Source organism: Helianthus annuus, chromosome 17 (assembly GCF_002127325.2).
Source record: "Helianthus annuus cultivar XRQ/B chromosome 17, HanXRQr2.0-SUNRISE, whole genome shotgun sequence".
NCBI lineage: Eukaryota > Viridiplantae > Streptophyta > Magnoliopsida > Asterales > Asteraceae > Helianthus > Helianthus annuus.
In genome coordinates, this window is record NC_035449.2 from 8,889,595 (window position 1) to 8,961,683 (window position 72,089).

Sequence of the window (72,089 nt, forward strand, 5' to 3'; positions counted from 1 at the left end):
GGATATGAATTACATCGATTAATCTTTCGTCAAAACAATCACGTATGAAGTGATATTTAATTTCGATGTGTTTGGTCTTGGAATGCTACACAGGATTTCTAGTGATCTGTAAGGCAGCATTGTTATCAACAAAAATAGGAGTAGTTAGGAATTCAAAACCGTAGTCGCGCATTTGTTGTTGTATCCACAAGACTTGGGAGCAACAACTAGAGGCAGCAATATATTCTGCTTCACAGGTTGATGTAGCAACGCATGTCTGCTTCTTGCACTGCCACGTCACCAGGCGACTTCCTAAGAACTGACATCCTGCTGTTGTTGATTTGCCGTCAATTTTGCAACCGCCGAAATCAGAATCACTGTATGCGGTCAAATCAAAGCTATCATCCCTAGGGTACCAAGGACCGGTGTCTGGACATCCCTTCAAATAGCGAAAAATCCTTTTTGCAGCTGACAAATGGGAGGCCTTCGGATTAGCTTGATATCTTGCGAGCAGGCACGTTGGATACATTATATCAGGCCTCGAAGCAGTAAGATACATGAGAGATCCGATCATAGCACGATAATAGGATGAGTTGACGCTTTCACCCTTCAAATCCGGAGTAATCCCGTGATTCTGCGGAAGTGGGGTACCAATGGGCGTTGCATCTGACATCTGGAACCGGCTCAAGATGTCACCAACATATTTAGTATGATGGATGAATATCCCAGACTCAGTTTGCTGAACTTGTAGGCCCAAAAAGAAGTTCATCTCCCCCATCGCACTCATCTCGAACTTTTCCTGCATAATTTGCTCGAATTCCCTGCACAAAGATTCATTAGTAGAACCAAATATGATATCATCAACGTATACCTGCACCAGCAGAAGATCTCCATTTTGTTCCTTGACGAAGAGGGTGCAATCAATAAGGCCTCGCCGAAATCCATTCTCCAGAAGATAGTTGGATAGGGTTGCGTACCAAGCTCTAGGTGCTTGATGTAAACCATAAAGAGCTTTGTTGAGCAACCAAACCCGATCGGGATGGACTGGATCTTCGAAACCTGGAGGCTGTTCGACATACACCTCTTCTTGAACTATCCCATGAAGAAAAGCACTTTTCACATCCATCTGGTAGACTTTGAATCCCTTAAATGATGCATAAGCAAGAAAGATCCGAATAGCCTCCAGACGAGCAACTGGTGCATAGACTTCATTGTAGTCAATCCCCTCAATTTGACGAAAACCCTGAACTACCAATCTTGCCTTGTTACGAATAACCACTCCACGATCGTCCTTCTTGCATTTGAAAACCCATCGAGTGCCAATTTTCTTGTAGTTCTCTGGTCTTTCAACAAGCTTCCAAACACCAAGCTTTTGAAATTGTTGCAGTTCCTCCTGCATGGCTTCAACCCAAGCATTATCTTTCAAAGCTTCTTTCCACGATTTTGGCTCTTCTTGTGACACATAACACGCGAAGGACTAGTCATTCTGCAGACCAGATTCTCTTATGGTTGAATACAAACCAGCATTCTGGTTGTTTCTCAGCTGATTACGCGTCTGCACACCGCGATGGACATCTCCTATTATGGTCTGCTGGGGATGGGTATCATGAATCCTCATTTCAGGATTTTCTGGCACACGAGCATTGATACCCAAATTATTAAAATTAAGATCAACAACCAACTCCACACCAGGGATGTGTGTAGAGGTGGATGCATTCCCTTCAGCAGTATCCACATTCTGCACATGAGATGTATCAACAGAAGCACCTTGAACAGGAGCAACTGGAGCGAAAGATCCTTCTGCTGCATCATGATATTCATCATCTTCTGAAGACTCGTTATAATCAGCAGCATCTTCATAAACCTCATTTTGAACTGTATTGTTAACCGATGAAGAGCCTTGAGGGTCAACAATAACAGGTCTGACCAATGGCGAGACAGTAGCATTGTCACTTTCAAATAACATTCTTGCAGCTGCTGATTCTTCGTCAAAGGTAGGCAGATTGAAGGAGTCAAACAGTCCATCATAATCGAACATCCACAGATCACCCGGAGCCCTAATAGGACTCGTGTACCTTTGAACCTTCACCTCACTCCATAGCTCTATCTTTTTGGTAGCTAGATTCCAAACACGAAAGTTCGGAGTTGCATATCCAAGGAAGAAACCCTCGATAGCCTTTGCTCCAAATTTTCCATCTGGCTCAATCATAGTACATGGAGCACCAAACGGTTCTAGGTAAGAAAGATCCGGTTTCCTTTTCTGAAGGAGTTCGAAGCAAGTTTTGCCATGTCTCTTTACTGTAATAACTCTGTTTAATGTGTAGCACGCAGTCGACACAGCCTCCCCCCAGAATTGAACAGGGAGTTCCGACTCTACTAACATTGTTCTTGCAGTTTCGATTATCGTCCGATTCTTCCTCTCCGCGACACCATTTTGTTGTGGAGTATAACGAGAACTGTATTCATGAAGAATGCCTTTAGAAGTACAGAACTCATCCATAACTTGATTCTTGAATTCGGTTCCATTGTCGCTTCGGATCCTCTTCACTTTCAACGAATAGAGATTCTCCAACATTGTGAGAAGATCCTTGAGGATGCCAGGAGTTTCACTCTTGTGTGCCATGAAGGATACCCAAGAAAATCTAGAGTAGTCATCAGTAACCACTAAACAATACGTATCTCCGAATGTTGTCTTGTGCTTCATAGGTCCGAAAAGGTCCATATGAAGACGTTCGAGAGGCATGCTGACAGTGTTGATTTTCTTCAAAGGGTGGGACTTCTTCGTTTGCTTCCCCTTTTGGCATGAGAGATATCTTGTAAATGAAAACTTCTCACAGGGACACCACTCACAAGATTGTTTTTCACCAAATGGTTCATCTTTCTCAAGTGAATGTGGCCCATTCTTCTGTGCCAAGATATAGACTCCTTTTCAGTGGCTTTTGAGACAAAGCAAGTGACTTGTGCAGACGTTGTAATGGCTTGGCTCATATCGAGAATATAAAGATCATTAACTCTCGGAGCCGATAAGAGAATCCATTCTTATGGAATTTTGAATCCGGGCTTCAGCACATAACAGCCGGCATCATCAAAATGCACGGTGAACTTCTTATCGCAGATTTGCGACACACTGAGAAGATTATGATCAATTTGACGAACATAATTGATCTTATCGAAACACACAATACCATTGGAGATACTTCCATCTCCAGTGATGTATCCGCCTTTGTCTCCCGCAAATGCGACATAGCCTCCTCTAATATTTCTCACGTCGTACAGGAGCCGTAAGTCGCCAGTCATGTGCCTGGATGCCCCACTATCAACAATCCAATGACTATTAATAGTTCCTCCTGGAACACCCTGCACATGTCGTTCAAAGATCAGTTGAGGATGGGGACCCAAGCCTTAGTGGTCTTGGGTCGTCCCTGAGCATCACGAAACGTGATCTCGATCTGTTGATGATTCTCAAACACATTAACTCCCCCTGAACTATCACCCGTTTTAGGTCTCCAAGTTTCTTTTTGCCTACCAGATTGAGTGTTGTAAATTGTTTTTGAAGATTCTGGTTTTAACGGCTGTGACATACTTGGTTCCCTTTTAACTGTTTTAACTTCAGGTTTTAAAGCTTTCTCAACAGTTTTTATATTCTTACGTCGCAGTTTCGATTCTTGTTCTTTAATTATTCGTTTATCACGTTTCGGTGAAACTGACTGACGTTGAGGGTGAACCTTTTCAGGTGGAGCTTTCTCAACAAATTTTTCTTTTGGAGCGTTTGGGCAATTTTTAATGATATGCCCAAATTCCCCACATTTAAAGCATGTTCTCCTTTCAACAAATTTATGAGAACTTGATTGACCATGGGATGTCGAGCTCGTGGAACCAGAGGTGCTAGCCTTTTCATCACTCCCATTTGTATGTTGAGTGTAATTGTTATCACTGTTACGCTTTAAGATCGTGACTTGTTGTACAAAATCTGTGTTAGATTTGTTCTCAAAAGTTTCAATTTTATCAGTACCCTTGGATGACACGAACTTGACATCTTTTGCTTTCTTTTGAAATCGAGCTCCTTTTGTTTCAGATTTCAATTGAGAGACATTAGGCTTTTGAGCTCGCTTGACTGGTTGTCTACTCTTAGAAGCACTGGGTTGTTGAGTGGTTGGTGATTTTTGATTACCAAACTGTTTTCTGATCTCAGCCTTAGGAATTGGATCACATTGTGTCACTACAATTCCCGGAAGAGTTTTTCCCAAAAATTTGTTTGTATTATCTTCAAAGACTTTATCAATCAAGGATTGATTAACATTTTCAATTGGGAAATCATGATCTGAGTAAATTTTATCACCACCAACCAATGTATACAACACATTGTTGCTTTTAACCGCAGACATAGATTTCTTGTCAACCTTGACAGGATCTATCACTTGTTTCTCAACTGATGAAACAGTAGGAGTATCAGGATCACAAAGGATGTGATTCTCAAGTGGAATGACTACTCCTTTCATCTTGCCAAGTAATTTATCCTGATCACTTACATCCATTTCTGATTCATCATCCGATGACTCATAGTCCTCGATAATTGGAGGACCTTGCTTCATGGATGCTGAAACTTCTTGCTGCTTTGTGGATGTGCTTGAAGAATTGTCCGGTTTGAACCCTAGGCCAGTAGAAAATTCCTCAAAGTTCAGAGGCACACTGGGTTCATACTGTGGCATATCTTCCTCATCAGGCATCTTGGTATAGTTATGCCTCAAAGGGGGCGGGCATTTCTTATATCCTATGCCCTTTTGATTTCCCTTCAGTTGTTGAACATCGATGATGTGATCAAGCATAAATCGGGAGTTAGAATAACTTTCCAATTTTTGTTTGATCGCGTCATGCTCACATTGGGCAATGGCTAACTGCTTTTTGGTTTCCTCAACAAGATTTATGTATTCATTTATACTTATTTGTTTATGGTAAACCACCTTGTTAACTTCGGACACACTTTTCTTTAATGTTTCTATTACAGATTTAAATTCTTTTTCGTTCCGAGTTAAAGCCATGTTTGCCTCTTTGCATTTCGAAAGTTCAATAACCAAATTCTGATTATGACTATGAAGCTTTTCTGATTCAAGCTTCATATCTGCACATGATTTACAAACACTAGGAGCAGGAGGTTCAGAAATTACCTGACTCGAAGAGGCTGAGACATTTGCCATAAAGGCAGTTTGAAAAGAAAAAGCTCCATCTTCAGAAAAGAACTTCTCCATTTCCTTTGATGCAGTAGCAGCCCTCCTGATCAGAATTGATTTCTGACATTTAAGCTCATCAGCTTCATTCAATAGATCTTGAACATCAGCACCTCCTTCCTCCTTCACATCAGGCTCAGATTGATTATCCCCAGAAATAGAGCCTTCTTCATCAGAACTACCAGAATAACCAGAGCTGTCATCACTCTCAGAAAATTCTTCCTTATGAACATGCTTGATGTGATTGATAATCTTTGCATAACAAGTTGTTCCACCACCCTGATCACCTTCTCCAAACTGCACAGACCAGTCACATCCTTCATCAGCTTGAACTGTCAAAGCCTGATTGGGATTTGATGGTCCAGACTGGTTCTGATTGTTGTTGACTGCCACAATCCTCCTGTCACGATTTTCTTGCTGGGCATTTACATTTGAAGTGCTCGTCTGGTTTCTGAAGGGGTTATGATTTCCTTGTTTTGTTGGCCGAGTGCACTCACGTTTGAAGTGCCCTTTCTCGCCACAATTAAAGCATGTGACAGCGTTTATATCAAACCCATACTTCGTGTCTTTCTTTCCTTCCAACGAAGTTCTTCCAGTATGATCCATGAAATCTTTTGCCCTTCTGACTGCACTAGCAAAAGCCCACTTAATATCCATCAACTCCATTTCATCCTTGTCGATCTGTTGATAATCTTCATGGGTCATGTTGATGTTTCCAATATGACCCGCAACCAACCCGCAGTAAGCACTAACCATAGTATTGATAAGTTCTACATGCTCCTTTGCTACTTCAATACTGACTTGGGAAAGGTTTGAAGTGTCAACGCGAACAGTGTTAGGGTTTGGAGGTTGAGGATTGTTTGTAAAATGAGCTTGTTGTGGTGGTTGGACTTGTGGCTGTGATGGAACCGGAATGTAAGATCTTGGATCAAATTGTGGTTGTGCCGGATTGACTTGCGGTGGAGGTTGAGGTGTTGGAATATAAGTTCTTGGATCGAAAGCCGGAGCAGCAGATGATTGAGGAAACGGAAATGAACTTGTGTTGGACACAAATGCAGTTTGCAGTTTTGGTTGCTGAGCTGCATTAGATCTGGCTAAGGCATCAAATCCAGGAAGATACATTTCTGTATTCTGAGGAGCAGGAACTCGCTTGGCTTTCCTGATTTCTTCATCATTTTTATGTTCCAACTTCTGGATGAACTCATAGATGTTAACTGTATCCAGAGTACCAGTATGCTTCAACAACTCTATAAAAGAACTCCACTTTGGAGGTAAGGCATCAGCAAACCTGTTCACCATATCCTGTTGAGTAGCCAAAACCCCATAAGCACACATTTCACTAATCAAATGATAAAAACGCGTAGTCATATCATTAAGGGTTTCATTTTCCAAAAACTGAAAAGACTCAAATTCTTTCTTCAACAGATCATGGCGAGACTTTCGAGTAGCTGCATTGCCTTCTCCTCTCGCAACCAAGGCATCCCACAATGTTTTCGTGTCTCTACAATAGGAGAACTGATGATAGATATCTTTGTTAAGTGCTTGTGTGAGAGTAGCAAAAGCCTTTTTCTCCAGATCATAGGCTTTCTTGTCATCTTCCAACATGTTAGCATAACCCGCTGAAGTGGATGCGGCAACTTCCAGATTGGCGTTGAATGGATTGATGAAACACGTCCAAAGCTCGGTGCTTTGCCCTTGCACATAAGTATGAAAACGACTTTTCCATGATGGAAAATCGTTTATATGGTTTAACTTTGGTGGACGATTGTTGCTACCCGTCTCACTTTCACTGATTAGCAGATTTTGAATACTTTGACTTTGATTGGATACCAAAGCCCATTGACTGGCACTGATTGCCGGTTGTGGAAACATACTTCTCGCCCACGCTGCTGCGGAAGTTTGATCTTGACCGGGTTGTGGGTCCGTACTCCAGTCCCAAGGATTTGTACAACTCATTTTTGATGTCTACTACCTGAAAACTTGAACAAACACTTGAAAACACACTGTTATGGTTAACTTGCAAACCTTCTGTTGAAAACTTAGACACTGTCTTGACGAAACAGAATTGACTTTTGACGAAACAGTAGTCGACGAGACAGATTCTGTTTCTTCAAACAAGTTTGAGGAAACAGATATGTGATTCGTCAAAAGGACCTTTGGCGAAATAGACTTAGATTCTTCAAAGGGACTTTTGGCGAATTAGGCGTGATTCGTCGAAGGGGCCTTTGGCGAAACAGAATTTGATTCGTCGAAGGAACCTTTGGCGAATTAGATGTTTTCTGTTTCGTCGATTTTGTGATTCGTTGATATTCTGATTCGTCAAAAAGAGATTGTCAGTGGTTGGTAAAAGTTGGTGAAAAGTTTATACCCAGCCTGTCAACCTCACACGACTTCCCACACCTGCTATCCACCAACTTAGAAGTATGGTGGATAATAGTATAAGTCAAACACTTTTTCAAATAACAAGACCTTTTCTTTTAGATCAAAACCCAACCTTTTACAAGAACACTTTGAAGATAGTATGAGAAAATGAAGAACACTAGAACTGTAGGATGAACTGACAATTTTCAAACACAAATTTTAACTAAAAATTTCAATCAAAACCAACTTGTGAGTATGAAGAGCACACAAACAAGTGAGGTTTTCACTAAAATTTTAGCAAAATCCCAAGAAAGTCAACAGTTTTATAGTAACCTTATCCAGAAAAATATGAAGTTTCAAGAACCAAAAACCAATGAAAAACACTACAACTTGTTCAACAACCTGGACTATGTTTGATTTTAAACAAGGATAAGAGCCAAGGCTCTGATACCACTTGTAGGTCCCTAAATCGGAGGATCGATTTTCACTACGCAATCCTTGTTTATAACAAACAAAGTTAAGTGTGCGGAATCCACTTAACTTAGCCAACCAAACATAGAACAAGATAAACACGCGGTTAACCAAAGAAACACAATCGTCTGATTAACTTGATGAGAAATGCCAACTGATACAAACACAGTTCTTACAAGCACAAAGGGTAAACTAGCATCTCTGAGCTTTCTGTGAAACATTCTGTGCCTTTATATAGCAGATGGGCTAAAGTCCTTGACGAATCAGGAATTGGGCTGACGAAACAGAACTAAGCCCATTAACAAGCCCACTAGTCAACGAATCACATCTGATTCGTTGACTGCCTTGACGAATCATAAATGAAACACATAAGCCTGATTCGTCGACATCAAATTGACGAAACATGCCTGTTTCGTCAAGGCCTGCAATTTTGTAAACTGTTTCTGCAAACAGTTATGCAAAAACAGATGGCACAGAAGCATTACATTATGACATAAATACCCTTACATGCGACATGCATTGTTTTACCATAAGTACATACAAAGAGAGACAAAACACGTCGGACACAAGTGGATAGGAGGATATCCGACTTGGTCGACTACGGATACAGACTCGATAAAAGATTAAAGACCGTACAAAATACGACAATACATATAAGACTAGTAACAGACACAAAAAGTGCATCAACAACTTCACATTTTAGTATTTGAAATTTTGATTCTATTACTCAAATGGACATTTGGATTTCAATTCTAATTACTTAAGTGAACTCAATTTTGATCTTGAACCAAACATTGTTAACGTTGGTCTCTAGTCATTTCATTAAAAATGACACACACACACACACATATATATATATATATATATTAAAACATAAATTGCGCCAACCGATCCGAACCAAACTGAGCGGACCTTTGCTCGTGCTCGGTTCATTTACAAACCGAACCGAGCATTTTTTTAATCGAGCTAAATCGAACGAGCAAATTCCAAGCATTTTCCGAGCGAGCATCGAACGAGCGTCGAGCGTCGAGCAATTTAAACAATCCTAGTTCTAAATACGCACTCTAAGTCGTCCAAATAAAAAAAAATCTATTTTTTTAAACTTAAGAAAGATTAAATTAAATAATTGAATTAAAAAATGTTATGTCTTAAAAGAAAGATTAAATTAAAACAACTTTTTTTTTTCTTTTCTTTCTAGAGATTGTTTTATTACTAAACGAAAAAGAAAACTGGCGCCATACGCATTGTGACCTAGCCTCAATCGTCTCCTCCACTCCTGCCAATCGCCTCCGCTGCCGCCGTCGCACCGTCGTATCGCTGCTCCATCTGACCACCGATCATTATAGCAAACGAAATCGTACACCCAATCGCTCGTTTTCAGCCTGGAACACTTGCTACGGAGGAGAGGGAGTAAGTCAAAACCTATTGCTTCTAGTCTTTTTTTCATAGTAACAATTTCTTTATTTGTTTCACGGTTGTAAATGTTTTTTTTTTTAATCAAGAATCGTTTTCTTAGGCGTAAATATCAGTTTAATGTTTTCATCCATCAGCTTGAGATTTTCTACTGGTGGCGGAAAGTCACCGGACCTAAAATTTTCTATAAAACAGCGGTCGAGGGGGTCGAAAACGTATATACCCAAAAATTTCCATACGAAAACTACGAAAAGTTCGGAAGATCGGCCACCCCACCCGCCCCTTAAAAGCTTCGCCCATGCATCCATCAAACTTAGTACCCTTTTATAAAAATCTTTTCCTTTGTGTGGGACCATTAAGGTACGCAGAAGTAACCTTATTGTGTGTCTTTCATACATGTTGACTTAATGTGAAGATAGTGAAGCATACAGGTCAATAAAGAGTTAAACTATGAGATTAGACACAATATTTATAATTTTTTTTAAACAAAAAGATTTCACCAAAATAAATACCAATGAGGTAGTGGTTGAGTGGTTGGGGAAAAACTTGGTGTTCCTTGTGACCCAGGTTCGACTCCCACTCTCCCCATTATTTTCTGCGGCATCCAGGTGAATGGCGAATACGGGTGGCGTCGTTTCGTCTTGGATGGGAGGCGAGTTTTTACCGATTATTCCACTGTCGTGCCTTTAGGCGGGTGGAGGTCGGGTTTCCGCGCATCTGGGAGAGCCAAGGGGCTGGCGGCGGTTGAGTAGTCGACCTTGGCCACAACGCCCGGTGTCACGGTGGTTGGCACGCCGTTCTTTGCCGTTGAAAAAAAGATGGATCAACAAATAGTCTTTAAACACATGGCTCTTTACTATTGGATCTCAGTGTGGGTCCACCATGATTTAGGAGTCTATTGTTTAGACGCTTGTCCCAAGTGTTAGGTTTTGAAGTGAATGAATTTTTGCGTGTTCTCTAAATTTAGACGCTTCATATGTTTATTTTGGTGAAATTTGTTTGGTCAATGTTTATTCTCGTGTTGTATTGATGGTTTTTTTTTTCATGCTTTGGCTGTTACATATTATCAAATTGCAGCTTTTGGAGTCAATGGAGAATGTAACAAGATGACAAACACAGACAAAGAAGAATGCTAAAAGTGTGGATGAATCTATAGAAAAGGATCTAGCATATATATGAATGCGTGTTTGAATCAAGGTAGAGTGGGGAAAGAATGGATTCTAGCCATGGTAAAAAGAGAATGAATGTAGAGGACGACGATAGACTAAGCAGCTTGCAAGATGAGCTTATCCATAAAATTCTTTCTTTTATTGGTATCAAACATGCTATTCAAACGAGTGTTTTGTCATCGAGATGGAGGTTTATTTGGACTTCAATGCCTTATCTCAATTTCTCATGGGACGATTTCTATAGGTTACCCAAGTTCTCCGAATTTGTTACACATGTTCTCTCTGGCCGCGATACTCAAACAGAAGTGTCTTCAGTCAAGCTTAGTAATTTTCATGGAAAGGATAGCGATGTGATTGTCGAACAAATCATGAAGTATGCATTCTCTCACAATATCCAACAACTGGATGTTGCATGCTTGCCTCAGAATAATGTTGAATTCCCTCCTTTTCTCTTTAGTTCTCGGTCTCTTAAACATCTTAGTTTGACAAAGGAAAGTTTCGTATCGTACCAAAGGAGACGTTCTTGCTCATATGTGTTTAATGTAACATCTACTTGGGAGCTCCCTGTGTTAACAACATTGTATCTCGATGGTGTCACTTTGTGTTGTGATGAAAATACTGATAAGTGCATTGATTTTTTCTCCAAGTGTGCAAACTTGAAGGATCTTACCTTAAAAAGTTGCTATACGAAGGGATTTAAGGGTTTAAGTATTTGTCTTCCTCTACTATCTAATCTTACACTTGAAGATGTTTGTGGTGGTAGTGTGAATGTTTTCAATATTGTTGCACCTCAACTCAAGAACCTCAATATAAGAGGTGTGTTTACGCAAGACCATCAGTATCTGATTTCTGCACCCGACCTTGCATTCTTGCTCTATGAAGGATTAGAAAATTTATCACTTTCGACACACGGTTTCCTTTCTTTGGAGAAGGCGGATATTTGTGTATCTTATCCACACGATGCTCGTCAAGTTCTACGTCTGCTTCAACTACTTCACAATGTCAAGTCTCTTACACTTAACTTGGAAATTGTTGAGGTAATTGGTAGTGTTTATCTTATGCATCTTACAATGATTTTCGGTCTAAGAAATATACATAAGTTCTTTGATTTTTTATTTATTTATTTATTTTTTTTTTTTTTTTGTGCAGCTTCTTTCTTCATCCGTGGAACTGATGTCTTATCAACCTTCTCCATTTTTTAACTTAAAGAGTTTAAAGATTCATGCTGTAACAGAATTTTCACACTATAGTGGAAAGATGTCTGCGGAAGTCAAAAGCTATTTGCTAGATAGTTCTACAGGTGCCAACTTAATAATGGTTCCGCGTGAGGTATCATATTTCATTATGAATTATATTATTAATTTCCATACGGTCCATACATCATACTTATTTCTCGATGTTATGAAGAATATTATGGTAAGCAATTGACATAATGTTTAGATCCTTGTGTTCTGATTACAGAACATTTCTAATTTAGGGCTGTAAATGAACCGAACGAACACAAACAAGGCTATGTTCGTGTTCGTTCGTTAAGGAAATTTGGATGTTCGTGAACTGTTCGCGAACACATGACAAACAGAAGTTTGTGTTCGTGTTCGTTCGTTAAGGAATTTTGGTTGTTCGCGAACAGTTCATGAACACTAACCATGAACGCAAACGAACACAAATGAACTTTAATTTTGAAAATTAAAAAAGGCACCGTTAATCTTAAACATTGTACACAGCGAAAGTAGTTAAATATAACCATTTAAAGATTGAAGGGATGGATAATATTGGGTTCAATCGATTGGAGATAAGCTGAATGAAGGAGCGTGATATCAAAAGAGGGAGAGGGCAAGAGAGAGGGAAATAATACATATGGGGAAAGTAAAAAATTAATAAAACATTATAAATTTAAAAAAAAATAAACATAAAAAACCTAAACGAACGGACATAAACGAACGAACACGAACGAACATATTATCGAACGTTCACGAACGTAGTCGAACGAACGAGACCTTTGTTCGTGTTTGTTCGTTAAGCTTATCGAACGAAATTTTTTGTCCGTGTTCGTTCGTTAAGCTTATCGAACGAACACGAACGAACATATTATCGAACGTTCACGAACGAACGAGACCTTTGTTCGTGTTCGTTCGTTAAGCTTATCGAACGAAATTTTTTGTCCGTGTTCGTTCGTTAAGCTTATCGAACGAACATAAACGAACTTCCCGCCGAACGGTTCACGAACTGTTCGCTGAACGTTCGGTTCGTTTACAGCCCTAATTTCTATATGATATAAATTTAGCTACGCATTAAATTTTGTAAAATTGCGAATATTATGATGGTTTCATTAAATCTTATAATGTCATGGAAACACCGCAGGTGATTATAGCTATTAAAAACACCAAGTTTGCACAAGAATATGTTTCAGAGTTATGGGAGCTGTTAGAGCAGGAGAAAGCTAGAATAGAGGCCAAAATGACAAAGATGCGTGAACATATCTATAAGTTTAACGATATGTGTTGGGATTATACGAGTGTGCAGATTAAGAAAGCCAAAGAAAAGACTTCTGACATCATTGTAAAGTTGCAAGATATTAAAAGCTTACTGGCAGAGCTGCCTGCATCAAATCAGGCTACCATTCAACCATCTTTCTCTACTTTGTGTGCCGAAGCCGCCGTTGTCATGAATAAAATAACAGAATGTATAAAGATGGGCTGTGATGAGAATCAAAGGCGTTTAAATATGCGCTTTCATGAACTTGCTACCACGTTGCAGCCGTCTTCTTAGCAAAGTGCAAGTTCTTGAGTTACCTTGTACTCACTAGTGATGACTCTAATCAACAAGTAAACTCTTGTCGTGATATTGTGTTTTTTTGTTCGGATATGTTTGTAAACTCTTGTTGTGTTGGTTTTTCATTCGTTTGGTTATGTTTTTACTTTTTGAGTTCTTGTTTATATTGTTCTTTTTAAGGGGGTTCGGGGCGTCTTCGGGGACTTCAAGCGGGGAGGGATTTTGCCGATTAGGGGGGTACCGCCATTAAGGCGGGGGATGAAATCGGGGAAGCAAATGGGGGTGGAGGCACCGAAGAGAGGGGGAGGAGAGAGAGAGGAGAGAGGGAGAGGGGACCAATCAATGCTTTTCTTTTTTTTCTTTTTTTTTTTTTTAAAAAAAAAAAACCAATTCACCTAAGAGGGGAGTGCCGCCATCAATTTAGGGTGTTAGGGGAGTTTAAGAGGGGAGTTGACGTGGCACACGAGGATTGATTTGGCGTAAGAGAGGGGACTCACCTATTAGGTGAGCACCCCCTTCACCCTAAGTGAGATTCTGTTCAAGCAACTTTATTTTTGAAATCACTAATTAGTGTCATGTTTTTTATTGGTTTTTCTTTAATTTTTGAAACATGATCTAAAACTTATGTTACTTTTACTTCGCATATCAACATAAAACACATCATGTATTTCTGTCGTGACGAAGATGGGTCAAAAATTATTCAGACAAGAAACTCATGAAAATATTGAGTGTGAAATATGACCCGGTTCACCTTAAAAGAGCTTGAAAGAGAAACAGAAAAAGAGCTTGAAATATGGTCTGGTTCATGGTTCTAACCGGTACCTGGCCGTTCAAATGAAGACGGTTCAAATACACACAACCAGATCGGTTATATGTTTGGTTACGAGTCCAAACAATAGGTTTCTGAAAACACAGATTATAAGAGATTTATTTCACAATGAATTTCGATTATTTCATTAAAAAAATTTGGTTCGTGTCTGATCTGAGGCAACTTTGGGCTCTAAAAGTGTTGAAGTATAATCCAAATACAATGAAACTTTTTTCAATTTAAATTTAAACTCGAAACGAATTAAATTTCGAGTTAATCTAGTTAATCGTATAATTTGAAACTGAATTTAAATTGAAAATATTGATAAGTGCATTGGTTTAAATATTGTCTTCCTCTACTCTCTAATCTTACAGTTGAATATGTTCATGGGAGCATAACGGTTTTCAACATTGTTGCACCTCAACTCAAGAATCTTAGCATAAGTTCCTTTTTGCAAGCGCACGAATCTCCAACCAATCATCAATATCTTCTTTCAGCACCTGACCTTGTATTCTTGACCTACAAAGGTCATTATTGTTTGCAGCTTTCTACAGACGGTTTCCTTTCTTTGGAGAAGGCGGATATTTGTGTATCCAGTCCAAAAGATGCTCATCAAGTTTTACGTCTGCTTCAACATCTTCACAGTGTCAAGTCTCTTACACTTAACTTGGAAATTGTTGAGGTAAAACTTGATGATGAACTTATCATTGCCGATTGGTATATCGATAGCTGTTGGAATTATTTGAGCATGCAGATTGAGAAAAGGAAAGAAAAGCCTTCAAGCATCATTTCAAAGCTGTTAGAGATTAAAGAATTACTGGAAGAGCTGCCTGCATCAAACATAGCTACCATTCAACCATCTTTTTCTTCTTTGTGCACAGAAGCTGACATTGTCATGAATAAACTGACAGAATGTATGTATGAAGCTGCTTTTTGACATGAATCGAAGGCGTTTAAGTGTGTGCTGCGATGAACTTGCTACAAGTTTGCAGCAATTGTCTTAGGAAATCGTAAGTTCTTAATTAATCTTGTGAGTACACAAGTGATGACTATATTCTATAAATGATATTGTTCTTTTGTTTGGATATGTTTGTTTGCATAATTAAGATACTGAAGTGATTCTGGTTGTAAACAATATAATAAATGAAGCTTTCAATGACTGAGATTTTAAATAGTTGGAAACAGATGGCAAAAAACACCAATAAATTAGTTAGTTGGGTCACATATGCTAAGTTTTGGGCTCTAAAATATTGAAGACTTATCTATAAGCAATGAAACTTTTTAGCAAGTTATATACATTAATTCATTATTACTTTAGAGCTTTTTACAAGTAATTTTCGTTTTTCATACAAGGACAACTTCCTTATAGTTGGTAGAGTTTTATAACATTTTTTTAGACGTTATTCATTTAAAATTCTAATTATTAAACTATTTTTTTTTGTATTGATTTAGTGTTTAGCTTTTGTCCTAGAGTTTAACCACTTAAATTTGTTCATATTCAAATAAATAGAATTATAGATTTTTAACATATAACTTGGGGGTAAAGTTAGCAAAAGTTTAGGACTAAAGTACTATGAAAAAAGAGTTCCAAGGATTAGCCCATCATTAACCAATTTTAGTATCCTAAAACTTTTACAAGGATTTGGAGCAATTTCATATTTGTGTTAATTTTAACCATTATATTTGTTTTTTTTTTTTTTCATCATCTAAACTAGTACTTTCTACTTACAAAGATAGCTCTGTTTTTATTTTCGTTACTTAATATGTTGGTTAAATGTTCATATACCTACGGGGCACTAGTGGGTAAGCCCCTCCCGGGTAGGCGAGGCGGGTTAGGTCGGCCTTAAGGGAGTGAACCATTTGAGTTGTTTGAGGTCAAAGATGAACTTGGGATTTGTTGGTGGTTTTTATTAGTTGGTGAGTTTGACTTTATTAAATTAAAAAAAATTATGGCATGGGTAGACGTCGCCAATGTTTTATAGCTAATGGGTACTTTAAAAGAAGAGTAAAATGCACGGATAGTCCCTGTGGTTTGGTGAAATTTCACCCTTAGTCCCCAACTTTTGAAAATTACACCCTTGCTCCCTGTGGTTTGATAGTTTGTTACACGGATAGTCCTTAGAGTGGATGGGGTTTAGTTTTCTCAGTTAAATTGGTGTGAGATGACTATAATACCCTTAATATAAAATTAAATAAACTAATCAAGTATTAAATATATAAAACATATTTGTATATACACACACTTACTGAACCACCAGAACATTCTTCTTCATCTTCTTGCAACCATCTTCTCTTTCACAACGCTCCACCACCTGAATCTTCTCCCAACCACCACCTCTACTGAACCACCACTCCGGCGTCACTCACTTTGATGTATCACCACCAATTTAAAACATGGGCGGACCCAAGCCCAACCCAAGGTGGGCGGGCGCACCCCCGAGGAAAAAAAATTTAGTGCTAAGTTCCGTCGAAAATCCCGTCCGCACCCCTTGGAATTTTTCGTCCGCACCCCTTGGAATTTTTCGACCACACCCTTGAAATTTTTCATCCGCACCCCTTAGGTAAAAAGTGTTATCAATTTATATTTTAATTTTTTTTAAGTAAACTCTTATTTAAAAAAAAAAATACTACCTAAATTATATAACTTTTAATACCTAACTAACTAAACCCAAATACCCATATCTTTACCCACTTATAATTCCTAACTAGCTAGCCCACTAAGTCTTAGCCCATTAACTAAACCCAACAATATTTCAAACTATAATAAAATAATTAAAGCCCAAAACCTTTAGATATTCTCTTCCCCTCTCTCTCTCTCTCTCTCTCTTGCGTCCCTACACTGCCAACGAACAACATCACCCAGCGACAACAGTCCAGCAGCCGGCGACCACAGTAATCAGCCACCATACCACCGTCGTTTGACACCAAATCTAACCGGAATCCGAACACGGGTAAGTTTCTTTGTTATTTTGATGATTTTGGTTGATATTATAGGAGAAAAAAGGGTAATAAAGTTGTTAAATAAGTTTGAAATTTTGGGTGTTTTGACGTTGTTTATGGTTGCTTAGATGATTTTTAGGGTGATTATGTTGTTTATATATTTTTATGGTGATTACAACTTACGTTATGATTTCTAGGGCTTGAATATTTGAAAATTAAAATTAAAATTGAAACATTATACTATGGAGCGATGAACTTATGTTATATAGAAAAAGAATTGCTTAAGAAATTAGTTTTAGATGATGCTTTGGGTAGATTTCAAAAAATGAAAACACGTAGGACGTCGACGTTTTAATTATGTTTGTAACAAGGTTTGACATGTTTTTAATGATTATATAAATTTAGTTTGATGTTCGTTTGTTTTACATGACCCAACCCGACCCGATTCGAACCATTTTTTTTACTTATATACCTAGGGGCCTAAAATTTTTAAAAAAGTTTCGCACCCCCATGGAAAAATTCCTGGGTCCGCCACTGATTTAAAACTCAAAAACCATTGAAACCCACCAATGACCCACATCCAACGACCACCGGTTAAACATCACCATCCACTGTCATCACCGTAATTCCCGTAAAACATCCAGATCTGTCACCCTGCGCATCACGTTCAACTCCACCCAGCCATCCATCGGTGTGCAAATCATCCTGAACCTGCAAATCAGACTTCCATCGGTGTGCATTCTGCAAATTACAGAGCAACCGCCCTCCCCCCCAAATCGTGCACCTCCATAACCCCCAATCGTAGTTTCATAGAACCTGTATAAAATTGAACAAAATCTGAAATTTGCAGGTGCTGGGAGCTTCATCTTGAAATCTGTTTCAGATTGTTTGTACGATCGGTGGTGGGGTTGGTGAAGGTGATAGGGTGAGGTGGATAGGGGTGGTTGATTTGGGGATGGGTGGTTGAAGGGGGTGGCGGTGGTGGCGGGTATGGGTTTTGGAGGCGGAGGCGTGGTGGTGGAAGGGGATGGCGGTGGATAGGGGTGGTTGATTTGGGGATGGCGGTGGATAGGGGTGGTTGAAGGGGATGGCGGTGGATAGGGGTGGTTGATTTGGGGATGGATGGTGGAGGCGGGTTAGGGTTTTGGAGGTGGCGGTGTGGTGGTGGAAGGGGATGGCGGTGGTGGGGAAGGGTGATGGCGGCAGGGGAGGTGACTGTGGTGGTGGTTTTTAGTGTGACAGAGAGAGAGAGAGAGAGTAGAAAGATATATATGGTTCGATAAGTGTGTGTATATACATATAGGTTCTATATATTTAATACTTAATTAGTTTATTTAATTTTATATTAAGGGTATTATAGTCATTTCACACCAACTTAACTGAGAAAACTAACCCCCTTCCACTCCAGGGACTATCCGCGTAACAAACTGTCAAACCACAGGGAGCAAGAGTGTAATTTTCAAAAGTTGAGGACTAAGGGTGAAATTTTACCAAACCACAGGGACTATCCATGTATTTTACTCTTAAAAGAAAATTGACATAACGAGGGTACTGGTTGCTTGAGCCAAGGGTACTACCCTTGAGTACCGATTCCACTCTTATGAGGAATTTTATGGTTTTATTTGGTATGATGTGACAAACATAGTCAAACAAAATCCACTAACAAATCAACCCAACCATCTCCTGCCTCCAAGGAGTGTTCTAAAGCCCCTGCCTGATATAGTATAGAGATTTTTAAAGAAGGTTAACTTCTCGATTGTCTTAGACCGTGGGGTATGGTGGGGTGGGGGTTGGGGGCATGAGTTGACACGTGAAGTTCGAGCCCCCCGTCGGTGAGTGACGTGTCCGTGGGGTATGGCGGGGCGTGGCTAGCCCGCGTGGCTTGGCAGTTTATTAAAATAGCGATGTTGGGTGGGTGAACCGCTTGGCTTGGCCAACCGGTTAGAATTTGAAATTTAAATGCCCCCCGCTTTGACCTGGCCAACAAGCGAATAGGAGCCGGCCACATAGGATCGCTAGCCCGCCCCACGCCTGGCTTTAAACTCCCGCCCCTTGGGCCACGCCCAAACCCAAGCCCACCTGGGGTGGTGGCTTGGGCGTTTTCAGCCAACCCACGCCCCAACACCCGCCCCTTACCCCACAGTCTTAGGGAGTGTTCTAAAGCCCCCCTATGTCAGTGCAATAAGTATAGAGTTTTTGTTTTTTTGGAGAAGGTGTAGATTGGTAGATAATAAGCCTAGGGGTGTGGCTTAACGTCACCTCGCCACCTTAGCTACTATAGCGCCTCGGGCGTCATCCTCCACACCGCCGCAATTAAAGGGGGGTGCCATGGCCCTTCTGCCAGCACGTTGACAAGCAAAAAAGGGGTGTGCAGGTGGGGCCCACCTCTTTTCAACCAATAATATCTTTTTTTATTTTGTTTAATAGAGGGCTTTAAACCATTGCATACAACTTAAAGGGAGGGACTTTAAAGCTCCCCGTATGACATGGCGTCTAGGTGGATCTGAAATGGCATGGTAAAACCCATAAAGGCTTTATACCATACCCTCCGGCTTAAAGTAGTTGACATAATAATTGTAGTATAGTAGATATGGCATAAGATGCTTAAAAGCCTTTTTATCCTTATATGGCGGGATGGCAACCAACCATATGTGTTGCGCCACATGCACGCAATTATAAGTCAGAATATGCTTATTTCAATCTTAATTCACCCTGAAGTTTACAGCATTTGACCGAATGCAACCCTTGTGAATATGCAGTGGTAGTATCAAATAGACTTGAAGCCAATATCTAACTTATACTTTACGTTATGTAAATATGCAGTGGTAGTATCAAATAGACTTGAAGCCAATATCTAAAACCACTTATAAATTATTTAGTTTGAGATGTTAATCATAGTCGGTTCAACCTTTTCTTTTCTTGTTCCGGGCCAGTTTTAAAGTCGGGTCCCTTTAGTAAAAAAGAAAGATTTTTTGGCATAGAATCCTAACACGTGTGAATATGATGACACATATTTTTTATACAGATATTTAAAAGACATACTATAATATATGTTGGAGTTGGACCAAATTTTAGTGAAAAAGAAAACTTTTCTAAGTATATTGATTCAGTATTCTCTTTGTTAAATCCTGAAAATTGCATGATGTTAATAATAAATCTTTTATTCGTATCCAATTTGTGAAAACAGAAAAAAGAAAAAAAAAAGAAAAAAAGATAAAAGGGAGGAAGTCCTTATCCAAACACTTTCTCATACGTTAACAAGACTAAGAATTGCATAACCATTATACAAACAAAACTAAGAATTACATAAACCATTTTCAAATAATCGAAAAATAAAATACACAAATAGTATAAAGAAAAAAGTGTATTGTATAAATTGGTATAACGTACGCTATGTACGCAATGTGAAATCGCATGTTATAAAATAGCATGAATGAAATCGCATGTGATAATTTTGATGAAATCGCATGTTGGTTTTTTGTAACAATTTCGCATGTGGTAATTTTGATGAAATCGCATGTTAAAAAAACCAACATGCGAAATTGTTACAAAAAACCAACATGCGATTTCAATATGGGATGAAGATCTGACGGCTGAGATGATCGCGTACATAATGTAGGATAAGGGCTCTTGTACGTTAACCTAACTCATAGTATATAATCAAGAAAACTGGGAGGGTGTGCTAAGTTATGGAGCCTCAAGCTTCAGCTTATTTTATTTGTACAATCAAAACCACCCTAACAAAACCAAGTCTAGTTAAACTATTTATCGTGCCAAAGTAGTATGGGTAAGTAAGTGAATTGAGCTATACTCAAGCTTAACTTATTAAAAATGTGTAAGTAAGTGAATTGAGCTACTCAAGCTTAACTTATTAAAAGTTTTAACCAATGGTGGACCCATAAATTATCTGTTAGGGGTGCGGATAAGGGGTTCAATCATTCTAACCCTTGAGTTATGACTGTTAATTAGTTAAAATCAAGGGGTGCGAATTGAGTGTCATATGGTGAGTTCGGTTATTTCAATATCCCAAGGGTTAGAATTGTAAAGTTTATAAAAGTTGAGGGCATTTTTCTTGATCTCTCCGCCGAAACAAACAATCAACATCCTTTTTTCTGGCTATAAATGTTGCAACAAGAACTCATCACCCGTCACGAATACATCGCCACCGTCACTACTCACTCAATACTTTCGTCACGAAATGGGATTGAAGGTATCGTGTTTTCTTCTCTGATCTGTTAAATCAATTGAATTGAATTCTTTTTATCTATCTATTGTGCATATAGTTTTCGTTTGATCAATTGTTAGATATTCATCACAGATCTGATCTTGTTCATCATAGAATTAAATCACCTTATATATGAATTTTGGTATTGTGAAACGATGTCGTTTTGGGGATCAGGTGGTTTTAAACATCAGAGATTCCGTTGTAATTGATGTTTGAAATGTATAGATCAATGAATCTGGTTCTTAAAAGGATCAACATAATTCGCTAAATGGTGATCGGTGATTTACCAAGAATACGGCTAGGGTTTATTATTAAAGAAAAGAAAAGATAGGATGTAATCGAGCTAAGCCGATCCAGGTTGGGCTCGAGCTCGAACTTAAATGAGCCAGCTTGGCTCAGCTCGTTTATTTTAGCTTGTTTATTTTATGAACCTGGAAAATTTAAGCTCGGCTCATAAAATGTTCGAGCCAACTCGAGCATTTTTACCTTTTCTTTTACAAGTATTGATAAAATAAAAACAAAAACATAAATAAAAAATAACATAAACTTATGTATTATTTTTACTTTTTCTAATATATTTTAAAAACATAAAGGCATATTAAAAAAAAATAGAGTAAATTATGATTTTGGCCCCTGTGGTTATATCACTTATACTCTTTTAGCCCAAAAAGAATCTTTTAACATCTGAGTCCCCAACGTCTTTTTTTCCAACCCTTTTGGCCCTAACCCCTCCCATTTACTTTTGAGGGCCAAAGGGTTAGAAAAAAAGACGTTGGAGACTCAGATGTTAAAAGATTCCTTTTTAGGCTAAAAGTGTAAAAGTGATATAACCACATGGGCCAAAATCGTAATTTACTCTTAAAAATATTATGTGCATTATTTTTATTTTTATCTAATATTTTAATATGTTATTTAGTTAATTAATCTTGAAATGTTAACACTTTAACACCCCCTCTCCTAGACATTTTTAATCTTAATACATTTAAAAATAAAATAGTTCGAGCCAGCTCACAAGCTCTTTTCGAACGAGTCACGATCCGCGGGCTTTTTGAACACCCCTGTAAAAGAATAATAAGTTACATCAACAAAGAAAAGCAAGCCAATAAATAGGAAAACTTTATGTAGCTGATCTAATTAAAAGGGCCTGAAACATTAGGAGCCCAATAACTTATTATGCTAACAACATGATCTACTTACTTATCTTGTTTTAATAACTAATAATTTTGGTGCTTTTAACCTGCAGGAGGACTTTGAAGAGCATGCTGAGAAAGTCAAGAGTCTGACTAAAAAGCCCTCTGATGCTGACTTGCTCATACTCTATGGCTTGTTCAAGCAAGCCACAGTTGGACCGGTGAACACCGGTATGCATCATCTACCTGGTTAAGTATGTTTGTTTGTTTGTGATTATATCGCGTTCTAATGTCTTTCATTGTCTTGGATTTGCAGACCGTCCGGGCATGTTCAGCATGAAAGAAAGGGCTAAATGGGATGCGTGGAAGGCCGTTGAAGGTATTGTTTTGCTACTTAACAACAGTCACTGTTCAAAAATGTCAAGTGGTAATATTTGATTTACTAATGTGGTTTCTTTTTACTTTTGGCAGCGAAATCGAAGGAGGAAGCGATGAACGACTACATCACCAAGGCGAAACAATTGCTTGAAGCCGACGCTGCGGCTGCTTGAGTTGATGCAAGACTTGACTTTAAAGCTAATATGCATTAATCATTATGAATGTTTTATGTTTAAGTTGTTGGTGACTTCTATATAATGTGACTCCTAAAGTGTACTAGGTCCAGTTATGGAATGGTATATGAAATTGGAAATGAAACTGTTGGAATTTAGCCATGCTTTGTGTTTGTTATGTGTCCATTGTGTGGTTTTCATATCGGTTCTTTTATTATCGGACATTCTTGTAAATAGGACATGTTTATCAGTGGCAAAGCTTGAGATTTCCGACCGGGGGGTCGAAAACGTATATACCTAATAAATTCTATACGAAAACTACATACCGGACACTACTGAGCGAAAAGTTTGAGGGGTCCCCCGCGCGGGTCCCTACAAAGCTGCGCCCCTGATGTCTATCATATGGAAAATGGCAAATATGTTGCGTTCATGAGGAGGGTGACCTGTATGTAGAGATGCACAAAAAACCTGGTATCGGACCCGACCCAGAACCGGTTCCTACCCTATATGACGTGCGGGTACATACCAGTTCCAGACCTGGGTGTAGAAAAAGGGACTGACCCGGAACCACCGGACCTGGTTCCACCTCTACCCGGTCAAAACCCGGACCCGAACCAAACCAACCAAAACCCAAAAAAACCGGTCAAAACCTGAACGTGCCCGGAACCGGTCCTACCCTACGCAGTTCTTGACTTTGTTGAACAAACACGGACCTGGTTCCAGGTTCTAAAAAAAAAACCCGATTTGTGCATCTCTACTTGTATGAAGTGAGTCGTAGGGTGGCGGGTTGAATTTATGAGCAAAACACCACGTATCTATTCATGTCAAAATCATAAATTTAAATCCAAACACTTAGAATTGTTTTATTCGTGTCAAATTCATTAGTTTAAACCCAAACACTTACAATCGTGTAAGAGAAATGAGTCAAACGTATTCGTGGGTCGTGAGTAATGAGTCGTATCAAGTCATAAACGGGTTAAACGAGTTGACGGGTCAACAATCTGTATTTTTTAACACATCAGCGATTAGGCGAAAAGAGCATGTACAGAATCAATTGGTTTAAATTAGTCAAATAAGAAAAAATAAACTTATAATCTTTCCTGTTGAACAAAAGGATACCTTGGAGATATAAAATACTGGTTTACACACGAAGCACCGTCTCTTGCCAAGATCCCTTCAACGTCTCCAATGATTCTCGCTAACCATATCTCCAGATTCCGTTGAATATCCCTGAAATTGTTTCGTATGGAATTCAACGAGAGTCTAGTGGTTAACCGTGCACGCGCTTCCACCAGATCATTCCCATAATCGCATCCCACCCCTGTTTCCGTTTGTAATGCCGCCAATTTCTGCCCTGTTTCTGATGCTCGTTGCTGAAGCCGCAATGCTTCCAGTAAGAACTCGGTTTGTCTCTGAGTTCTGTACTCCAAACCCACGTTTGGTTCGCATGGATCGTTCTCCTGCTGACATATTAAACCGATAATTGTACCTTAGAAACAGTATAAATTCTCATCACCAATTGTACATTTGTACATGCATGCTTCAAATATTTGTAGCACAGAATGTGTACATCCAAATATTCAGCTTTTGTGTCTTCAAATATGATTACAAAAGTTGTATTATTTTATGGAAAAATTACAAGTTTTGTCCTTTATCTTTATACCACTTTTCAGGCGGTGTCCTTTTTAACGAATGTTGACAGGCGGTGTCCTTTACTAGGTATTTTGTTGCAAGTTTAGTCCTTTACACCCAACCCAGTTAAAAAACCTTGTTAATTGTTGACAGGCGGTGTCCTTTACTAGGTATTTTGTTGCAAGTTTAGTCCTTTACCTAGGTATTTTGTTGCAAGTTTAGTCCTTTACACCCAACAATTAACAGGGTTTTTTAACTGGGTTGGGTGTAAAGGACTAAACTTGCAACAAAATACCTAGTAAAGGACACCGCTTGTCAACATTCGTTAAAAAGGACACCGTCTGAAAAGTGGTGTAAAGATAAAGGACAAAACATGTAATTTTTCCTTATTTTATTTATAACCTTTCTTTTCTAATAAAAAGAAATTAGGAGGTTGTATGCAATGACTCTGGGCGAACTTTTAACCCGTTTGCTTGTTTTATTTTTAGCTATTTTTATTTTAGAGTAGAATGCCATTTTCGTCCCTGAGGTTTGACCAGTTTTGTTACTTGCGTTCAAAGGTTTGTTTTTCCGCATCAGGATCCAAAAGGTTTGAAATCTTGCCATTTTCATCTGGCTCGTTAACTCCGTTCATTTTTCTCCGTTAAGTGAGGGTATTTTCGTCTTTTTGTTAACTTAAAGGGCAATTCGGTCTTTTGAATACTTGTACACTATGCTAAATGCTTGTATATCAAGTGAAAAAAGACCGAATTGCCATTTAAGTTAACAAAAAAGACGGAGATACCCCTGACTTAACGGAGAAATATGGATGGAGTTAATGAGCCGAATGAAAATGGCAAAATTTCAAACCTTTTGGATCCAGATGCGAAAAACAAACCTTTAGACGAAAGTAGCAAAATTGGCCAAACCTCATGGACGAAAATGGCATTTTACTTATTATCATGGCCGAGTACTCCCCGAGTAGTCGCTACAAGGTAGGCTGCCGGGGCGACTTTCTTCAACTCCGACTAATTACTCGGAATCGATCAAATGCGGTCAACATCGGCCAAAATCGGATCTAGTAGGTCAACTCGGCAGATTTATGATAGTCAACGGTTTCGTGAAAAATTACTATGGTGTGCGTGTGAGTAGCATTTAGCAAGAAAGTTAAGTCGGTACCATTCTTCCGCAAAGATCATCAATTTTTCCAGCAAGAGCTTGATATCTTTTTGCCTGCTTTTTCATTAACGTTGGAACTTTTGACAAATCATTTGCACCGATTTTTTCCAAATTCTGAAGCTCTTGTTCAAGGAGTTTTAACTTTGCAGAAACGCCCGATGAATCACCATCCACCTTCCAAGGGGACTCTCTCCTAATAAAAATAAAAAATAAATGAATAAAACCTTTAATATTTTGAAAGATGCATGCTTCAGAAACACATGTATCAAACGAGAGTACCTCGTTACATAATGCTTTAAATCATGAACTGGTTCAACGGGATCGTATTGTACACCCTGCAGAAGATTAAGAGTTCAGAAAGTCAACCCTTTTGGTCAACGATAAGTTCACAAACACATCATCCAACTTTCTAAGTTGTAGAGAATTATTCAAGATTATCTTAATAAGTTCTTTGGCGTATGTGAAATCTTCACAACATACTAGGTTTGACTTCCAAAGTCAAAATTCACCATTTTAAACAATGTAGCCATACAAAAGCACAAAGCCTTTGGCTTTTAGTGTATTAAAATTTATCTTGCCTTTAACACATTTCTGCACAACTTGTCTCCGCACGAAATAACTCCAAATTAAGATACCTTACAACTAACAGAGTATTTAAACAATCTGCCCGCTCAAACCGCCAGAAGGACAGTAAGACCACCCGTAGCGGTAGAAATTTGGGCCTTTTTTTCGGCCAACCACGCCCGAAAACGCCGAAGACCCGCCCCCTGGGCGTTTTTGCTCAATTTTTTCGATTTGGCGTGTTTGAAACCACGCTTGAACAATTTGAAACCAACCAATAACGGTCAAAAGCAACGGATAGTTTTTACTATTTTTTTTTCCTTTCTCACCTTTATATATATACACACTACAAATCACATTTTTTACAAACAAAAACCTATACAATCTCAAATATTAAACCATTTTTATAAAAAGTTGGATTCCCCTAGTTCCTCGTCCATCGCCGATTATTACTGTAGAGAGTTTTTAACGGATGAAGGTGAATCCACCAATGAGGAGGTCCAGCAAGAGGCGGTTACGAGTGCTTGTCAACTAGCGGTGCGATATATGAAGCATTGTAGCTGGCCCGAACGTGAAATTAAAACAAGAGATTATATTGAACGAGACCAACGTGGTCGACTCGGTATATCCCAGCTGAGGAAGACGAAGATGACGAGAATGACGAAAGCGAAGACGAAAATTAATGTATTTTTTTAAGTATGATCGTTTTTATTTTATTTTATTTTTAGTATTGTAATTTTTTTATTTAATGAAATATTATTAGTTTTTAAATTAAAAAAAACAATGATTGTGTAATGATTGGTTGGGGCATTATTGGGCATTATTCCACTACATAATGCCCCCTTGCTGGCTGGACTGACACATGGCAGTAAACGCCCAAGGGTGGGGGCATTATTCACTAAACCACTACACATGGTCTAAAAGAAAAATCAACACAACTGGATCATAAATTAAGTATGGACCATAAAAAAGTCAACAATGGAGGGTTTCAACTTTCATGAACACTGGTTGCCATTGATGAAGTGGTCCAACTTTCATCCATAGGGCACAAACTACAATTGATTGTAACCATCCACCACCACTAAACTAAAAAAGGGCTATTCATCGTCTCGTCGCACAATTATCTAAAACGTCTAGTTCAATACTTATGTAGAGCCAAAATGCCACCCTATGCTTGATAAAGACTTAAGTAAAGGCGATATGATAGATTGATATCTTACTATCTCTCAAGAAGGTATACTTATATCACTAAACATACTAAATCCCTATCAATTAAGGGGCTGTTTGACAACATCTGAATGGTTAAGTGCTGAACTAGTAAGAGGTCTGAATCATTAAGAGCCTGTATAATGCTTAACCGTTTAGAGCCAAATGTCTGATCATTCAGATTAGAGGTCTTAACCATTCAGAAGCAAATGTCTGAACCATTCAGACATCTGCTCGTGAAACAAACAGTCTGAACCATTAAATGCTGAACCAGTAAGAGGTCTGGACCGTTTTGAGCCTCATTAAGAGGTAATTAACACAAACTAGTATAACAATCTTGTACAGGAAACAAACATAATGAAGAACATACATATAAACTTCAATCAAGATTAAACAAACCTGCCAAAGATTGGATCTTTCTGCCAAGAACTTCGAAACCCCCGAACCCGAAAACTCGGAAGGACCAAACTTATAACCCCCATCATAAACTGACCCCAAATCATCCACATTATGAAAACCCCTCTCCATATAATAATCCCCCACAACACCATTACACTTAACCTTATAATTATCACTAATACCATCATCATCATCCACCCTATTAGTTATAAAATTCAGCAACTCGTCTCTCTCACTCACTTCCCTTTTCAACTCATCAACCCTAACTTCAAGATCTTCAACCTTAGCTCTCAAATCAGCAATCTCTTCAAGATTATCATCAATCTGCCGGAGCAGACGCTTCTCCTCCTGCTGCCACGAGTGACGATGGCTGGCAAAAATCTCAACAACCCTTGCATTCGCCTTTGAATCCTCTTTTCTTCTTGAGTAGAGCTGATCAAGCTGTTGTTCAGCTTGTAGTAGCTTTTTTGTGAGTGATTTGTTGTGGGTTTGTAGAGATGGGATCAAGGAAAGGGAGTGTTTGGGTAAGAGGTGTAAGAAGATTGTGAAACTTATGCCGAGATAAGAGGAGAATAGGTCTTTGTGGGTTTGTTGTGTAGCCATGGGTTGATATAGAAGGGTTTTGGGGTGGAGTTAAGTGTGGGTTTTGATCATGGGTGAAGTGGAAGTGGAAGAATCCATGGAGTTTGTTTTGTGTTGTGTTGGATGGTGTGCAGTGCAGGCTTTTTTGTAATGGCTTTGTGGCTAAAATGTTGAGAAAGTAGGTGTAGAATGTTCTAGTGATATGGGTATTTGGATGTTTGAGTGTTTGACCTTGTAAAAGTTTCATTTTTTTTTGAACGGCAAATTTGGATCACTGACAGACTACTGGAGTATCATCGTGTCACCAGTAGAACCACCCGATCATATTCATCTCCACTAGGCAATAATGCCTACACACCAATTCAGGAGGAAACCCAATAAATCTGGAAAAAACCCCCTTTGTGGGAATCGAACCCATGACCTAGTGGTCATAAGCCTTATCCCACCACCAAGATACCACTAGGCTATGATGCCATAGGTTTGTAAAAGTTGCATTATGGTGTATGTTGAAATCAAGAAATGATTAGAACTAAAAATCATACATGTTACAAGTTTGTAAGATATTAAAAGCAAATACATGTTTCTTAAAAAAAATAAAATGAAAAAAAATCATAATGAGGAGCATCATGTAGCTTAGTATTAGCCGACATGGTATAGCTCAGTTGGTCAGGGGAGTTTTTCGTAAGGCTTCTTCTCTGGGGAAGTCTCAGGTTCGATTCCTGTTGTGTATATATTGGGATTTCAGTATGGAGTTGGGCTTGGACAGCGTTTAAGAGCTTGTCTCGCCCTGTGAGGTAGTGAGTCCTTTGGCCCGTACAATTGTTGTTTGAAAAAAAAAATATAGCTTCGTATTAAGTTTTTTTCTTAACTGTAGAAATCTATATAAAATATAGAAACAAGTAGCAAAAACTAACAAGTGAAAACCTCAATGAAAATTGTTACAAATTACATCTCCAATGTTAAAACCACACCACCTTTTCTAATTCAACTCTCTAAACTTCAATCTAATTCTTTTTATTATATTTTAATGGCTAAACTCCTAGTCCTGTGGAGGGTAATGGCTAAATTCCCCTTGATTCGAAATCCTGACCTCCCTAGAAAAATCCCTTACAGGGAAATCCCTGGCTGTGATCAAATCAAAAGCCTGATAACACTTCGATATATTTCTAATCCATAAAAAAGAGCTTTCCTTGATTTTTTTCAATTGTTCTACACAAAGATAAATGGATCAAATCAAAAGCCTGATAACACTTAGAGGTCATTAAATAAATGGATATAATGTTCTACACAAAGATAAATAAAACTTTATCAATCCTTTCAACGTCTCGGTTCTTTTCCTAATTCCTATATTTACATTCAGATTGAGGGGGAACAGTTTCCGTTTTTTATTGGCTGAGATGGGCGGCCAATGGCATCACTAGGTTTTTATGTTACAACATGATTAGGCTGGAGGGTGTGGGGCTTCATCACTGTCACCTCACCATGTATAGCGCCCATATGGGCTCCATCACCACACCCTCCAATTGAAGAGGGGGGCGCCATGGCTTGGGCTCCATGGTGGTAACTAGTGGTAACGCCCAATTTGAATAATTCAGGTGAGGCCCATTAGTTTTCAACCAATCAAATGTTTTTTTTTTTAATTTTGTTTAATAGGGGCTCCATCCACACCATGTAAATTAAAAAGGGACTCCATAGGTAAGGTGGATCCTAGGTGGACTTGATAAAGCCCCATAAAGCTCCGACCACACCTCATAGCCTTAGGCAAAACATATCTTAGCATCAAAAGGCTATGTAGTGGAGTGGTTTCTAATTATGTTGTAGCATGATTAGGCAAATGAAACTACCCAGGTTCAATCCCGGTCAACGCATTTTCTCCTAGGGGTGTGCAGAATTCGTTTCGAATTCGAAAAAATTCGAAATTCGTTTAAATTCGATTCGATTATCAAGAATTCGTTTCGATTATAAGAATTCGAATTCGATTCAATTCGAGTCAAGTAAATTGAATACGAATCGAATACGAACTGAATATGAATTTATAATTTCAAATTCGATTCGAAATTCGAATAAAAATTATACATTTTTATTTATTATTTTTTTATATAATACATATATAACTTTTATTAGGCTATACTATAACTTATTTTCAATTTTTTTCCAAGTATTAAAATTACTCATTACCAAACCCACTACATGGCCCATAACTAATACCTAAGTAACAAATCTATCAATAGATTTCTAAGCGTAAAAATATTAACTTGTAATGTGTAGTGGTTATTCCCGACTTCTCGTTTTGAATTTTAGACTTGTGGTACTTTATTTGGAACTTTTTATTGTGATATCGTATTTTATGGCTGCTTTAAAATTTATGTTTCATTTTGAAAGTTTTTTACATGTTTTTAAAGAATCTGATTAAATCGAATTTATTCGAAGTCGATTCGAATTCGAATTTTTAATCGAATACGAATTGGGTTTTTTATTCGAATACTAATTCGAATCGAATTCGGTACGTTTTAATCGAATTCGAATCGAATACGAATACGAATTCAAGGAAAAATAAAAATTATTCGAACAATTCGATTCGAATAATTCAAAAATTCGATATTCGATTCGATGAACACCCCTATTTTCTCCATTTTTGAAAGATTATACATTTAAATCCCATGAACTCTCTTCTTTTAAGATTATACATTTAAAATGGGAAAATGTCACACAAATGTAACCAAGTTTGTTGGTTGTTCTAATTAAGTCATCCAAACTTTATTTGTCTATCTAAAATAACTAAACTTTATATTAATGTTCTAATAATGTGTAATTAGCAGGTCATCAGGTTACCGTTTTTTTTTTTCCTTATTTCTTATTTTTTTAAAGCTTATATAAATATAAATATTATTTGTATTAGGAAAAAATATTTTAAACCCTAAAAACCTGCAAGACGTTTCATTCCAATTATCCATTGAGCAAACAGGCTTCAACGACCTTAAAGACTTCAACGAACTTCAAGATTTTGACAACCTTCAAGACTTCGATGACCAATCTTCAACCCGTGCAATTCTTTGATGACAACCAGATTGATTTTTTTTATATTGGAAAACAAAATCTAGTTGGCAATCGGAAACCCTTGACCAGGTTGTTTTTGATGCAAGATTGATAAATTATAGAGTTAAATCGGGTATTGGAAACCCTCGATTGGGTTGGTTTTGATCCAGAGAAACTAATTTAAATAATCATATCCATAATAATAAAGTTAAAGAATTGATAGTGTTGCTCAAATAATGTCATGGTGATGATTTCGGCCATTTTTTATTTGCCTTTGACCATCGTAAACTAATAAATAATCATATCAAACAGGTTGTCTTTAAAATTTAACATTAGCAGATTGGTTTTTTATAGTTCAGAGATCAAAGAGTTTTATATATATATATATATATATATATATATATATATATAGGGTAGGGATATGGTAAAAAGTGTCTAAAATGTAAGAAGGGTAAGAAGTGTTTTAAACCATTGGATATTTGATCTAATGGTTGAGATCAATATGGTATAAAAATGTAAATTGTGTTTTAATTAGAGGGACCTTATGTAAAATTGAAGGGCAATAGTGTCTTTTTCAACGTTTCAAATATGGTAACCGTATTCTACACAACCAAAAACACCTACATTCACTCCTTTTTCCTTAATTATAGGAATTAATTACCAAGATCTAAATCGGAAGCCTCTTTGTTTTATATAAGATTCAATGCGTGGTGTTTTACGTTAAGAAGAACTGTAATCAGATTCATGGCGTAGTGTTTTATCTGGAGACATTGTTCATGGTGTGGTGTTTTATCTGGAGACATTGTTCATGGTGTGGTGTTTTATCTGGAGACATTGTTCATGGCGTCGTGTTTTATCTGGAGACATTGTTCATGGCGTGGTGTTTTATCTGGAGACACTGTTCATGGTGTGGTGTTTTATCTGGAGACACTGTTCATGGCGTGGTGTTTTAAACATCTGGAGACATTGTTCATAGCATGGTGTTTTATCTGGAGACATTGTTCATGGGGTGGTGTTTTATCTGGAGACATTATTCATGGCGTGGTGTTTTATCTGGAGACATTGTTCATGGCGTGGTGTTTTGTCTCCAGATAAAACACCACACCATGAACAATGTCTCCAGATAAAACACCACACCATGATTCAAGTCATGGTGTTTTATTTGGAATCCCAATCAACCTTCTATGAATATAACACCATACAACTTAATAGAACCCGTTTCATACCAAACATTATATAAAACAAACTTTATCAAATAACTCATGTTTTTTCATGAAAAAAAATATAGATGAAATCCATGAAAACACAGTAAGTTTTATTGTATATTTTTCCTCAACGCAATATGTATATAAACGACACCATACAAACAATTGTTTTATGCAATAAAACACCACACATGAACCTGTATCGCTCTCTTCCATTTGTGATTTTCGTAATGAAAAAATTGCTCCAAAATTGCAGAGAAAAAAAAATACTTTTGAACCTGAATTAATGAACGAAGATGATATAATACTAGTTAATGATTGATTCTGATGATATAGTCTCCTAAATTAACTCCAAAACAGTTACACACAATTAATTGATAAGAAAAGGTAAATTACTAATGTACCCTTTTGAATTAATTGAGAAGAGAGACACTTGTCATTCCAAAATTATTTCTTACACTTCTTACAAAAGCCCCACTTTTTACAGGATCCTCTACCTATATATATATATATTAAAGTTGTTTGCATAAGTCTCAATGACGAACGAAGAAGATTGTTTAAACATTAAACTGATTCTTAAAATAACAATGTTATTGCTTAATTTCAATTAGATGAAAAATATAGGTCTTAATTTATATTTTCCACATCATTAATAATAATAAAACCTGACACATCATCATGGTAACCTATTAACCTGATAATTACATAGTATTAGAACACAAAATGAAACTCTATTGATTTTAGAGAGACAAAAAAAGTTTCAGTGACTTAATTGTAACAGTTGACAAACATGGTTACATTTCTATAAAGTTACCCCCATTTAAAATCCCTAAAGTTTAGCCAGTTTTTTACTTTTATTTTACTTTACTCTTGATCTTTAATTAAGTTACTCTCAAGTTCCTAAACTTTATTAAAAAACTTTCTTTGATGAGCATATTTTTATCGACGTCTCGATGTAATTTCTATTGAGATCATGTTATAAATAGTATCTACAAGTAGTCGAAACACAAATATACATGTTATCAAACTTAGAAATGTTCGTGTTATTGTGTCACACCGCGAACGAGGCATAAAACTAGTTGTATACAAGAAGCAATACCGTTGCCGCCAATTAAACACGCTATCAATCATTCTTTGGATTATTTGTTTAATTATCTGAAATACTAGTTTATATTTCATATCCAAGAATATAAAATTCATATTTCATATTTCATATCCTAGAATATAAAAAATGAAAGGAATAATGGAATTTAATAATTCTAACTTTCACCAGTTGGTCGACAACGAACCCAACTTCAAAAATAACCACTGGTGGTCCTAACTTTTGACATTTTGTAAAACATTGGACCCTTGCTGGGAGAATAGGAGAGGGTGGTCCCAACTTCAAAAATTGGACCACTGCCGGTCGCCACTAACATCCCTTGTACGGTGTTAGCAAGGGTCCAATGTTTTACAAAAAGTCAAAAGTTAGGACCGCCAGTGGCTATTTTTGAAACTGGATCCGTTGCCGGCCAGCTGGTGAAAGTTGGGATTATTAAATTCCATTATTCCAAAATGAAACTATAAATCTCAATGATGACTTAATACTTAGCAATTAAAGCTGGAAAAGCTCCGAGTTGACATGCCAATTAATTTAGGATAAGATTAACCTCCAACATGATTGCCAATCTTTTCAATAAATTTGGCCCATATATATCTGATAACCTTCTCCCACTTGTAAAATTGAAGTTGTTTTGCAGAGTTTTATTAAAGGAGAGAAAGAAGAGAAAATAAGAGGTTTTTTTTGCCTAAATTTAATATTTTCAATTTGGAAAGAAACGGAGAGAAGAGAAAAAAAATGAGAGAATCATTTCTTTTCTCCCCTTAACTTAACTCGGGAACACAGCGTTAGGGAGAACATAAAAACTCGAACCCGACACAAAGATATAAAACACCCGGGATGGATATTCATCTATGGGTTAAGACATTAATTTTAGAACATTTATGGTTAAGACCATAGTTACCTAACTCGCGGTTCGCTCCGGTACGGGTACGTGGTTTGGGTACGCGATTCGCTAGAGATGACGTTTTCGGTACGGAGGAGGGTAGGTTCATTTCGGTACGAACCGGTACAGTGTACCATGGAGTCCGGTTCGGTGTACACAAATTAAAACAGAAATTACCAAATTCCAAAATTCAAATTACCAAACATAATGTAAACTAGTGAAGATAGAGGGGGTTAAATGTTTAAATACACAAACTACTTTTATACTTTTTATGTAAAAAAACTACAAGTATTAGGGCTTAAATGTAAACTAGTAAAAATAGAGAGGTTAAATGTTGAAATAACTAAACATATTTAAACCCTAAAAAGCCCTAAAACACCTACGCAGCCGTTGTCTTCTTCTACATGGTTCTGTCTTCTTCTTCCCTTTCTTCGTGGTTTCAGGGCCGATCGTCGGAATTCGTCATATGGAACGTCGATCCTTATCATTCTGGAACACCGAACCTTATCATTCTGGAACGCCGCACCTGAGAAACTCTGATCGCCGGACCTAATCAATTTGGATCGCCGGACCAGGACGTTCCGGATCGGTAGCGAATTGCGATTGGGTACACCACGATCCAATACGTGGATCGTGGGTACCCTAGCGATTTAGGTAACTATGGTTAAGACATGTATGGTAGTAGGTCATAATCGTACGATCGCTCGAAATTGATCTCATAGTGTTTATCCGTATCAAAATAGAATATATTAATATTTTATGTAATATTATAAAGTATAATGAATAGCATTATGAAGTCGTTATAAATTGTTGTGTCAAATATATTGATGGGTTCATTTTTTAACACACCTTAAGGAGTATAATTGATTGTTTAATTAATTTTATGTTATTTATGTATCAGGCCTGGCCCAAAGCAAGTGCAGTGTGTGCTATGGAACAGGGCCCAAAACCTTTTAGGGCCCAAAAAAATTCATATTATTATTATTCTTATATATATATATATTAAACCTTATTTCTTAAACTTTAATGCAGCTGAGTTGGTTGTGTGCAATCTTGTTTACATAATAGACGCGGGATCGATCCCGTACCTGGTTACCTATTTTATTTCTGAACCCAGCATCATCAAATTTTTTTTGTCTGCATTGATTTTGGGCCCCATTTGTAAGTTTGATAGTATCTGCATACATTTTTGTAATCTTATGATTTTGGCCCACCAAAGTGGCTAGTATATAAATATTATCTTTTTTTTAATCTAAATTTCTTTTTCCTCTAAATATAATCAAAACTGCTACAACAGTATAGAGTAGCTAAAGTTATGTCTCATATAAATCCTTTGAATTATAGGTCTCATAAATATTATTATTAAAAGTTATTTTGTTTAATCTTATATTATAGATTTTTTAAGAATTTTTTAAGATTTTAACATAACATTATATTTATTTTAAACTCAATAAACAAACTTATTTTAAATTAAGCTCATTACTCTTTTACTCATCAATACCAATTAGTTAAGTTTGAAACTATATAAAATTGGCCCAATAGTTTAATTAAAGTTTAAACCTAACTAAAGTTTAAACCGTTTTAAATTGGCGCAAAAGGGCCCGTATTTCTCAACTCGCACAGGGCCTAATTTTTTTTTAAGATTTTCGGAGACGGCCCTGTTATGTATACTATATTGTGATGTATATATCATTTCATAGCTTTTGATGAAATCTGAGCTAAATGGAGATATTTAAGCTAGTTATGATCGAGTTTAAGAAAAAGAACTGATTAAAAGTCGAGAATTAAAGGAAGTATACGTGGATTTCAATCTCAAATCTATTGGGCCACAAATAAGATATATATGGGCTACTACTCAATTGGTATTTTAATTTTGAAGCAAGTTGGACTTTGGGGCAGCCCATAAAAGCAAAAGCAAAAGAAAAAGAACAAAAGGGTTCCAATTTAAGCGGGCAAGCGACAGTTTGTTTTTTTCGTGATCATAACTACGAGTCTACGATTATGGTTTGGTTGCTTGTGTTTAATTTTGATGTGTAGTAATTATATTCGACACTTAAATGTTTATTGAATTGTGACTCGTGTCCATGAACACAATACAGTTTTTGTTATGTGGCTAATCAAATTCACACATTAACATGATAGAAAATCAACTTTAGTGTTATGAACTTGCGTTTAAGCATTTAAATGCTTAGCCCGATGGTGCCATCTCACAGTATTCAATAGTTAGTGTAATTAGGAGATGTAATGTTAGTGTGATTAGTGAATACTACCAACTAGTGCAATTCCATCATAGTTAATGTAGGGTTGTTTGGCAACTTCCAAATGGTTAAGTGCTGAACCAGTAAGAGGTCTGAACCATTAAGAGCCAGCATAATGCTTAACCGTTCAGAGGCAAATGTCTGACCAATTCAAATTAGATGTATTAACCATTCAGACTCAGTATAATACTTAACCATTAAGAGGCAAATGTCTGAACCATTCAGACATCTGCTCGCGAAACAAACAGTTTAAACCATTAGTGCTGAACTAGTAAGAGATATGAACCATTAAGAGTCTCATTAAGAGATAAACAAATACCCCCGTAGTGTGTCAAATTGTATCTAAGGCTAATCCAGAATCAATGTATAGTGTGTCTATGTAGTAGATTAAACATTTATCAAATGGCTTGTAACCTAACCTGATGGTAAGGTGTTGCCCCACAAGTGGTGTTGTATCTAGTCTTTTCATGGACACCGCTATAAATTTACGAGTAGTTTTAGCGGGTATGTGAGTTTGTTGATCTAAGAAAAAACAGATCAGTCAAGTGCTTTGGGAGTAGATTTTAGGTTGTTTGGAATGGCTTGTAATTAACTCATAATTCCATCGAGTTGCCTTGGCTTGAGTTACTTGACTCGTGAAAATCTAAGCTGAATTTGAGATGATAGTGGCTTGTTAGAATAAATTTCCATCCTTGATTTGTCTTGTGTATTGGTAGTTTGATACAATGCTTTTTGAGACTTGTATAAACTTGTTATTTGAAACTTGTATACTATAGTTGAATACGTGTTTAATTTCCAGCTTATATTGAAGGTAAGATCATTTATAATGGGAAGCTTAAAGATGTAGTCACGTCAGACGTCACCCATACTAAAGCGTTTTCCCCTTTCATAGCACATAGTGGCGAAGCTTGAAAATTTCCACCGGGGGTCGGAAGTCACCAAACCTAAAAATTCTAAATAACTAATTTTTTATATAACCGGGGGTCGAAAATGTATACACCTAAAAAATTATATACGAAGCGTACATACATAACAACATAACAACACTTAGTGAAAAGTTCGGGGTTCGGTTCGGCTCGACTCGTGATCGTGATCAGCCTTATTCTTGGTTTTAGGGTTTAAAAAACGAAACACGCCTCCTGAGTCCTGCCGTCCCACTACCAGACGCGACTTCAGTCCTTCACCGTCGTCGTCGCCACTGCTTCGGCGACTTCAATCGGGTTTCTGTCGGTTGGTTCTTGTACGGCCTCGTTTTTTAACCCCCCCAAGGTTCGATTTCCTTCTTTTCATTTTCCAATATCATGATCGTTCGTTGTTAATTCTACAGCAATCAACCTTCAATTTAATGTTTGTGTTAGTTTCGTACGAATTAGGGTTTCATTTTTGCTCGAATCGAATAAAACTGCTCATATCACTCCCTATGTAGATTATAACATGTATACCAAATCATAATTATGATTTGTTTATATATTCACTGTGCTTCCTTTGATGCTTTCGTTTCACATATATTTGTACTGATGCGTTAAAGTTGCTATACAGTATACACAGTCTGCTTGAAATGAATTATGTTGAATTCTTGTAAGCTTCTTCAATTATCACCATGTGTATTCGCGTTTCATCACATTATCATGCTCATCATAAAAACCGAGAATTGACAGTCTCCTTGAATGTCGAATTTGAGTAAGCTTCTACGTAATTACCATATTCACCTTTGATCCTATGTAATGTGGTAAAATATCGGATATCGGTCAAGGACCGATATTTGAGTTAGGTTATCTCGGTGGCATAGTTATTAAAGCGAGCGCCCAGACGCACCTAGGCGCAAATAAATCCCCGGGCCCAACGAATCGCCCTGAGTGCGCCTCGCACCTTTAGTAACTATGCTTCAGTTCATAGTTATTAAAGAGAGCGCCTAGGCGTAAATAAAGCCTCGGGCCCATAGTCACATGGTTTGTGGTACGCTCCGGTACGGGAACGTGAAACGGGGTCGCAATTCGCTAGGTCTCTAAAATTCGGTACGATCGGGGGTAGGCTCATTTCGGATCGCTTCGGTACGATTTACCATATAATATGGTATGATGTACATGTTGAAGTTAACTATAAATAAGTTGGAGGTTCTTAAAACCAAGATCTTGACATAGTTTGGATAAGCAATACCAACATCCTTCAAAGCAAGATCTTGACATACATGAAGAGAAAAGTTGAAAACAAACTTGATAGAAATTGGCCGGATTATCTTCAAAGTTTCTCTACGGCACAAACCGCCCTGAATTAGAGAAAATGGACCTCACCATGGTGTTCGGAACGTCGAAATTAGCAGACAAAGTGTACCTTTGGCCAGAAAACGGTCGCCGAAAGGTTCGCCGGCATGTGCCGCCGTGGTCGGCTGCCGCTGCCGCCATGGCTCCGCCGTGTGGTGGCTGGATTCTGGTCGACGGATCTTGTGTTATAGAGAGAGAATGTAGAGAGAGGTTAGAGAGAAATGAGGCAGAGAGATAAAATGTTTGTGAATAATGAAGGATGTTGAGGTATATAAGGGTTTATATACCTAAGTTTTGGTGGAGTGGGTTTGAACTTTGAAGCCCATCAGTCAAGCTCATCCTTCTTCAGCCCACCATTGTCTGGACACAACTCCGTTCTAGCTTGTTCTTGCGTCAGAATTCTCATTTTCTCGCATAAATTTCAATACAAATTAGTTTATAAATTAAAATAATTATTTTTATGCTCAAAATATTAGTATTTTTCTGATATGGAATTAAATGTCGCGCACACGCGCTACGTGTTGAAATCGCGTAAGTTGATCTACTTGTCGATTCTTGTAGTTTCAATGACCCGAAAGTTACTGTAACTTATAAACATACTTTTTCAATAATACATAAGTATTCTAAACATATTTATTACGATTAACGCACGAATTCTTGTTATCCCATGCGTAGTGTTAACCTTATACATGTCAAAACACTATGTATCTCTCATAAATGCTAACTTTTAAATCTTAAAGATACAATTTCTTTCTTAATCATAAAGTTTATAATAGAGAGTCAAACATTTGTCTTGAGTTATATTTTCGGTTGAGTCTTTGTTTTCCTATACATTAATCGGGTTTTTCAATCTTAGTGTGTTCTTAAATAAACATTAGTTTTTATCTACATCTTATTTTAAGATGGTGTTTGTTTTTCTAAAAAATATTTGCATAGGCTCTTCTGTATATTCCACACAGACAATGCGATCTGCAGACTGTTTGTTTTTTCAAATATGTTTCATTAGAAAACATTTTCGCGAGCTCTTGTTGGTGCATACTTAGACCAACCACTTTTATGATCTTCTAAGGTTTGTAGAGAATTAAACACCACCACCGTCCATCAACATCACCATCACCATCACCATCACCACCGTCCACCACCCCCGTCCAACACCACCACCCATCATCCACGTCCACCTCCCACCACCACCGCCACTAGGGATGGGATTGGTATCATACCCATACCGGTACAGGTACTGAAAATACTGATATCGAATTTGAACAAAACTGGGTACCAAATACATAGGTATCGTACGGGTACGAGTATTTTCGATACAGTACCCGCTTTGGTACCATTTTGTTTTTATATAATTTTTAAGCACTTGTACGGGGTACTAAATAGGTAAAATTGACATGAGTACCAATATAGTACGGGTGCCAAATATGTAGAATTGGTACGAGAACCAATATAGTACGGGTACCGTGTAGGTAAAATCAATACAAGTACTATAAATACCATAACACGAGATAAAACATAATATAAAAAACTTTTAAAGGTCTATATAAAACTGAGTACTGATATATGTACCAAATACCTAAAATTGGTACGGGTACAGGTACGGTACGGGTACGAGTACGAGTATTTGGGAAAAAAGGCTCATCCCTAACCGCCACCACCATTGTCCGTACACCATCCACCAGTTTATATGTGTGTGTGTGTGTGTGTATATATATATATATATATTAAGGCCCTTTAGCTATCTTTCAATGATCTCGTGAAGTCCCTCTAGGTATTAGCATGTGAATCTTCCAACTCAACAATCTTCTTCACCGCAAGGCGTGTGACGTACCAGGATCCAACCACTAATCACATTGAACTAACATAATACAATAAATAAAAATTCACATTCAATGTAATTAGAAAATTCAAAACATTTGTTCAAAACATGTTTAAGTTCAGCGGAAGCATAATTCGTTGTTTTAGTAACTCAAATCCAAAGTATGTAAAAACAATCAATACTCCTTGTCTTTACACTAGTCACGACCCATGACCACTCCAGCTCCCCAGACTACAAGTCCCACATCAAATACCTATCGACCTACAAGCATGCAGAAAAAGTGTATTAACATAAAGCTAGCGAGTTCACAGTTTTGTAAAACGTTTAGTTGCCAAGTGTTTAGTTTCAAAGCATGTTGATAATAACTCGATACCGCAAAACGACTGTTGTTTGCCCTTCCCCAATGCCTATCAACATTGGTCGAGTGGTTAAGGTCATTAGTTCACGCCCGTCCTGTCCAGATACGTCGTAAGGGTGCCAAACCTAATAGCGCTATCAACTAATAACCCCGTTGCCCTCCAAGAAACTAGTTCGGTAGTAAGATGGGACTTAAGGTGATAGTTTTGAGTGTATTATCCAACATCAACAGTTATAACGTATTCCCTCTAGGGATAAAAGTGTGTCAAGTATCCCCTACTGGGATGTAAGTTTGTTTGTTTGTCCCCACTAGACGCATGCTTGTGAAAGAGCAGTGAACTCACCTATGATATGAAAACATAAAGGACAAAAATCGTCAATTTTAAACATAAAAGACAACACATGAAAATGGGTATAAAGATAAAGAGCAATCCTTGAAATTCACTCAAAATAAAAATCATGTTAACAACAAAGATAGAGTAAACAAAAATAAACTCAAAATAATTTAACTATGCTAGGTAAAAATAGTTTAAATTTCTTTTACCATCATTCATTGGCTAATAATAATGTATAGAGTAAATTACAAAATCATCATTTATGTATGCCACTAATTGCAAACTGTGTCCTTTATCTTCAATAATTACAGAAAACGTACTCGATGTTTGCAAACCCTTGCAAGTTATATCCTTTAGCCCTAACTAAGTTAATTTTTGTGCTTAAATCTTACCAAATGGACCCCACATGAGGTATTTTAGTCATTTTACTTTCATGTGGGTAGGACTGTTCCTAGCTCGGGCTCGGCTCGATTATAGACCGAGTTGGCTCGGCTCGGATTTAAAACCGAGCTGAAAATCTAAGCTCGGGCTCGGCTTGGTTTTAAACCGAGCTGGCTCGGCTTGGTTTGGCTCGATTTTAAAAATAAAAATTATTACATAGCTCTCAAAATTCAGTATTCTAAAATATTATTCAATTCAATACTTCAAAAGAACATATTCAAAATAAGTTCAACCTAATATATTATAAGCCAAAATCACGTTCAACAACGCAAAATAAGTTTTATATTTAAAGTAAATACAATATTTGTTCATGAACACGACAATCAACCTTTAAATATGTCATAGATATCAAACTACAAGCCTAAATACATGTAAATAACAATCATTTTTTGTAATATATTATAGGCAAATTGGATTTAAATAATTCCAACTCACTGTTATTGACCAATAATAATTCCAACTCATTTAATCACCTATAATAATCCGAACTATTCACTTTTGTTTGTAAAATAATCCCAGTTAAAAAAACTAACTAGGTTAAAAAATTGCTGATGTGGCTTGCCACGTCACCTGCCACATCAGTTGTCACATCATCGAAAAATGCCACGTATACTGCACATTAGCTACCACGTCATCAAAAAATGCCACATCAACTACCACGTCATATGACACATCAGCTAAAAGGGCCACATCAGATGCCACATCAGCAATTTTTTAACCTAGTTAGTGTTTTTTTTAACTGGGAGTATTTTACAAACAAAAGTGAATAGTTCGGATTATCATTGGTGATTAAATGAGTTGGGATTATTATTGGCCAATAACAGTGTATATAAAAATAAAATATATTATAAGTAAAATAGTTCGAGCTAAGCCGAGCCGAGCTATCAAGTGAACCAAACCGAGCCAATTTGGCTTATCACGAGCCGAGCCGAGCTAGGCTCACTTTCTCACCAAGCCATATCGAGCGAGCTCCGAGGCGCGAGTTTTTTGGACAACCCTACATGTGGGGTCCATTTGTTCAGATTTAACCATAAAAATACCCTCATGTGAGGTCTATTTGGTCAGATTTAATCACAAAAATTAACTGAGGTAGGCCTAAAGGACGATTTTTGTAATTTACTCTGATATATATATTTAAAATAAAAATAGAAATAAAATTCATATATATATATATATATATATATATATATTAATTCATCACATTCGGATGAATAGTGCTCGGTCAACTTTCTTTGACTATTTTCCCTTTTTCAGATTATTTACGAGAATATCATCATATGCGTTGTATAGGGAATTTGGGTTGAGTGTTTGTTGATATTTACAAATGTAGCCTATGTTCTTTTTTGTTTTGCCTTTTAACCCTTTCAACCTTACAAAATCATGTTATTATTATAGTTAAGTGTTATTACATATATTTTGCAAATTATATAAACCAAGATTTAGTTACATAGGAGTATGGGTAAAATTAAAAAAAAGGAACATCGTAAAAATTAATTTTTAGATATATAAAATCATAATTGTTTTACTGTTTTTGATAATTGTTGGTTTATCACGATTTTTTTGGTTTTCTCTTTCGATTGGAATACCGTCACCAGCTAAAATAAAAATTAAAACAACCCTAAACTAAACTAAAGCGGCCGCCGTCGTCCTCTTGTCTATCTCCTCCAGCTTCCAAACCTAAAAAACAAACAGCCGACTGAGAGATCTTCTTTCATTCATTTTACGATTCAGCAGGGAGGGAGGGAAGGGACGGTTCAATCAGCCAGCAGGCAAGCAAGCAAGCAGGTAAGCTTCGATTAGCCACCATTTCTTCTCTATTACATTTGAATTGTTGCCATTCGGAAACGCGATCCCTTGCGAACCCGGATCCTGTTCGTACCGCGAATTGGATCGGACGAACCAAAACGAAAATCATGCCATGACCAGCGAATTATGTGACTATGCTCGGGCCCAACAAATCGCCCCGAGTGCGCCTCGCGCCTTTAATAACTATGCTCGGTGAGATGGATATCGGTAATTTTATAATAATGCAGAATTTATATATATAGCAATTTAACACTAATAATTCAGTGATATATTGGCTATATCGGTCAAATATCGGTGATATATCGATTATATCGGTCAAATATCGCCTTTGACACCGATATTTTACTAGGGAATTGATATGACCGATATTTGACACCGATATTTTACTAGGGGACCGATATATCACCGATATTAGCTGCATAGGTTTGATCAGATTATCATGCTCATCGTAAAATTTGAAATATGACTCTCGGCTTGATATGATTTATGTTGAGTTCGAGTAAGCATCTTCATCAATTATCATATGTATTCACGTTCGATCGGATTATCATATTTATCAACAATTGAAGATTTGACAGAGCAGGGTTTTTGTTTTCATATCTTGTTGCAGATCCGTCAAGATGAGTCTCTTAAATAAAAGAAAAAAACCAGAACCTAAACAAGCTGGTGGTCTACCTGAATTAGACCGTAAAGTACTCGAAGTCATCAAAAGCAAAAAAGAAATGGCGATCTGGACAAGGGACTTGAAGACCGAAACAAATTTAACAGATGCGGCTATCAACAAGTGTATCAAGAACCTTCTAAACTCATCACACATAAAAGAAGTTGTTCATGTGCAACAGAAGGGTAGAAAACACTACATTGCAGCCGAGTTTGAGCCATCAAAGGAAATCACAGGCGGTTCATGGTATGTTAACGGTGATCTTGATACGACATTCATTGATGAACTCAAAAACCTTTGTTTAAAGATAATTCGGAAGTTAAAGGTTGCAACGGCTGATGGAGTGTATGATTTTTTCAAGGCGAACAGGCTGACAAACACAGAGTGCACGAGCCAGCAAGTAAGTGAGATATTGCGGTCTATGGTTTTGGATAATATGATTATAGATGTTAAAAGCACTGGGTTAGGGGAGTATCATTCAATTCCTGTTGGTCAAGTGTGTTATAGATGTCCACCTGGCGATCTTAATAAGGGTCCGAAAACAGGGGCTTTGGTTTCGATTCCTTGTGGGATTTGTCCAAGAATCAGAGAGTGCACACCGGATGGACTTATCTCTCCGACTACCTGTGTTTACTACACCAAATGGTTAGATTTCTGATGACGTCATGTTTTCAGTTGCGGAGGTTTGATTATGGTTGTCATTTAGGTGCTTGATTTCTTGATCTTTGCTTTTAAGCTCGTATACTGTTTGATTTCATCCAATAAACTCTGTCCATCTTTTTTTTTTTTTTTGAGTTAGGGTTGGATGAACTTTGGTGAGGTTAATGATATTTGTTAAATAGTTTACTATTTCTTACTTTTGTCACAGTTTGTGTTCATCTTACAGATCATGTTGGCACTTGCCCCACTTTCAGTTTTCTCTCTTTATTCCCATGCATCTACAACCTATAATCTAGGGGTGGCAACAAAAACCCAACCATGATATTTTGGGTTATTTTGGGTCTCTTTAGAAAAGGAAATAAGTCAAAATGGGCTGGGAATTTAGTCAAGATGTGTTAGGATGGGTTTAAAATACCCATCTAAATTTTGACATGGGTCAAAATGGGTTTTTAACTATCAACAAGTCCTCGACCGATAACCTTCTTCTTCTGACTACGAACTAGGGTTTACCCCCACTCGATCCAATCGCCAATCATGTCATCTCAATCTCAATCGCCATCATCTTTCCACCGACGACTCCACCACCACATCGCCGCTCCTCACCACCACAGACGGCGTCTCCCGCACCCACTCGATCCGATCGCCACTCATGTCATCTCAATCCCTCCCTCCGCAGCGCCGTCAGTTTCCTCCGCCACGCCAGCAGCCGCCGGATGCTCTGCGAACCTTCGATGCGTGTGAGAGAATCAACCGCTGAACAAATCGAAGAACGCCAGACCGATTGGGCATATTCACGTCCGCTTGTGATTCTAGACCGATTGACCGGAGGCTGAGATCCGGTTGCTTTGTACCACTTCTCGTGAAATCTTTCTCCAACAGCCCAATCTTTTGGAGCTCGAAGCTCCGATTAAGATCTGTGGTAAGAAAAAGTTTTAATTTTTATGTTTTATGTTTTTGTTGTAGATTGATTTATGGGTTTTCTTGTATAGGATCCAAAACAAGATTTTTGGCTTCTTTCTGTTTGATATTTTGTTGGTGCTTTGTGGTTTTTTTTCCTTCTTCTGTGGGGGCATTTTTACATGTTGCCAACATGATGTTGGTTTGATGGATCTTTGACTAGCAAGTTTTCATGGATGTGTGTTGGTTGTGAATATTGCGAGTGCTGTTTGATTGGGTATATGGAATTTGGGATGCATTTGTTTACTTGAATTATGTGCTATTATTCATGACTGTTTTTCTTAAGTTTTCGGTTGTTAAGGGATCAGCCTATAATTACATGTTTGTGATGAAACGTAATGTAGACGATTAATGAATATTTTGATGTTTATTTGCTTGTGACTATGGGAGTGATGAATGCGGCATCAAGATTTTTTTTAATTTTTCTGATTTTTTTAATTTTTTCTGATTTTTTAAGTTTTTTTGATTTTTTTTGAATTTTTTTGATTTTTTTAATTTTTCTGATTTTTTTAATTTTTTTAGTTTTTCTGATTTTTTTAATTTTTTTTTGAAATTTTTTAATTTTTCTGATTTTTTTGAATTTTTTTTAATTTTTAGCGTGGCATGACCGAAACCCATTGTGGCCTAAACCCATCTTGACATTTTTCTTAAAAAACCTATCTTGACCCAAACCTATCCTAACCCATACCCATTCTAATCCATTACCTAAACCTACCGAACCCACCCATTTTGCCACCTCTGTAATCCAAAGAAGCTTCAACCGTCCCCAATTTGGTTACATTTTTTTCATCAAAATAAATAGTTCTATTACTTTTTATCAAAAGCCAATATCGTTTTCTATACTTTTTTTAAAACAACTCTTTACTTTAATATAATAAGAGCATCACAATAAGGGAATATTTTGGTATTTTTAGGGAGAGAGAAAGTGACGTGAAGGAGAGAGGGTGTGAGGTGGAGGAGAGAGGGTGTGAAGATGTTTGTGAGGAAAAATGAGAAAAAAATGGATGAGTGTGAGTTATGTGAGTGTAGAGAGGGGAGAGAAGAGAGGAGAGAGAGAAGAAATGTGTTTGTGAGAGGGGCAAGTGAGATTAAGAAGATGATTGGTTGGGCATGTGCCAACTAGGCACCCTCAAAAATGAGAAAAAATACCTCTTATTGAAGATGCTCTAACTCGTCTATTTATCTTACATCCTACCATCTTGACTCCTGAGATCATGTTTCATGACTCTCTTGTTGACTTAATTAGTTTTCTTTTTCAATAATTGGTTGATTTGAATCCACTAATTTAAAATTATATAATGACGTAGTATGTATAAGGGTGTAAACGCCGGGCCGAGCATCGTCGGCCCGACGATGCTCGGCTTCGAGCTTATCATGTTTTTACGAAAGCTCAAGCTCGAGCTTGGCTTGGTTCGAGCCTACTTATTTGAGCTTGAGCTCCGCTCACAAGTAAAATTCAAAGCCTGAGCTCACTACAATATCACTTAAGCGATGCAAAGCTCGAGATCAGTTCGCCATTGTTATTGTCACTATTTTATTATTATATAAAAACTATTTTTTTGGGCCCGTATAGCTCGTGAGCCTAAACGAGATTTGTATTTTAGACTCGAGCTTTGGCTCGATAACTAAACGAGCTCTAATTCAGGGTTGGGCTCGGGCTCGGGCTCGAGCCTCTGCTTGTTTACACCCCCAAGTATATGTGTGTATATATATATCAAAATTATATAATGGATGAAAATGACTTGGTATTATAAAATTTGTGTACTTTATCTAAATAAATCCGTTCAACAAACCATCACTATTTGCCACCACTACGTATTACTTGTTGGCATCACCACACAACGCCATTGTTGCAGCTATCACATCCAACACCGCAACCGTCACAGCCATTTTCGTCACCATCGCCTCCACATCGTTCTCGCCACAACCACCACTATTGCCGCAACGTCGCTGACATCGCTGCAACTTCCATATGCCACCGCAACGTCACTGACATCGCTGCCTTGCCTTGCTTTGTGAAGGGAATGAGGTAGGGTAGCCAAAGCCCCTAACAAAGGGATTGGGCAGTCTCTCTCAAGTAATGCTCAAGCAAGATAGGACTAGAGAGGTGTGAAGAAAAGGGGGATCTCTTGTACAAAGCAAAGACAGGTAGGTACGTGCTAGTAAAGAAAAAAGTGGTAAGGGATTTAAAAAAACAAACAATAGAAAGGAGAAAAGAAAAAAGTGGCAATGGATTGAAAATAAGAAAAAGAAGAGAGAGTTAGTACAAAAAGTCTTCCCATACCTAATTGATCTAAGGATAAAAAAACAGGTCAAGTAAAATAGAAAGCGTATGTAAACAATAAGTAAACGACTTGCTTTTGAACAAAACTAATAATCATTCAAGAAACTAGTTACAAGAATCATCACCAAGGTTTAATTGTGCAAAAACTAATAATCGTTCATCTGGGCGGAAGTCACTAAGCATTTAGCCGCACATACTAATTATCATAACTTCGGGAATTGATTTGGTATGATCAGACATGAAGAAACGGGATGGAATATGGAAGAATGTTGGGAAAATCGCCTAAAACCTGCTCTGGGATCGTTCCAAACGACAAAACAGCAAAAGATAGGGTTTCCATGCGAGCTGGGTCGATTTTAAATAACTTTCACCGCATTATCTCATCGCGTCACGCGACCATGCTCTTTCTCTCTGTCGCATGGCGAGGTGTCAGTTTGACTTTTTGACTATTTAGCTTCATCTCCCCGTCGCGTGGTGCGACGAGGGTCAGTTACTAGCACCATGTTTTTCCTGCTTGGATGTTATTTTCACCTTGTTTAGACCCCGTTAATCCTGAAAAACCCAACACTTGATAAGCGCGACATACCGATGTGAATTAACGCGTCTAAACGCTAAAAACCGACACGAAACTATACAAATACAATGTGTTTTTGCAAACACATTAGAGAGCGGGACCGAGAGGCGTAGCCATGCAGGTCTACCGTTCGTGCCCCGCCACCGCCACACGTGTATCCGGATGCAGGCCCAGGGCCGGCTCTGGGCCCGGCAAATCCGCGCCGACGCCCGATAAAACAACCCTCCAAAAATATTTCCGACACCTCTAAGATATTAAAAATATCCCAATACGTCCTAAAATATACCCGTATGCAAAAACCGGGCCCCGAATACATTATATAATTAAAAATTAAATAAAAACAAAGTTTAATATCGCTCGCGGGCCGCGTAGCCCTTGGCTACCTCTTACGCGTGTCACACCCCAACCGGTGGCGGAAACATCGGGATGAGACGTACAAACTGTTCAAAGACATCATAACACTAAATGTGACAATAATTAAAATTTCATTTTATTAATATTTCAAAGTTTCATACAAAGTCACAAAAGAAAGAAATAACATAACATTAAACAAAGTTTATTTCATAGGTGGGTTTCTAAGCCATCCTATTTAATACTTCTCTTCTTGTATCATCACCCTGCAGTATGCATTTAAAATAAAGTCAACAAAATATGCTGGCGAGTATACAAGTTTGAATATAGCATAATAGATTTAAAATAGTTTAACATGATCAAATCCACGTGAATACTTGAGTTCATATTAACAGTTATACTCGTAACGATGAAATCTATGTGTTCAAACCAAAGTTTAACGCAATTAACATAGCCTAACCCAAAAAGGGTGGTAACATAGAATAAAAATCCTAACAATACCCATAATATTATGGGAGGGGCGTTTCTCAACCTACAGCGCTGCCATTGTTAGGGGAGGCTTGCAAAGTTAATGAACACACAGTCATAAATGTTTAACATTAGCATAACATGATTAACATGAGTCAAATAGATTCACACGAAATGTGGATAGATAGTGCAAAAATGTTTAACATAGTGTGTTTTTGATATAGGAAATGCATACTACACCCAAAATTGTAAAATGGAAAATGGGTCAAGTATACTCACCTTAGGTTGCGTTGCGTATTTCTTGGAATAATATTAAGAATCAGGAATTTCCCCAAGAGGATGTGCACAAGAGAATTACCCTATTAAGTTTTGAAGATTGTTACTTATTGGGAATTTAGAGATTATTAAAATAATCAAGGCAAAAATAATATTAATATTTCCAAATAACAATCATATGTCCCATATTTTATATTTAATGAAATATGTGACATCTTATAAATAAATGAGTAAAAATAAATATTGATTGTTATGTAATAATATTATAACTGATTTTACCAAAGTATTATAAATATTATTACTAAAATGTTAGATTATATAAACAATGATTCCTAATTAGTATGTATTTAAAATAAAAATTCTGATATATATATATAGATTAATAATAAATCTGATTATATATATATATATATATATAATGTAACATTTGTGCCTGTAATCATCATGAACAGTTCAATTATCAATAAAATAATGTTATTTGATCCCAATGTTTGTTTCATTGTGTTTTACATTTTTCGTGTTTTGACTTTCGTTCAAATTCAAACTCTACGTCGCTTTCTGGAGCATTATACGCAAACTGGTGCGTAAACGTACTCAGTTTAATGCGACAAATACTCCGGAACATCAACATATACTCAACATACCTTAAATAACCTTTACATAACTTAGAAATAAGTTTTGAAGGCTTTGGTATAGCAAAAACAAGTTAATTCACTTACAGGGACTAAACTTGACAAACTGCGAAAGTATGCCAATTTGAACTGTAACGAACATTCCGGAACATGTCCATAAGTTAAACATACCATAAATATCCTTTACATAGCTTAGAAATAGGCTTTGAGGGGTTTGGTATGCTAAAACAAACTTTTGGATCATTCAGGGACTAAAAGTGTCAAAAAGTGCACAAGTTTGCACTTTCGCGCATAACTTACGTTCTGAATACATCCGGACATCCAAAAATTTATGTAAGCATACTTATATTATGCCTTAGTGTTTGGCATGAGAAAAATCCATTCGTCGCGTCATTTGGATCGTCTTTCACGCTTATGCGCATTCCGTCGTAATTAAGCGAACATCGCGATCGTACGGCCAAACGAACCGACATCCGGCATATTTTTGGGCATGTTTCATGTCCACAATGTTTAGGCATCATTTTGGGGCCTTAAAGATGGCTTTACAGGTCTTAAAAGGGCTGGAAATAGCTTCAAAACGCAACAGGGGCCAAATACGTAAATTCTGCAAGTGGTGCAGATCAGACGGGGCTAGGCGACCCGCGTAAGACCTGCACCCACTTTCACGCGGGCCGCGTGAACATGTCTGACAGAAGATTTTGCATTTAATGCAGAATCTGGCCTTTCGTTCGATCAAAGGGCGATGCCTTTTCACCCAAATGAAGGGCCAAGGGTCAAGTTCACTGAATTTAACCCCTGGACACATGTACGCACGAGATCAAGGCACGATATTCGATAAAACGATCCTAACGGTTCCACTTTTCCTATAAATACCCCCCCCCCTTTAGTGTAAAATTCACAAAATCAGATCTTAGAGCTCTAAGTTGAAACCATTGTTTCATACCTGAGCTATTTGGTCTTGATTAGCACTCGGGGACCCTCCGTAAGTCTTCTTTCGCTCTTTTATTCGCTTTTCGAGTCCGAAAGTCAACGTTTTGTTGACTTTCTGCATTGACCAGCTTATGGTCGATGCGAAGTTCATGGAACTTCATAACGTGAGCGTGATCACGATGGTTATGGTCCATAGTGACCATACCTACTGATCACCACGTTATCTAGGCTCGGTGACGAGTCGTAGTTTCGGCCAAAATGTGCATTCTTGCATATTTTGTAACCAAACTACTCGTGGGCATCAAAGCCGTTTGTTTTGATGTCAAACCTGTTTCTAAACTTAGTTAAGCATGTTCTAACATGCTTAGCTCGTCACTTTTAGTTTAGTGCTTATATAGGGTCGTAAGGTAAGCGATCTAAACCATCGCTTATGCTTTCGAACCCGACCCATTTGGTCGGTCATTAGGACCTGACCAAACACATTAGGTGACCATAGCTATAACCTTCCGAGGTTATACCTTGTGGTCACGATGTTAGGCGTTCCGAACGCGTTCTACGCGAACGACGCGTAAGGTGGCATAAGCTACCTAAACGGGTCGTGCTGGACCGTAAGCACTTAGGTTAAGTTTCATTTTAGTATGTAGGCTTTGTTGAACCATATTACACGAGTCTCCATACTCGTTTGGTTTACGAACCCGCGTACTATCCGATCTTCCGATTTGGTCCGGTATATTAACATAGCTACCTATTAGGTGCCGTTGATATTCCGTGACCTCTCGCATTACCTGGTTATTTCACAAGAACAACAAAGCAATCTCAGGTGAGTACATAGAACCCCATCTTTTACTGTTTTTCCAAACTGTTTTGGGGTGAAACACATGTGCCTATCTGTTACATTCATGCTTTCCATGTTTTCACATCATATGCCTGCTATGTTGTTAGTACATTATGGTACACGATTTCATTCCATTTTATGCTATGTATGCCCATCGTGTGCGTACTTAGTACATTGATTTACATTACATTTTCTGTTGCATATGTTTACTCAGCATATGGACACATTGATTTACATGAACATTTCTGTTGCATATGTTTACTCAGCATATGGACACATTGATTTACATAAACATTTCTGTTGCATATGTTTACTCAGCATATGGACACATTGATTTACATGAACATTTCTGCTGCATATGTTTACTCAGCATATGGGCACATTGATTTACATAACATTTCTGCTTAGTATGTTTACTTAGCATACTTAGTACAATTGTTTACATCACATGCCTTCATTTTGTTATAACATTTGGTTTGTTTAACATGGGACAATACATTCATTAACATTGATCACGCCGTTCGTTAGTAGGTAGTGGTACCATAGGAATTGACAACTCCCATTCCTGAAGTCCTGGGTTTGATAGGACTGGAAGGAATGACCGAATTCGATATACATAACTTAGATAAACCTTTAATTTGTTTAAGGGTTTATCGCCGCAGTCTCAAGGCTTGGATGTATGCATAGTTTACAATACCACATAAATGTTAATATCAATAGAGCATGCATTTCCCGCAGAACATAACGCTGATTTAAACCACGTTTTACTTCAACGACTTGTTTTGTGCATATGGTTTAAGTTGATACATTTCGCTTACCATACATGATACATTTTGGGATTACACATTACATGATTTACATTGAACATAAACACGTCGACATTGACATATACATTTGGTGGTTTACACTTGAACATAAACACTTGATATGGATTACAATAACACTTGACATTTGGTTTACACATGAACAATTTACATGGTGGATTGGTTTGGGTAAGTGATTTAAGTAACGTGGCGTATGTAATATGATACAAACATGGTGGATACGCCGCTGGTACTTCCTATATATAAATGTTTGTATAATATTACATATCGTGGCGTTATCTAAGTCATTTCAGTTTAGACACATTGCATTTTACATAAATAACATATCCTTCACAAGACAATATTTTCACAAACTACTTATCTTATTCAACTCATTTTACTTGGTTATTCATTTAACCTTGCACTTATTTATACATATCCTTTGATGTTATCGTTTTTTTTTCAAATGGTTTACAAAGCAAGACAAATTACAAGGTTCATGACTGACTGTTATTAAACATTCTTTAAACACAAGTCATGAATCCCATTTTCACAAAAACTATGTATCTCACAGGCATTTTTATGCTGACGTACCTACTTTCACATGTGTTTTCAGGAGCTATTCCATAGGACGATGGTCATGATTCTAGGGCGGACCTGTGCCTTAGAGCCTAAAAATGAAGTTTGAACTAGCTTAATTACGTTTTGATTTCTGTACTCTCTTTCTAAGACAATGTAACACCTTTGTTTATAAATAAAATACAACTTGTATGCCATGGTTATGAAACAATTTAATTCTGTCCACGACACTCCCCGACGTTTTCCGCCGCGGTTGCATGTTATACGCGGTCGGGGTGTGATATATAAGATAATAATTCCAATCTAAATAAAATAGTAGAACTATTTATAATAATTCTGATATATATATATATTTAAATATTATAGATTAATAATCTTGAATAAATCTAATTGTATATATAAAATAACAATTCTATTCTAAATAAATAATAAGTCTATTTATAAGAATTCTGATTATACAATAATTCTGATTTAATAAAATAAAATTTCTGATTTTAAAAATATAGATCCTGATTTAAATAATACTTCTGAAATATAATATATATCCTAATTTAAATATAAAATCTGATTAAAAATTCTGATTTAATAGAAATAATAATTCTAACAATAATATTATTAATAATATTATAATATTGATATTTATAATAATAATAAGAGTGATATCAGTAATAGAATTCCAACTGAATTACTAATATTATTTACATTAATCCATAATAACAATATAATGTTAATATTATTACTAATTAATATATCTAATGAATCTGAATTATTATGTATATAAAATGTTAATAAAAATTCTGTTATGAAAATTAGATTTCAGATTTTAGAAAGAATAAATTAATAAATCTGTTTTAAATAATATTAATAATAATATTAATAAATCTGAATAATTATAGTAATATTGTTAGATATAACTGATTTGATAATAATTCTAAAAATATAATGTCTGATTTAGGTAATAAATAATATTTCTGATTTAGTTAACTAAATGCATAAATTAAGATTATAATCTATTAATATTACTAATTAATAATAATAATAATAATAATAATAATTAATAATAATAATAATAATAATAATAATAATAATAATAATAATAATAATAATAATAATAATAATAATAATAATAATAATAATAATAAAACAATCCGATTGCATGCATATAAACAGAAACGGAAAAGAAAACGAAATCGAATCGGTTACCGGCGACTGGACGGCGACAAGGTGGGTCGACGGTGGAGAGCTCCGGTGATGGTGCAGTTCCGGCGACATGATGGTGGTCGGAGGTTCTCCGGCGGTGAAGGTGGTGGATGAAAACGAGTCGAGTTCGGGTTCGGGTTTGTTTCGGAAGTCGGTTTCGAGTTGCGGTTTGATGGAGGTGTGAAAGAACGAAAATGATGAAGTTAGTCGGTATTATAAGGGAGTTACAGACGTCGGTTACGAAGATGGAAGGTCGGGTCCGGTCATTTATACAGTCGGAGAAGATAAACAGTTGTTGGCGGGTTCTTTGTTTTGAATTCGAGCATTTAATATGACGATAAATGAATTACGGGTTCAATGCTTGTTGGATGTGGCATTCCCGGCCGAGCGGTTAGTGTGTCGTTTGTTGAACAAGAGGTGGCGAGTTCGAACCGGTTCATGCGCATAAAACCCCTTCTTTTTTTTTTTTTTTAAATAACAACTAACTGGGTTAGTTACTAACTGAGTTTCCTAACTCAGTTAGTGCTGCCCTTTAGTAAAATTAACCTGGTTAGCTGATTTAACCAAGATTTCGCTAACCAGGTTAGTTTAACTAACCAAAACATCAAAAATTAATAAGATTTTAATAAAAATACTTATTTGTTTAATTCTAATTATTAATTTATTTATTTAAAATATTAATAAAATAGTATAAAAACCATTTTAACCCAAATTTTGATATTTTCACCGAATTAACGTATAAATTCCCAATTTTTGTACGGTTTAGGGTAATCTCTTGGCAACGATGAATTTAAGAGTTAGATGTAATTTCCCTGTTTTTACGTGCTTAACATAGTTTCAACAATACATAGCATTCAAACACGAATATGGATAAAATCACGCACTTTCATGATGATTTCAAGTCTCGTGTACAATTTTAGAATAGAATCAAATACCACAAGGGTACAACTTACAAAAATAGAAAGTACAAGTAGACTTACCAAAAATGGAAAGATTGAAAATACGAGATGTCACAACGCGGGCCGCGACAGATAGGCCACCAGGCTTAACTCGATGCCGCCACGTGTCGGGCTCGTGGCAAAGCTAGTTCGATGACTGGGCCAGGCTAGGGCCTACCCAGCCTATTACGCGGGCCGCGTAGCCCTTGGCTACGTTTTACGAGGGTCGCGAGGGAAGGCGAAAGGTCGCCTATAAATAGAGGCCTTCAGTCTTTAGTCGAACTCACTCAATTTCTTTTTCTCTCTCAAAATTTCTGCATAATAGGCATAATCTCCGGGTATAATACCCCCCCTAAATAACGAAGTTCTGCTCCGTTGTAAGTATCATAACCCCGGTTATGTATTATATACGTTGCCCGATTGATCCAGGGTTCCGTAACGGCTGTCGAGGTTTTGCCCGATGTAGTCGTTGGAATACCGTCTCGGGGAGGGTATTACTAATGTAAATATTGGGTTATTATACTAATGCATGTGCATTTGTGTATTTAATAGATAATTACCAGGAAACCCTAAAGGAAAACCTAAGACAGCAATGTGAGTAATCTCCTTTTTGCAAAGTGATTTTTTACAAAACCTCACACAATTAACAATATATTAAACAGTTATTGAGTATTTGTATTCTACAATTATCGTCGGTATGTTGGGGTTTTGTATACAAAATTTGTTACTACCTTGCGAGGAGTAACATGACCACAAGTCGGGTTGACAGTACTGTGGGTGTTAATTGAATAGATGGAAACAAATGTAATTGCGCGACCGCCCTCAATACTGTACAATGGTTTTACTAAACTTGATTAACTGAGATTCACTCACTAGTATTTCCCACTGACAAAATGTTTTTAAACGCGTTTCAGGTAACGAAATGTGAAAGCCAAATAGAAGCCAGCTGGACAGCACTGAAGGCTTGGAAAAGTGACTATAAAGTTATCTAAAATAAAGAGATGTTTTTATTAAATAAAGGGGAAATGGACTGTATCACCCTAAACTATGGTTATGGTCCATAGTGACCATACCTACTGATCACCACGTTATCTAGGCTCGGTGACGAGTCGTAGTTTCGGCCAAAATGTGCATTCTTGCATATTTTGTAACCAAACTACTCGTGGGCATCAAAGCCGTTTGTTTTGATGTCAAACCTGTTTCTAAACTTAGTTAAGCATGTTCTAACATGCTTAGCTCGTCACTTTTAGTTTAGTGCTTATATAGGGTCGTAAGGTAAGCGATCTAAACCATCGCTTATGCTTTCGAACCCGACCCATTTGGTCGGTCATTAGGACCTGACCAAACACATTAGGTGACCATAGCTATAACCTTCCGAGGTTATACCTTGTGGTCACGATGTTAGGCGTTCCGAACGCGTTCTACGCGAACGACGCGTAAGGTGGCATAAGCTACCTAAACGGGTCGTGCTGGACCGTAAGCACTTAGGTTAAGTTTCATTTTAGTATGTAGGCTTTGTTGAACCATATTACACGAGTCTCCATACTCGTTTGGTTTACGAACCCGCGTACTATCCGATCTTCCGATTTGGTCCGGTATATTAACATAGCTACCTATTAGGTGCCGTTGATATTCCGTGACCTCTCGCATTACCTGGTTATTTCACAAGAACAACAAAGCAATCTCAGGTGAGTACATAGAACCCCATCTTTTACTGTTTTTCCAAACTGTTTTGGGGTGAAACACATGTGCCTATCTGTTACATTCATGCTTTCCATGTTTTCACATCATATGCCTGCTATGTTGTTAGTACATTATGGTACACGATTTCATTCCATTTTATGCTATGTATGCCCATCGTGTGCGTACTTAGTACATTGATTTACATTACATTTTCTGTTGCATATGTTTACTCAGCATATGGACACATTGATTTACATGAACATTTCTGTTGCATATGTTTACTCAGCATATGGACACATTGATTTACATAAACATTTCTGTTGCATATGTTTACTCAGCATATGGACACATTGATTTACATGAACATTTCTGCTGCATATGTTTACTCAGCATATGGGCACATTGATTTACATAACATTTCTGCTTAGTATGTTTACTTAGCATACTTAGTACAATTGTTTACATCACATGCCTTCATTTTGTTATAACATTTGGTTTGTTTAACATGGGACAATACATTCATTAACATTGATCACGCCGTTCGTTAGTAGGTAGTGGTACCATAGGAATTGACAACTCCCATTCCTGAAGTCCTGGGTTTGATAGGACTGGAAGGAATGACCGAATTCGATATACATAACTTAGATAAACCTTTAATTTGTTTAAGGGTTTATCGCCGCAGTCTCAAGGCTTGGATGTATGCATAGTTTACAATACCACATAAATGTTAATATCAATAGAGCATGCATTTCCCGCATAACATAACGCTGATTTAAACCACGTTTTACTTCAACGACTTGTTTTGTGCATATGGTTTAAGTTGATACATTTCGCTTACCATACATGATACATTTTGGGATTACACATTACATGATTTACATTGAACATAAACACGTCGACATTGACATATACATTTGGTGGTTTACACTTGAACATAAACACTTGATATGGATTACAATAACACTTGACATTTGGTTTACACATGAACAATTTACATGGTGGATTGGTTTGGGTAAGTGATTTAAGTAACGTGGCGTATGTAATATGATACAAACATGGTGGATACGCCGCTGGTACTTCCTATATATAAATGTTTGTATAATATTACATATCGTGGCGTTATCTAAGTCATTTCAGTTTAGACACATTGCATTTTACATAAATAACATATCCTTCACAAGACAATATTTTCACAAACTACTTATCTTATTCAACTCATTTTACTTGGTTATTCATTTAACCTTGCACTTATTTATACATATCCTTTGATGTTATCGTTTTTTTTTCAAATGGTTTACAAAGCAAGACAAATTACAAGGTTCATGACTGACTGTTATTAAACATTCTTTAAACACAAGTCATGAATCCCATTTTCACAAAAACTATGTATCTCACAGGCATTTTTATGCTGACGTACCTACTTTCACATGTGTTTTCAGGAGCTATTCCATAGGACGATGGTCATGATTCTAGGGCGGACCTGTGCCTTAGAGCCTAAAAATGAAGTTTGAACTAGCTTAATTACGTTTTGATTTCTGTACTCTCTTTCTAAGACAATGTAACACCTTTGTTTATAAATAAAATACAACTTGTATGCCATGGTTATGAAACAATTTAATTCTGTCCACGACACTCCCCGACGTTTTCCGCCGCGGTTGCATGTTATACGCGGTCGGGGTGTGACAGAAGAGTTGGTATCAGAGCCAATGGTTATAGGGAACTAGGTTATTAGTAATGCTTTGACCTAGACTATAACTTTAGGACCCTAACACAAGTTATCTTGTGTTTAGAGTTTAGAACATGCACATCACCTATCCTTAGGTGATAACCACAACGGGAACTTCGGTTCCGAATCCGCTTTGAAAATTAATCATCTGTTCTAGGATGATTGATTACTAGGTTTTGAACCCTCTATTATAAGGTTTTGAACCCCTTTGGATTTTCAAAAATCCCGTCAAAGTGTTGGGTTAATAGTGTGAACACGTGCGAACTGGAAGGGTGAATGCCTGTACCCTGGGTTTTCTGTCTAAGGCTAGAGTGTTCGTACAAATCCACATAATCGGACCAATCACTCTTACCTGGGAACTCTTGGGGTGAGTGTTCACTTATAGGCGAGCATGTCTTCGCGATACACTAATCCTGACCCATTTACTTTGACTAGACATTTCACGTCGCTTATTTGCTTTGCGATGCATAACCGCCATCTTTGCTTTTTATTGCTTTTGCTTCATCTCATTCTCTTCATCCAATCATCTCACTCGTTTCATTTCATGTTTTTCTCTTCTAGAATGCCTCCTCGACGCGACAACCAGATAGCTACTGCCGAGCTGGCGGAGATTATTGCGCAGCAGATGGCTGCTCAATTTCCGAATCTCTTTGCTCAATGGAACCAGGCCAACAACAACAATGGTACATGCAAATACAAGGATTTTAACCAGGCTAAGCCACTCAAGTTTAGTGGTTCTGAGGGAGCAACTGGGCTTCTTCAGTGGTTCGAGAGCATCGAGAACACTTTCCGTCATGTGCAGTGTCCTGACAATCGCAAAGTCGAGTTTTCTTCAAGCGTGTTTCAGAAGAGGGCTCTTACATGGTGGAATGGGGTTATGAGAGATCAAGGTGCAGAAGTTGCTCTAGCTCAAACATGGGCTGAACTGAGAGCTCTTATGATGAGGGAGTTTTGTCCTCGTCATGAGCAACGAGCGTTGGAGAAAGAATTTGATGTGTTGAAGCAAGATAGTGGCGAGCACAGGGCTTATACAGATAGGTTTGAGGAGTTGAGTCTTCTTTGCCCGACTATGGTTACCCCACTCGATAAGGCTATCGAAAGGTACATCGACGGCCTACCTGACTCAGTACAAGACATTCTCACTGGTAGCAACCCTACCACACTCCGTCAGGCAATCGAGTTATCGGCGACGTTGACTGAGTCGCAGATCCGAAAGAATAAACTACACAGGAAGGGTGACAAGGGCAAGAAGCAGTCGGCTGACAAGGAGGATGGTAAGAAAGGTCAGAACAAGAAGGGAAAGGACTCTGGTTCCTCAAGGGGGTCAAGGAAGCGTAAGGCTTCCCAAAATTTTGCTGTCACTGCCCAAGCAAACCAGGCAGCTCCCAACCAGCCTCCAGCAAAGAAACCCTACTCAGGAAGTGCACCTTTGTGCAATCGATGCAACAGTCACCACCAGCCACAATATCAGTGCCGTTTCTGTACTAACTGTGGGAAATCGGGTCATCTTGCCGATGTTTGTCGGTTTGCTCAAAATCACGCAGTCCAGAACCCTGCTCAACAGGTTGCTCAACAACAGGGTCAGGCTGCACGACCAAACTACCCACCAGGTGCATGTTATAATTGTGGGGATCTGACCCACTACAGAAATCGGTGTCCAAGACTAGTCAACCAGAACCAGAATGCAAACCAGAATCCGGCACCGGCTCGAGGTCGAGTCTTTAACATGAATGCACAAGAAGCACAAGCAGACAACGAGGTGGTGAACGGTACGTTCTTTATTAATAATCAGCCAGCATCTGTTCTTTTTGATTCGGGTGCCGACAAGAGCTTTGTGTCATTGTCTTTTGAGACAATGCTTCGCGTGTCTAGAACAAAACTAGGTAAACCTTTGACAGTAGAGGTTGCCAGTGGTGAACCCATTGTTCTTAATTCTGTTCTACGCAACTGCCAGTTGAATCTTAACGACCACATTTTTCCTATCGACCTCACGCCAATGCAACTTGGAAGCTTCGACGTTATTGTGGGAATGGATTGGTTATCAAAACATCGCGCAGAGATAGTATGTTCTGAGAAGATTGTTCGTATACCGCTGTCGACAGGCGAGATCCTACAAGTTCGTGGTGAGAAGCCTGCCGGTGGTCTCAAACTCATGTCTTGTTTTAAGGCACAGAAGTATCTACGAAAGCACTATGTGGCTTTCTTAGCACATGTTACAGCAGATAAAGGCAAGGGTGAGTCTATTTCAGATATTCCTGTCGTTCGGGATTATTCCGAAGTATTCCCTGAAGACTTACCTGGTCTACCTCCAGCACGCCAAGTCGAGTTTCGTATTGATCTCGTACCTGGTGCAAATCCCATTGCCAGAGCTCCATATCGTCTTGCACCGTCTGAGATGCAAGAGTTATCTAAGCAGCTTCAGGAGCTCTCCGACAAAGGTTTCATCCGTCCTAGCTTTTCACCTTGGGGTGCTCCCGTTCTCTTTGTAAAGAAGAAGGATGGATCTTTTAGGATGTGTATCGATTATCGTGAGCTTAACAAGCTTACCATCAAGAATCGATATCCCCTACCTCGCATTGATGATCTCTTTGATCAATTGCAAGGCGCTTCTTACTTTTCAAAGGTCGATCTGCGATCTGGATATCATCAACTCCGTGTGCATGAAGAAGATATTCCAAAGACAGCGTTCCGTACTCGTTATGGACATTATGAGTTCACAGTCATGCCATTCGGTTTGACTAATGCTCCTGCTGTTTTCATTGACTTAATGAATAGGGTCTGCAAACCTTACTTGGATAAGTTCATCATTGTTTTCATTGACGACATTTTGATATATTCTAAGACGCGAGCTGATCATGAGCAACATCTCCGTCTTACTTTGGAACTCCTAAAGAAAGAACAACTTTTCGCCAAATTCTCCAAGTGTGAATTCTGGCTTAAAGAGGTTCAATTCTTAGGACATATTGTCAACGAACAAGGTATTCATGTAGATCCCTCCAAGATCAGTGCGATCAAGGATTGGGATACACCTACTACCCCTACTGAAGTTCGTTCTTTTCTTGGTCTAGCGGGTTATTACCGCCGCTTCATAGAAAATTTCTCGAAGATTGCAGTTCCTCTAACTGCTCTAACTCAGAAGAACAAGTCATTTGATTGGGGAGTCAAACAAGAGGAAGCGTTTCAGACTCTGAAACAAAAGCTTTGCGACGCGCCTGTCCTAACATTGCCTGAGGGCAACGATGATTTCGTCGTTTATTGCGACGCATCTAAATTAGGACTTGGCTGCGTCCTGATGCAAAGAAACAAAGTCATAGCATACGCATCAAGGCAGTTGAAGATACATGAGAAGAACTACACCACTCATGATCTTGAGTTGGGTGCAGTTGTCTTTGCTCTCAAAATCTGGAGACACTACTTGTATGGTACAAAATGTGTGGTTTTCACAGACCACAAAAGTCTTCAACATATCTTCAACCAGAAAGAACTCAACATGAGACAACGACGTTGGGTTGAACTTCTAAACGACTACGACTGCGAGATTCGCTACCATCCTGGTAAGGCGAATGTCGTAGCCGATGCTTTAAGTCGCAAGGAACGTACTAAGCTTCATTGTGTACGTGTCCAATCTGTTATTCAAACTGATATCCAAGCTCGTATTTCTCAGGCTCAACAAGCTTGTGTTTCACAAGGTTTAATGGATAAGGAATTTCCTTATCACATAACTCCTGCTCTAGAGCTGAAGGACAATGGATCGTATTACTTCATGGACCGTTTGTGGGTCCCAAGCCAAGATGATCTTCGTACATTGCTTATGGATGAAGCTCATAAGTCTCGTTACTCTATTCATCCGGGCTCAGATAAGATGTATAAAGATCTTCGTATCCAGTATTGGTGGCCTGGTATGAAGAAAGACATTGCCTTATACGTATCCAAGTGCCTTACTTGTCTTAAGGTTAAGGCAGAGCATCAGCGTCCTTCCGGATTATTGGAGCAACCGGAGATCCCAGTTTGGAAATGGGAAAACATTACTATGGATCTCATTACTAAACTCCCGCGCACAAAGAAAGGTCACGATGCCATCTGGGTAGTCGTTGATCGTCTTACAAAGTCAGCACATTTCTTGCCAATCCGTGAGGATTTTTCGGCTGACAAACTTGCTCAAATCTACGTGGATGAAATTGTAGCACGACATGGTGTTCCTTTGAACATCATTTCTGACAGAGATGCTCGTTTCACTTCTCATTTTTGGAGAACCATGCAGTCTGCTATGGGATCTCAACTTAATTTGAGCACAGCTTATCATCCGCAAACGGATGGTCAATCTGAAAGAACAATCCAGACACTGGAGGATATGCTTAGAGCTTGTGTGATCGACTTTGGTGGTAGTTGGGATTCACATCTTCCGTTGATTGAATTCTCCTACAACAACAGTTATCACTCCAGCATCAACATGGCTCCTTTCGAGGCTCTCTATGGTCGAAAATGTCGTTCACCAGTCTGCTGGAATGAGATCGGCGAGGCTCAGCTTACTGGACCTGCCCTCATTTTAGAGACAACAGAAAAGGTAAAGAAAGTACGTGATAACCTTCAGACAGCTAGAAGCCGTCAGAAGAGTTACGCGGACCTAAAACGCAAACCCTTGGATTTTCAAGTCGGTGATCGTGTATTACTTAAGGTCTCACCTTGGAAAGGTGTGATCAGATTTGGAAAGAAAGGAAAACTTGCACCTAGATACGTTGGACCATTCAAGATCATCGAAAGAATCGGCAAGGTAGCCTACAGACTTGAGTTACCTCCTGAACTTGGAAATGTTCATCCAACCTTTCACGTGTCCAATCTCAAGAGGTGTTTAGCTGATGAAAACCTCCACATACCGCTTGACGAAATTCGTGTCGATAAAACACTGAAGTTTGTCGAGAAACCGGTAGAAATCATGGAACGTGAAGTCAAGTGGCTCAAACGCAAGCGCATTCCTTTGGTCAAAGTTCGTTGGGAATCTAAACGAGGACCCGAGTTTACTTGGGAACGTGAAGACCAAATGAAGGCAAAATATCCGCATCTTTTTCAATCAGTTTCCTCTAAATAAATTTCGGGACGAAATTTCCACAAGTAGGGGAGACTGTAACATTTGTGCCTGTAATCATCATGAACAGTTCAATTATCAATAAAATAATGTTATTTGATCCCAATGTTTGTTTCATTGTGTTTTACATTTTTCGTGTTTTGACTTTCGTTCAAATTCAAACTCTACGTCCCTTTCTGGAGCATTATACGCAAACTGGTGCGTAAACGTACTCAGTTTAATGCGACAAATACTGCGGAACATCAACATATACTCAACATACCTTAAATAACCTTTACATAACTTAGAAATAAGTTTTGAAGGCTTTGGTATAGCAAAAACAAGTTAATTCACTTACAGGGACTAAACTTGACAAACTGCGAAAGTATGCCAATTTGAACTGTAACGAACATTCCGGAACATGTCCATAAGTTAAACATACCATAAATATCCTTTACATAGCTTAGAAATAGGCTTTGAGGGGTTTGGTATGCTAAAACAAACTTTTGGATCATTCAGGGACTAAAAGTGTCAAAAAGTGCACAAGTTTGCACTTTCGCGCATAACTTACGTTCTGAATACATCCGGACATCCAAAAATTTATGTAAGCATCCTTATATTATGCCTTAGTGTTTGGCATGAGAAAAATCCATTCGTCGCGTCATTTGGATCGTCTTTCACGCTTATGCGCATTCCGTCGTAATTAAGCGAACATCGCGATCGTACGGCCAAACGAACCGACATCCGGCATATTTTTGGGCATGTTTCATGTCCACAATGTTTAGGCATCATTTTGGGGCCTTAAAGATGGCTTTACAGGTCTTAAAAGGGCTGGAAATAGCTTCAAAACGCAACAGGGGCCAAATACGTAAATTCTGCAAGTGGTGCAGATCAGACGGGGCTAGGCGACCCGCGTAAGACCTGCACCCACTTTCACGCGGGCCGCGTGAACATGTCTGACAGAAGATTTTGCATTTAATGCAGAATCTGGCCTTTCGTTCGATCAAAGGGCGATGCCTTTTCACCCAAATGAAGGGCCAAGGGTCAAGTTCACTGAATTTAACCCCTGGACACATGTACGCACGAGATCAAGGCACGATATTCGATAAAACGATCCTAACGGTTCCACTTTTCCTATAAATACCCCCCCCCTTTAGTGTAAAATTCACAAAATCAGATCTTAGAGCTCTAAGTTGAAACCATTGTTTCATACCTGAGCTATTTGGTCTTGATTAGCACTCGGGGACCCTCCGTAAGTCTTCTTTCGCTCTTTTATTCGCTTTTCGAGTCCGAAAGTCAACGTTTTGTTGACTTTCTGCATTGACCAGCTTATGGTCGATGCGAAGTTCATGGAACTTCATAACGTGAGCGTGATCACGATGGTTATGGTCCATAGTGACCATACCTACTGATCACCACGTTATCTAGGCTCGGTGACGAGTCGTAGTTTCGGCCAAAATGTGCATTCTTGCATATTTTGTAACCAAACTACTCGTGGGCATCAAAGCCGTTTGTTTTGATGTCAAACCTGTTTCTAAACTTAGTTAAGCATGTTCTAACATGCTTAGCTCGTCACTTTTAGTTTAGTGCTTATATAGGGTCGTAAGGTAAGCGATCTAAACCATCGCTTATGCTTTCGAACCCGACCCATTTGGTCGGTCATTAGGACCTGACCAAACACATTAGGTGACCATAGCTATAACCTTCCGAGGTTATACCTTGTGGTCACGATGTTAGGCGTTCCGAACGCGTTCTACGCGAACGACGCGTAAGGTGGCATAAGCTACCTAAACGGGTCGTGCTGGACCGTAAGCACTTAGGTTAAGTTTCATTTTAGTATGTAGGCTTTGTTGAACCATATTACACGAGTCTCCATACTCGTTTGGTTTACGAACCCGCGTACTATCCGATCTTCCGATTTGGTCCGGTATATTAACATAGCTACCTATTAGGTGCCGTTGATATTCCGTGACCTCTCGCATTACCTGGTTATTTCACAAGAACAACAAAGCAATCTCAGGTGAGTACATAGAACCCCATCTTTTACTGTTTTTCCAAACTGTTTTGGGGTGAAACACATGTGCCTATCTGTTACATTCATGCTTTCCATGTTTTCACATCATATGCCTGCTATGTTGTTAGTACATTATGGTACACGATTTCATTCCATTTTATGCTATGTATGCCCATCGTGTGCGTACTTAGTACATTGATTTACATTACATTTTCTGTTGCATATGTTTACTCAGCATATGGACACATTGATTTACATGAACATTTCTGTTGCATATGTTTACTCAGCATATGGACACATTGATTTACATAAACATTTCTGTTGCATATGTTTACTCAGCATATGGACACATTGATTTACATGAACATTTCTGCTGCATATGTTTACTCAGCATATGGGCACATTGATTTACATAACATTTCTGCTTAGTATGTTTACTTAGCATACTTAGTACAATTGTTTACATCACATGCCTTCATTTTGTTATAACATTTGGTTTGTTTAACATGGGACAATACATTCATTAACATTGATCACGCCGTTCGTTAGTAGGTAGTGGTACCATAGGAATTGACAACTCCCATTCCTGAAGTCCTGGGTTTGATAGGACTGGAAGGAATGACCGAATTCGATATACATAACTTAGATAAACCTTTAATTTGTTTAAGGGTTTATCGCCGCAGTCTCAAGGCTTGGATGTATGCATAGTTTACAATACCACATAAATGTTAATATCAATAGAGCATGCATTTCCCGCAGAACATAACGCTGATTTAAACCACGTTTTACTTCAACGACTTGTTTTGTGCATATGGTTTAAGTTGATACATTTCGCTTACCACACATGATACATTTTGGGATTACACATTACATGATTTACATTGAACATAAACACGTCGACATTGACATATACATTTGGTGGTTTACACTTGAACATAAACACTTGATATGGATTACAATAACACTTGACATTTGGTTTACACATGAACAATTTACATGGTGGATTGGTTTGGGTAAGTGATTTAAGTAACGTGGCGTATGTAATATGATACAAACATGGTGGATACGCCGCTGGTACTTCCTATATATAAATGTTTGTATAATATTACATATCGTGGCGTTATCTAAGTCATTTCAGTTTAGACACATTGCATTTTACATAAATAACATATCCTTCACAAGACAATATTTTCACAAACTACTTATCTTATTCAACTCATTTTACTTGGTTATTCATTTAACCTTGCACTTATTTATACATATCCTTTGATGTTATCGTTTTTTTTTCAAATGGTTTACAAAGCAAGACAAATTACAAGGTTCATGACTGACTGTTATTAAACATTCTTTAAACACAAGTCATGAATCCCATTTTCACAAAAACTATGTATCTCACAGGCATTTTTATGCTGACGTACCTACTTTCACATGTGTTTTCAGGAGCTATTCCATAGGACGATGGTCATGATTCTAGGGCGGACCTGTGCCTTAGAGCCTAAAAATGAAGTTTGAACTAGCTTAATTACGTTTTGATTTCTGTACTCTCTTTCTAAGACAATGTAACACCTTTGTTTATAAATAAAATACAACTTGTATGCCATGGTTATGAAACAATTTAATTCTGTCCACGACACTCCCCGACGTTTTCCGCCGCGGTTGCATGTTATACGCGGTCGGGGTGTGATATATAAGATAATAATTCCAATCTAAATAAAATAGTAGAACTATTTATAATAATTCTGATATATATATATTTAAATATTATAGATTAATAATCTTGAATAAATCTAATTGTATATATAAAATAACAATTCTATTCTAAATAAATAACAAGTCTATTTATAAGAATTCTGATTATACAATAATTCTGATTTAATAAAATAAAATTTCTGATTTTAAAAATATAGATCCTGATTTAAATAATACTTCTGAAATATAATATATATCCTAATTTAAATATAAAATCTGATTAAAAATTCTGATTTAATAGAAATAATAATTCTAACAATAATATTATTAATAATATTATAATATTGATATTTATAATAATAATAAGAGTGATATCAGTAATAGAATTCCAACTGAATTACTAATATTATTTACATTAATCCATAATAACAATATAATGTTAATATTATTACTAATTAATATATCTAATGAATCTGAATTATTATGTATATAAAATGTTAATAAAAATTCTGTTATGAAAATTAGATTTCAGATTTTAGAAAGAATAAATTAATAAATCTGTTTTAAATAATATTAATAATAATATTAATAAATCTGAATAATTATAGTAATATTGTTAGATATAACTGATTTGATAATAATTCTAAAAATATAATGTCTGATTTAGGTAATAAATAATATTTCTGATTTAGTTAACTAAATGCATAAATTAAGATTATAATCTATTAATATTACTAATTAATAATAATAATAATAATAATAATAATTAATAATAATAATAATAATAATAATAATAATAATAATAATAATAATAATAATAATAATAATAATAATAAAAACAATCCGATTGCATGCATATAAACAGAAACGGAAAAGAAAACGAAATCGAATCGGTTACCGGCGACTGGACGGCGACAAGGTGGGTCGACGGTGGAGAGCTCCGGTGATGGTGCAGTTCCGGCGACATGATGGTGGTCGGAGGTTCTCCGGCGGTGAAGGTGGTGGATGAAAACGAGTCGAGTTCGGGTTCGGGTTTGTTTCGGAAGTCGGTTTCGAGTTGCGGTTTGATGGAGGTGTGAAAGAACGAAAATGATGAAGTTAGTCGGTATTATAAGGGAGTTACAGACGTCGGTTACGAAGATGGAAGGTCGGGTCCGGTCATTTATACAGTCGGAGAAGATAAACAGTTGTTGGCGGGTTCTTTGTTTTGAATTCGAGCATTTAATATGACGATAAATGAATTACGGGTTCAATGCTTGTTGGATGTGGCATTCCCGGCCGAGCGGTTAGTGTGTCGTTTGTTGAACAAGAGGTGGCGAGTTCGAACCGGTTCATGCGCATAAAACCCCTTCTTTTTTTTTTTTTTTAAATAACAACTAACTGGGTTAGTTACTAACTGAGTTTCCTAACTCAGTTAGTGCTGCCCTTTAGTAAAATTAACCTGGTTAGCTGATTTAACCAAGATTTCGCTAACCAGGTTAGTTTAACTAACCAAAACATCAAAAATTAATAAGATTTTAATAAAAATACTTATTTGTTTAATTCTAATTATTAATTTATTTATTTAAAATATTAATAAAATAGTATAAAAACCATTTTAACCCAAATTTTGATATTTTCACCGAATTAACGTATAAATTCCCAATTTTTGTACGGTTTAGGGTAATCTCTTGGCAACGATGAATTTAAGAGTTAGATGTAATTTCCCTGTTTTTACGTGCTTAACATAGTTTCAACAATACATAGCATTCAAACACGAATATGGATAAAATCACGCACTTTCATGATGATTTCAAGTCTCGTGTACAATTTTAGAATAGAATCAAATACCACAAGGGTACAACTTACAAAAATAGAAAGTACAAGTAGACTTACCAAAAATGGAAAGATTGAAAATACGAGATGTCACAACGCGGGCCGCGACAGATAGGCCACCAGGCTTAACTCGATGCCGCCACGTGTCGGGCTCGTGGCAAAGCTAGTTCGATGACTGGGCCAGGCTAGGGCCTACCCAGCCTATTACGCGGGCCGCGTAGCCCTTGGCTACGTTTTACGAGGGTCGCGAGGGAAGGCGAAAGGTCGCCTATAAATAGAGGCCTTCAGTCTTTAGTCGAACTCACTCAATTTCTTTTTCTCTCTCAAAATTTCTGCATAATAGGCATAATCTCCGGGTATAATACCCCCCCTAAATAACGAAGTTCTGCTCCGTTGTAAGTATCATAACCCCGGTTATGTATTATATACGTTGCCCGATTGATCCAGGGTTCCGTAACGGCTGTCGAGGTTTTGCCCGATGTAGTCGTTGGAATACCGTCTCGGGGAGGGTATTACTAATGTAAATATTGGGTTATTATACTAATGCATGTGCATTTGTGTATTTAATAGATAATTACCAGGAAACCCTAAAGGAAAACCTAAGACAGCAATGTGAGTAATCTCCTTTTTGCAAAGTGATTTTTTACAAAACCTCACACAATTAACAATATATTAAACAGTTATTGAGTATTTGTATTCTACAATTATCGTCGGTATGTTGGGGTTTTGTATACAAAATTTGTTACTACCTTGCGAGGAGTAACATGACCACAAGTCGGGTTGACAGTACTGTGGGTGTTAATTGAATAGATGGAAACAAATGTAATTGCGCGACCGCCCTCAATACTGTACAATGGTTTTACTAAACTTGATTAACTGAGATTCACTCACTAGTATTTCCCACTGACAAAATGTTTTTAAACGCGTTTCAGGTAACGAAATGTGAAAGCCAAATAGAAGCCAGCTGGACAACACTGAAGGCTTGGAAAAGTGACTATAAAGTTATCTAAAATAAAGAGATGTTTTTATTAAATAAAGGGGAAATGGACTGTATCACCCTAAACTATGCAAAATTGGCCAATACCACGCCCAACTTTCAAGTTGGCTCCCACCACCCTCTACTCGACAAGTTGGTGTCACTGTCACCCCTTCGTTAAAAAAAACACTAACTAAGTTAGATTTTTAATCCTACGTGGCAAAAGAGTTGTGACCTGACATGCCTACGTGGACTCACCCCTTACAACTCATTTATACTTGATCAAAATTCAAAACTTTCTGTAGTTTTGTATCATCTTCCACGCCGCTAAACCCTAATCCTCCAATCCTTCATCAATGGCGGCGATTCCACCATCCATCGACGCCGCCGTGGATGAGGTAATACAGTCCTTTATAAAACCTACTCTCTCTAACTCTCATTCTCTCTCTACCTTGATGGAGACGGCAACGACAACATCCCCCCACCTGCAACTCCGGCTGCCACAGGAGCACCACCGCCACCAGTCCCCAGCTGTGGTGTTTTTTTGTGTTGGATGGAGCTTTTAACCTTCTGTCTTATCATATAGATCTGACTCAATTTTTGGGGCTTCTTTTGGGTTGACAAGAATAATTTAATTGGGATTTAGATGTGAAGGATGGAGGATTTTCAATGGTGACGGTTACAGGTGTGAAGGTTGGATGTTGTTGCAGCGGCTCGAGGTGGGAGTGGTCGCCGGAGGTTGTTGCAGAGCAAAATCAATCGGAGATTTGAATTGATTGAAATCTGAGTATTTTGTTCATAACTCATCACACCTATAGATTTGAATTGAATTACAAATTATTTGAGCATCATGTTTGAGTTCAGATCTGAACTAATTCTTGTTTGATTGAG

At 37.6% G+C, this 72,089-nt stretch overlaps 4 protein-coding genes across 7 annotated transcripts; 3 read left to right on the forward strand and 1 right to left on the reverse strand.

Annotated features, from left to right (window-relative positions):
* The first annotated feature begins 9,231 nt into the window (after window positions 1-9,231).
* Window positions 9,232-13,540, forward strand: LOC110922223 (putative F-box/LRR-repeat protein At3g18150). The gene is made up of 4 exons (XM_022166529.2): window positions 9,232-9,446; window positions 10,527-11,655; window positions 11,768-11,947; window positions 12,980-13,540. Exons 2-4 carry the CDS (start codon window positions 10,663-10,665, stop codon window positions 13,385-13,387), a joined length of 1,581 nt encoding a protein of 526 aa, XP_022022221.1. The 5' UTR covers window positions 9,232-9,446; window positions 10,527-10,662; the 3' UTR covers window positions 13,388-13,540.
* Window positions 13,541-21,206: 7,666 nt separating this feature from the next.
* Window positions 21,207-23,209, forward strand: LOC110921515 (acyl-CoA-binding protein). The gene is made up of 4 exons (XM_022165854.2): window positions 21,207-21,348; window positions 22,607-22,724; window positions 22,810-22,872; window positions 22,965-23,209. The coding sequence occupies exons 1-4, from the start codon at window positions 21,337-21,339 to the stop codon at window positions 23,042-23,044; spliced, it is 273 nt and encodes a 90-aa protein (XP_022021546.1). The 5' UTR covers window positions 21,207-21,336; the 3' UTR covers window positions 23,045-23,209.
* An 820-nt stretch (window positions 23,210-24,029) lies between these two features.
* Window positions 24,030-28,758, reverse strand: LOC110921773. Of its 2 annotated transcripts, none has more exons than XM_022166124.2 (4): window positions 28,001-28,758; window positions 26,114-26,169; window positions 25,835-26,027; window positions 24,030-24,504 (listed from the first exon to the last, which is right to left on the reverse strand). In XM_022166124.2, exons 1-4 carry the CDS (start codon window positions 28,601-28,603, stop codon window positions 24,133-24,135), a joined length of 1,224 nt encoding a protein of 407 aa, XP_022021816.1. In that variant the 5' UTR covers window positions 28,604-28,758; the 3' UTR covers window positions 24,030-24,132. The 2 variants fall into 2 exon arrangements, with proteins under 2 accessions (XP_022021816.1, XP_022021815.1); XM_022166123.2 differs by having other exon boundaries at window positions 24,030-24,507.
* Window positions 28,759-43,896: 15,138 nt separating this feature from the next.
* LOC110921339 (DNA-directed RNA polymerase III subunit RPC6) lies at window positions 43,897-45,611 on the forward strand. Of its 3 annotated transcripts, none has more exons than XM_035986653.1 (2): window positions 43,897-44,055; window positions 44,695-45,611. In XM_035986653.1, the coding sequence occupies exon 2, from the start codon at window positions 44,706-44,708 to the stop codon at window positions 45,402-45,404; it is 699 nt and encodes a 232-aa protein (XP_035842546.1). In that variant the 5' UTR covers window positions 43,897-44,055; window positions 44,695-44,705; the 3' UTR covers window positions 45,405-45,611. The 3 variants fall into 3 exon arrangements, with proteins under 3 accessions (XP_035842546.1, XP_022021339.1, XP_035842545.1); XM_022165647.2 differs by having other exon boundaries at window positions 43,898-44,064; window positions 44,696-45,611; XM_035986652.1 differs by lacking the exon at window positions 43,897-44,055 and adding an exon at window positions 44,073-44,277 and having other exon boundaries at window positions 44,696-45,611.
* The last annotated feature ends 26,478 nt before the right edge of the window (window positions 45,612-72,089 follow it).

Excerpts from the sequence above, each read along its gene's own strand:
- LOC110922223 (XM_022166529.2), top strand. The coding sequence starts at position 10,663 with ATGGATTCTAGCCATGGTAAAAAGAGAATGAATGTAGAGGACGACGAT. Across the intron at positions 11,656-11,767 it reads TTAACTTGGAAATTGTTGAG|CTTCTTTCTTCATCCGTGGA; the intron begins GTAATTGGTAGT and ends TTTTTTGTGCAG. Across the intron at positions 11,948-12,979 it reads TAATAATGGTTCCGCGTGAG|GTGATTATAGCTATTAAAAA; the intron begins GTATCATATTTC and ends GAAACACCGCAG.
- LOC110921515 (XM_022165854.2), top strand. Across the intron at positions 22,725-22,809 it reads AGTTGGACCGGTGAACACCG|ACCGTCCGGGCATGTTCAGC; the intron begins GTATGCATCATC and ends TTGGATTTGCAG. Across the intron at positions 22,873-22,964 it reads TGCGTGGAAGGCCGTTGAAG|CGAAATCGAAGGAGGAAGCG; the intron begins GTATTGTTTTGC and ends TACTTTTGGCAG.
- LOC110921773 (XM_022166123.2), bottom strand. The coding sequence starts at position 28,603 with ATGGCTACACAACAAACCCACAAAGACCTATTCTCCTCTTATCTCGGC. Across the intron at positions 26,170-28,000 it reads AAAGATCCAATCTTTGGCAG|GGTGTACAATACGATCCCGT; the intron begins GTTTGTTTAATC and ends AATCTTCTGCAG. Across the intron at positions 26,028-26,113 it reads TTAAAGCATTATGTAACGAG|GAGAGAGTCCCCTTGGAAGG; the intron begins GTACTCTCGTTT and ends TATTTTTATTAG.
- LOC110921339 (XM_035986652.1), top strand. The coding sequence starts at position 44,198 with ATGACCAGCGAATTATGTGACTATGCTCGGGCCCAACAAATCGCCCCG. Across the intron at positions 44,278-44,695 it reads GCCTTTAATAACTATGCTCG|ATCCGTCAAGATGAGTCTCT; the intron begins GTGAGATGGATA and ends ATCTTGTTGCAG.